This window comes from Mus caroli, unplaced genomic scaffold, assembly GCF_978045245.1.
Source record: "Mus caroli unplaced genomic scaffold, Mus_caroli_1 scaffold_4, whole genome shotgun sequence".
Lineage (NCBI taxonomy): Eukaryota > Metazoa > Chordata > Mammalia > Rodentia > Muridae > Mus > Mus caroli.
Window position 1 is genome coordinate 155,653,957 of NW_028227259.1, and position 72,089 is coordinate 155,726,045.

Consider the following 72,089-nt stretch of genomic DNA (forward strand, 5'->3'; position numbering starts at 1 on the left):
TTCTGGATATATGCCCAGGAGAGGTATTGCTGGATCCTCTGGTAGTATTATGTCCAATTTTCTGAGGAACTGCCAAACTGATTTCCAGAGTGGTTGTACCAGCTTGCAATCCCACCAACAATGAAGGAGTGTTCCTCTTTCTCCACATCCTTGCCAGCATCTGCTGTCACCTGAATTTTTGATCTTAGCCATTCTGACTGGTGTGAGGTGGAATCTCAGTGTTGTTTTGAGTTGCATTTCCCTGATGATTAACGATGTTGAACATTTTTTCAGGTGCTTCTCTGCCATTCGATATTCCTCAGGTGAGAATTCTTTGTTCAGTTCTGAGCCCCATTTTTTAATGGGGTTATTTGATTTTCTGGAGTCCACCTTCTTGAGTTCTTGCTTTCCTAGGTTTTTTGTTTTTCCAGATGAATATGCAGATTGCCCTTTCTAATTCGTTGAAGAATTGAGTTGGAATTTTGATGGGGATTGAATTGAATCTGTAGATTGCTTTTGGTAAGATAGCCATTTTTACAATGTTGATCCTGCCAATCCATGAGCATGGGAGGTCTTTCCATCTTCTGAGATCTTCTTTAATTTCTTTCTTCAGGGACTTGAAGTTCTTGTCATATAGATCTTTTATTTCCTTAGTTAGAGTCACGCCAAGGTATTTTATATTGTTTGTGACTATTGAGAAGGGTGTTGTTTCCCTAATTTCCTTCTCTGCATGTTTATCCTTTGTATACAGAAAGGCCATTGACTTGCTTGAGTTAATTTTATATCCAGCTACTTCACCAAAGCTGTTTATCAGGCTTAGGAGTTCTCTGGTGGAATTTTTAGGGTCACTTATGTATACTATCATATCATCTGCAAAAAGCGATATTTTGACTTCTTTTCCAATTTGTATCCCCTTGATCTCCTTTTGTTGTCTAATTGCTCTGGCTAGGACTTCAAGTACAAAGTTGAATAGGTAGGGAGAGAGTGGGCAGCCTTGTCTAGTCCCTGATTTTAGAGGGATTGCTTCCAGCTTCTCACCATTTACTTTGATGTTGGATACTGGTTTGCTGTATATTGCTTTTATCATGGTTAGGTATGGGCCTTGAATTCCTGATCTTTCCAAGTCTTTTATCATGAATGGGTGTTGGATTTTGTCAAATGCTTTTTCAGCATCGAACGAGATGATCATGTGGTTTTTGTCTTTGAGTTTGTTTATATAATGGATTACATTGATGGATTTTCATATATTGAACCATCCTTGCATCCCTGGGATGAAACCTACTTGGTCAGGATGGATGATTGTTTTGATGTGTTCTTGAATTCAGTTAGCGAGAACTTTATTGAGGATTTTTGCATCAATACTCATAAGGGAAATTGGTCTGAAGTTCTCTATTTTTGTTGGGTCTTTATGTGGTTTACGTATCAGAGTAATTGTGGCTTCATAGAATGAGTTGGGTAGAGTACCTTCTGATTCTATTTTGTGGAATAGTTTGTGAAGAACTGGGATTAGATCTTCTTTGAAGGTTTGATAGAACTCTGCACTAAACCCGTCTGGTCCTGGGCTTTTTTTGGTTGGGAGACTATTAATGACTGCTTCTATTTCTTTAGGGGATATGGGACTGTTTAGATCATTAACCTGATCTTGATTTAACTTTGGTACCTGGTATCTGTCTAGAAACTTGTCCATTTCATCCAGGTTCTCCAGTTTTGTTGAGTATAGCCTTTTGTAGAAGGATCTGATGTTGTTTTGGATATCTTCAGGGTTTGTTGTTATGTCTCCCTTTTCATTTCTGATTTTTTTTAATTAGAATACTTTCCCTATGCCCTCTAGTGAGTCTGGCTAAGGGTTTATATATCTTGTTGATTTTCTCAAAGAACCAGCTCTTAGTTTGGTTGATTCTTTGAATAGTTCTTCTTGTTTCCACTTGGTTGATTTCACCCCTGAGTTTGATTATTTCTTGCCGTCTACTCCTCTTGGGTGTATTTGCTTCCTTTCGTTCTAGAGCTTTCAGGTGTGTTGTCAAGCTGCTAATGTGTGCTCTCTCTAGTTTCTTTTTGGAGGCACTCAGAACTATGAGTTTTCCTCTTAGAAATGCTTTCAATGTGTCCCATAAGTTTGGGTATGTTGTGGCTTCATTTTCATTAAACTCCAGAAAGTCCTTAATTTCTTTCTTTATTCCTTCCGTGACCAAGGTATCATTGAGAAGAGTGTTGTTTAGTTTCCACGTGTGTGTTGGCTTTCTATTATTTATGTTATTATTGAAGATAAGCCTTAGTTTATAGTTGTCTGATAGGATGCATGGGACAATTTCAATATTTTTGTATCTGTTGATGCCTGTTTTGTGACCAATTATATGGTCAATTTTGGAAAAGGTACCATGAGTTGATGAGAAGAAGGTATATCCTTTTGTTTTAGGATAAAATGTTCTGTAGATATCTGTTAGATCCATTTGCTTCATAACTTCTGTTAGTTTCACTGTGTCACTGTTTATTTCACTGTGTTTCTGTTTCTATGATCTGTCCATTGGTGAAAGTGTTGTGTTGAAGTCTCCCACTATTATTGTGTGAGGTGCAATGTGTGCTTTGAGCTTTACTTAAGTATCTTTAATGAATGTGGCTGCCCTTGTATTTGGATCATAGATATTCAGAATTGATAGTTCCTCCTGGAGGATTTTACCTTTGATGAGAATGAAGTGCCCTTCCTTGTCTTTTTTGATGACTTTGGGTTGGAAGTCAATCTTATCAGATATTATAATGGCTACTCCAGCTTGTTTCTTCCTACCATTTGCTTGGAAAATTGTTTTCCAGCCTTTCATTCTGAGGTAGTGTCTATCTTTTTCTCTGAGATGAGTTTCCTGTAAGCAGCAAAATGTTGGGTCCTGTTTGTGTAGCCAGTCTGTTAGTCTATTTCTTTTTATTGGGGAGTTGAGTCCATTGATATTAAGAGATATTAGGGAGAAGTAATTGTTGCTTCCTTTTATTTTTGTTAGAGTTGGTGTTCTGTTCTTGTGGCTGTCTTCTTTTAGGTTTGTTGAGGGATTACCATCTTGCTTTTTCTAGGACGTGGTTTCCGTCCTTGTATTGGTTTTTTTCTGTTATTATCCTTTGAAGGGCTGGATTCGTGGAAAGATAATGTGTGAATTTGGTTTTGTTGTGGAATACTTTGGTTTCTCCATCTATGGTAATTGAGAGTTTGGCTGGGTATAGTAGCCTGGGCTGGAAATTGTGTTCTCTTAGTTTCTGTATAACATCTGTCCAGGCCCTTCTGGCTTTCATAGTCTCTGGTGAAAAATCCGGTGTAATTCTGATAGGCTTGCCTTTATATGTTACTTGACCTTTTTCCCTTACTGCTTTTAGTATTCTATCTTTATTTAGTGCATTTGTTGTTCTGATTATTATGTGTCAGGAGGAATTTCTTTTCTGGTCCAGTCTATTTGGAGTTCTGTAAGCTTCTTGTATGTTCATGGGCATCTCTTTCTTTAGGTTTGGGAAGTTTTCTTCTATAATTTTGTTGAAGATATTTGCTGGTCCTTTGAGTTGAAAATCTTCATTCTCATCTACTCCTATTATCCGTAGGTTTGGTCTTCTCATTTTGTCCTGGATTTCCTGGATGTTTTGAGTTAGGGTCTTTTTGGATTTTGTATTTTCTTTGATTGTCGTGCCGATGTTCTCTATGGAGTCTTCTGCACCTGAGATTCTCTCTTCCATCTCTTGTATTCTGTTGCTGATGCTCGCATCTATGGTTCCAGATTTCTTTCCTAGGGTTTCTATCTCCAGCGTTGCCTCAATTTGGGTTTTCTTCATTGTCTCTACTTCCCTTTTTAGGTCCTGGATGGTTTTATTCAATTCCATCACCTGTTTGGTCTGGTTTTCCTGCAATTCTTTAAGGGATTTTTGTGCTTCCTCTTTAATGTCTTCTACCTGTTTAGCAGTGTTCTCCTGTATTTCTTTAAGTGTGTTATTAAAGTCCTTCTTGATGTCCTCTACCATCATCATGAGATATGCTTTTAGATCCGGGTCTAGCTTCTCCGGTGTGTTGGGGTGCCCTGGACTGGGCGAAGTGGGAGTGCTGGGTTCTGATGATGGTGAGTGGTCTTGGTTTCTGTTAGTAAGATTATTACGTTTACCTTTCGTCATCTGGTAATCTCTGGGGTTAGTTGTTATCGTTGTCACTGTTTAAAGATTGGAGCAGACGCTGTGTTCCACTCACCAGAAGTCTTAAGATCCTGTGGCGGGTGTCGTGGGTAGCTGGCGGGTGTCAGCTGACCCTGCGCCCTAGCTACTCTGGTGCTGGTCAGACCAGAAGAGGCCTGTGGCCCTACTCAGGCCGGTTTTCTGCCTCCCCAACCAAAGCAGTCTCAGGTCCTGTGCGATTGGACTGGAGCAGAAGCTGTGTTCCACTCACCAGAAGTCTCAAGATCCTGTGGCGGGTGTCGTGGGTAGCTGGCGGGTGTCAGCCGACCCTGCACCCTAGCTACCCCGGTGCTGGTCAGGCCGGAAGAGCTGTGTGGTGTCTTTTATTAGGAACTTAATGGTCCAATGTGGGGTCAATATCCTAGATCAAGATTAGATAATTTCCACAACAGAAATTCACACTGGAAAAAAAAAAGTCAGCATCTTCAACCAGTGATACCGGTCAAATTGGTTTTCTGTATGTAGAATAATGCAAATAGATCTGTATTTGTCACCCTGTGCAAAACTAAATTCCAAATGCATTAAAACCTCAGCAAAATCCAGTCATAGTGAATCTGATGAAAGACAAAATGAGAAATAAGCTGGAACTCATTCCCCCCCCCAAAAGAATTTCTGAACAGAATAGCATATTTCTTCACTTATCATTCCCTATCCTAGGTCTTGGGTTATGTTGATGAGGTTTTCTTCTGGGATTTTTGTTTGACTTCTTGCAATTTTCATTTCTAGTTTTATCTCAGTTTGCATTTTTAGTGCTGTTTCAACTATGATGTTTTGAATTGTTTTTTATGTTATCCTGCTGTGTGTGATTCCATAGGCTTCAGTCAGATTTTATTTATGTTCTTTTTAAAGTCCTTAAACATATTTTTGTTTTGCAGTCCTTCATCTGTGCTTTGGCTCTATTCTGTTTCTCAGGGTCTACTTGAATAGAGATGCTCAGTTTTGTTGGATAAATACCATCTTGGGTGTTAATGATTTTGGTATTGTACCTGTATATATGTGTCTGGATTTGAGATGATTGTGATTTTAGGTGTAGATATCTGAACATGTCTTTGTTCAGTTTGTTGTATTTCATTTCTTGGTTTCTGTTGTGCTCTCTGGATCGTAGAAAAGTGTGCTGGCTTTGAGTTGTATTGTAGGGAGTCCATCTGAGTCTCTGTCAAGTGTGGCTAGGTGTGGATTTGGGTAGAATCTATTTCTGGGTATTGGGAATGACAATAAGTAATAGGAATGATCTACAAGGGGACATTGAAAGGGTGCTCAGATAGAAAGAATCTGGGTCCACTAAGGTTATAGCGAAGTCCCCATTGTTCAGAGAAAGGGTAGAAAAACAGACCCATGAAAGGGATTTACAGCAGTGTTGTGGATGAGAATGAAAATATTGCACTGGAGTACAAGAAATACAGGAAAAAATCACTTTTCTGTACCCAGCTTCAATGTGACTATCTTGGATCACAGGTAGAGTGTGTTTGACTTATTGATAATTGACTTAAAGGAATTGGAAGCATAAAAGAGGGGACTAAGAAGGTTCTCACAGAGGAGATAACCTGGGTGCACTACAATATGTTGCATAATTCTTATAGAATGGATGTAGAATCAGAGGACTGGTATTTGGAAATGATCTGTTGTATGGTTGCAGATGAGACAGACAAATTTGCAATGAAGGACAGAAAGGAGAATGCAGCTGGTGTACCTTATTCCTAGACTGGCATGGACAGAGGGTACCCAGGTATAGAGTATTTCCAAGTATTAGTGACTGACATAAATGAATTGGCGTGGGCTAGAGTGGAGGATGATAGTGTCTACAGGTAAGAATAAACCCGGGTTGACCATGAGGTTACCTGTGTATAATAGGAGGATAGGACCACTCCAATGCATATTGAGGGGAAGGTTATTATTATAGATATGAAGAAGAGTATAGCCAGAGGCATCTGGAATAGTTCAGAATAGGGAGAGAATGTAGTAGAGTAAACATCATCATTATACTGAATGTGGCCATGAAAGGAGAGTGAGAGAGAAGGAAAGAAAAAGAAAAGAAGGAGGTAGAGAAAGAGAGAGAGAGAGAGAGAGAGAGAGAGAGAGAGAGAGAGAGAGAGAGAGAGAGAGAGAGAGAGAGAGAGAGAAAGAGAGAGAGGAGAGGAGAGAGAGAGAAAGAAAAAAATTTTAAAAAAAGGACAAAGAATGGGGTGAGCAAGCAGGCCAATAGATAGCCAAGAAAATCAGGGCCTATGAATGGGGAGCTATGCAAAGGAGAAGCCCATTAATTGGAGAAATTTAGGGTTGGGGTGAGGAATAGGTAGAGACAGATGGTAGGAAGGAGGATGTCAGCATAAGTTCTGTAACAAGTACTTGAAATGTTGAGAGAGATTGAAGGCCATTATATATTTCATTATGCTAATATGTACCACATTTAACCATTTGTCCCAGGTTCTTTTGAACTTGAAACCCTGGAGTCCCCAGGAAAATAAGATAGAGATATAGTATGTTCTACCTGCAAGAGGAACTTTTTTTTATTTGAATGCTTTATTTTCTTTTCCTTTGTTGTGGAGCACGTGTACTTGATATATATTGAAGCATCTTTTGGGTATATGCCCAATAGCTGGGTCTTCAGGTAGAGGAACTTCCAGATTCATTTCCAGAGGGGTGTACCAGTTTCCAAACCTACCAGCAGTGCAGTGTTCCTCTTTCTTCACATCCTCACCAACATGGGCTGTCAACTGAGTCTTTGATCTTAGTCTGATTGGTGTTAGGTGGAGTCTCAGGGTTGTTTTGATTTGCATTTATCTGATTACTAAGGATGTTTAACAGTTAAGTGCTTCTTGGACATTTGAGATTCCTCTGTTGAGAATTATCTGCATAGCTCTGTACCCCATTTATAGATTGGGTTATTCGGTTTTTTGGACTCTAACTTCTTGAGCTCTTTGTATATTTTGGATATCAGCCCTCTATTGTATGTAAGGTATGTGAAGATCTTTACCCAATATGTAGGTTGCTGTTTTATCCAATTGGCAGTGTCATTTGCCTTACATAAGCTTTTCAGTTTCATGATGTCCAATTTGTCAATTGTTATCGTAGAGCTTGAGTCATTGGTGGTTTTATCAGGTCAATTTCCCCTGTGCCTATGTGTTTGAGGCTATTTCCCACTTTGTCTTCTGTTAGATTCAGTGTATCTGGTTTTATGTTGAGGTCCTTGATCCACCTGGATTTGAGCTTTGTACATGGTGATAAATATCGATCAATTTGCATTATTTTTACATGCAGACTGCCAGTTAGACCAGCACCATTTGTTGAAGATGCTTTAGTTTTTTCCACTCAATGGTTTTGGCTTCTTTGTCAAAGATCATAGGTACGTGGGTTATTTTTGGATCTTCAGTTCTAGTTCATTGATTTACCTATTTGTCTTTGTACCAGTACCATGTAGTGTTTTATCTCTATTTCTCTGTAGTACCGCTTGAGGTCAGAGATGGTGATTTCCCCCAGAAGTTTATTGTTGAGAATTTTTTTTTGCTATCATGTATTTTATATTTTATTTTATTTTTATCATATGATGTTGAGAATTGCTCTTTCCACGTCTTGTAAGAATGGTGTTGAAATTTTGATTGAGATTGTATTGATGCTGTAGTTTGCTTTTGTAAGATGTGCCTTTTTACTATGTTAATCCCACAGATCCATGAGCATGAGAGATCTTTCCATCTTCTGAGATCTTCTTTAATTTCTTTCTTCAGGGACTTGAAGTTCTTATCATATGTATCTTTCACTTGCTTGGTTAGAGTTGCACCAAGATATTTTATACTATTTTCAGGTATTATATAGGGTGTTGTTTTCCAAAACTCCACATTCAATGAATTGTGTAGGTGTTGTCCTCAGTGATAGGGTCTTAGAATCAGGTTGTGGAGAACAACTAATAGCCTTGGCAGTAGCCTGAGTAGTTTGGGTGTTCCCATGAGACCCCTTTAACCAACACATAGATAAGATTTCATGCATTTTCAGTACTGGAAGCTTCATTAGATAATAAGAGATGTCTAGTTGGGACTGTGTTGCTGGGTCCAACATGGCTGCATAATGGTAGGTGTAAGATAGTTCCTGACCTTAGATCATCACCAGAACATTGATCCTCACATATGCTGATGGTTGCTGTTGCCCTGAAACTGTTCTTCTGTCCTGTTTTATTTTCAATCTCTCTTTTGGGGGAATACACCTCACCCATTACTTAGAGTTAATGATTCCATAATAAATGAGCCAGATGAAGTTCTCAGGACTGAGGAATGGAAGGGGTCTTCAGGCTGTGGAAGATGAGGAAGTTGTATTCTGGTTGGCCTTTAAGGCCATGGGAAAGGATGCTTACATTGACCCTTCACTCCTATGGATTAGTTGAAGGTACTCTGCATGCTACTAGAAGAGAAAGGTAAAAACACCAAACCAGCTATACACCCTTCACTCTATAGTAGTTACCAGCCTACAAAATTTGCTTTTGCAGTTGGAGCAAAACAGCTGTAGAAGTGACCAGTTAATATATGATTGGATGTAATAACCACTCCATGAGAAGGAACCTATAACCAGCACTGCTTGGGTGGCCAAGAACTGAGACTTGATAGGCCAGAGACATAGGAGAGAATTAAATTCTAGCTTTACTAAAAGAACATAACAATAAAATGATTTCTAAGGACATTCTGCTATACTCACAGATCAATGCCTTCCTTAGCCAGAATCAGAGAAAGTTCCTTCTACAGCAGATGGGAACAAATACAGAGAGCAATATCTAGAAGATATGTAGAGTAAGAGATCTTGGAATATTCTACCTTACATGAGATTTCTCCAGCAAATCCTCCAATGTATTTTCAGGGAACTCTGTGGCAGAAAAAGTGGAATAGCCATATGGGATGGACTAAAGAAAATAAAGCCTTTCTAATCATAACAGGATCACATATGAATGCATGGATACTGAGGAAGGCTGCATAAGCCCTAAAGGAGTTTGTACCCGATGTAATCCTACAAGTAAGAGACGAGTACACATGTTCCATCACTAACCCAGAAGCTAAATTCAACTGATAACCACTTAAAAGCAAAACCTTTGTTTTTAAGGGAGTTCCACTAGAACAACAAACCATGATTTAAGGCTAGGCCACATGCCCTGCAATAGATGGCCAATACAAAACAAATTCAAACATCAAGGCATCTCTTTAGGCTGTGTGTCTCATGTTCTCTCAGGGCATATTTTTTGTACTGTTCCTTTGCATTATGCTTCTTTTACAGAATTTTAGTGTGTGTGAATCTGTATGTCTCTGTGTCCATATATACTCATGCTTTTTCTTCAATCTATAATTAATAATCAACATTTTGAACACAATATTTATAGTGGCCATTTCTTGAACATTAAAGTCTGATGACTTATTTGTTATCAAAAAAACAAAACAAAACAAAAAAACTGTGTACCCGGTGCCTAATTCAAGAGTACCCCAAGAGTGAGATACACACATATTCTAAAACAAGTGATCTACCCTACCTTTGAGGATCCTCTGGTCATGGCTTTGTCTGGTACAGCTCTTCTTTTCTCTTTCATCATAGCTAGGTTTCTCATCATTTTGTAAGGTGCTAAGGCACATCCATTGTCAAGGGCAATGCTAGACCTCTAAGCTCTATCTTGATTATCTTCATATGCTTCTGCTTCCTCTACTATTTATTCTTCAATTGCTACCACAGCCTCGTCATCTTTATCACCCAGCAAGTAACATTTGGACTTAAATTCACTGTGGCTCTTCTCATTATTTTTTTTTTGATGAGGGCTATATTATTATACTTGTAGCTTTCAAGTTTCTAAAATCAGCAAGAACAATGAGGTGGTTGCTGGTGTCAATATTCTTTGTCATCATCATCTGATGTTTGATTCAACTTGTTATCTGTAGCATGTAGCTTTGTCTACACATCTTTAAATTCCCTGTGAGTCACATGTGCGCACCCACCTAGGAGCTATATCCAACATCCAAGAATAGAAAGCACACACACACACACACACACACACACACACACACACACACACACACACACCTGTTTGTTATTCTTAAAGGCCTTTGCTAACTCAAAGACTGGGCACTCCTAAATCTTTCTCTGGAATTCCAGGCCAAATCAGGAAAGTGGCTACTTTGAAAACTTACATGGCTGGTTGGCTTTATCTCATCTGCTAATGCATCCCCCTTCTCATTCCTAGTCCTGATTCTAAGTGTCCTACCCTACTCTCATTTTCCTGCTACCATAACAGTCATTGCCTACTGCAACTTTATTGATAAGTCAAAAACCAATTGAGGGCAAGGACCTTCAGCATCAGTAAACAGATTCCTGATTATACCAAAGCATCAGAACAACTAAAAAAAGTTATCTGTGGAATTTGGTGGGAATATCTTCTGTTTTAACAATATTGTATACTGTGAACTGGACTATGTTCCTGATCATGTGAATGGGGATTCCTAAAAGAAGCTGTCTATGAAGTCCGATTGACTGATCAAAACTGCAGTGATGTGCAGATGTTTGAATGCCCAGAGCCTCTTGACAATTTATCCTGGGCTATCTTTAGCCCCATTAGCCATTCCTTGCTCCTGTCTTTGTTGGGCCTAATGTACCATGACTAACATAGGAATACCTTCAGGAATGTATTAAAGAGAACACCTGCTTCTACCAGCCTCAATGCTAAGATTTCATCTGATAGCATCTAAGGTTCATGGCTGAATTTTCTGATTTGCCACAACACACTTTCTAATGTCTAACTGAATAGTATCTTGATTTATATCTGTTCTGATACTACAAAAACTTCATGGAACTGCTTCCATATTAGAGCATGGGATTTGGAGTTACCCAAGTTTCAGAGACATGGTCTCTCATTTTTCTCCAAAATAAATCATATTCCCTTTGAAGTGAGAGAAGTTCCTGTCTTGATAATCATCATAGTCAGCAAGGGACCATCTACTGCTTTCTACTCTGTAAAGAGATACCTAGTGAGGAGGTGGAGGTGGTACCACCTCTGACAAAACAAGATCTCCTAGAAGGACAGTTATGACCTAGATGCAACCGCCCAGGCTTTGTGGCCTCAACAGCCCTCCCTTTCTTCTTTCTTCTGGCAGTTTTTGTTACTCATCATTCTAACTCCACTATTGCACAGCCTGCTCCTAACCCTTCCTATACCAATCACTGGAGACTCTGCTAGGAAGACCTATAATGGAAACCACAAAATCATAGCAACCCAGGGCTGCCTACTTGAAAGATGCTGGACCAAGACTGGGATTCTTCTACACCTTGATTCCATTTTCACTATCCCTAACCATTTCCTTACTACAATACAGGTGACTGCCTCCAGGAGTCTCCATTTATGGAGGTTTCAGATATTGGAGAAACTGAATTTAATACACCAGTCATGGTGGCACTATGCTTGCCAATCTTAATTCACAAGTTCAACTTTCCAGTGGGAATCTCTGGGAAGAACAATGGCAAATGGGAGTCGTGGGTAAGCTCTACCCTAATAGCTATGACAAAAACCCATAGCCAACCTACATATCTCCTGCCAGCTTGTCTTTGGCTCTGAGTTGTTTTTACCTACTTTGATATTCTTCAACAGGAAGATCAAACACAAAAAGAGGTCCAAGCCTTTGTCTCCTGGCTCAATACATCTACCATACAGATGATCTCCTTCCCCTAATGACCCACCCTAACTCCTCTCAGTGATTTTTCTGCACTTCCCTCTCCTGGCCACTATTGGCAGCTTCTCCCATGAACATCGTGCTTCTTGAACCTGTGGGCCTTTATCCAAAAGGCAAGTTATAAAGCATTCCTTTTTTAAGTCTATTCTTCCTCGTTTGTCCTGTAGGGTCCTCTTCATGTTCTGTAACATCACTGTCACGAAGGTCCTCTTCCCTGGTGCAAGCATATTTCCAGTATTAAGCCCCCTTTTCAAGGTTTCTACATCCCTGAAATGATTGTTCCCCAGATTTGTCTCTATAACCCTGAAGAATTCAATTTAGAGCTGAGAGATGGCTGCTCATTCAACTGGGTCTCATAGTCTTGCTGGGCACCATGAGAGCCACTGGAGTGGCCCTTTTCTAAACAGACCATCTAGCTGGCAATTTCCTGGTTAAGTTTGTTCCAAGATATTGATCACACTGTGGAAATGTGTACTGGAAAAACCTGTTTCTAGTTTTGGAATGGCACAACCTAGCATATATCCTTCCAAGATGTTTCTGATCATTGTAAACAAGATTTGAATAAAGTCAACCATAGGTCAAAAGGTCCAGCAAACCAGTTTACAGGTGAGTAAACATAGGAAAACACCATAGAGATTGAAAAGGAGTCAAGAGGATAGAAACAGAGATGAGCAGGAAGTAGAAAGGAGGAACATTCAATTGGAGGTGTGTTTTCCTGTATTTCTTTTAGGGATTTATTCATTTCCTCTTCAAAGGCCTCTATGGGGAGGGTGGGCTCATGCTGATCACTCTGTCTTTTAAGTTTTGTTCTGCTGCTCTTAAATATTGTATCAAAGCTAAAAAAAAAAAAATTGGCCTCTATTATCTTACCTTCATGAGATTGGACTTGAGATGATTTTCTTCTGCTTCAGTTGTGTTGGAATCTCCAGAGCTTGCTGTAGTAGTGCAGCCCTGTTCTGGTGATGCCCAAGCCAGCCTTTCTTTCTGTCTCTGTCTCTCTCTGTCTGTCTGTCTCTTCCTCTCTCACTCTCTTTTTGCTGCCTATGAATTCTGTTTGGATGACCCACAGATATTGTACTTACCAGCTATGACGAGGTGTTTTCCTGTGTTTTCAATTGTTAATTGAGCTGGTACCAGACTAGCAGGATATATAAATATTTATCCCTTCTTCACCTGCTCAAAAAAAGGCAAGCTCTCCTGGGAAAGGTCACATGCTTCACAAAGCCAACTACTTGAGTATCAAATATGACTTTTTTGGATCTAGCTGCTTGGAGTTGGAGCAGAAAGACCTGTAAAAGATCCGGATATAGACAAACACAGAGGAGGACAGAAAGTAGACAGGACAGAGTTGGAAAGTGGGAAGTGAGAACCATGGTGGAGAAGAAGTCAGATGAAGTTAGAGACTAGCTGAGAGACTCCAGCAGAACAACAGACTTAAACTGTATTGATGTCCCCATGTCTTTATTATTAAACCTCAAGCAGGATGCCTGAAAGACCCTCAATAGGATCCAGATATAGATCTGCTAGCAACTTACCTAGTACCATGTCTCTCTGCATCTACCATACTCTTTGCCATGATGACAATGAACTAACCTTCCAAACTCTAGTCCAGCCCTAATTAAATGTTTTCATTCATCAGAGTTGCCATGGTCATTGTACCACTAAACCACACTAGAACAATAAGAAGACAGAAAAAATACACTAAATTGCCTCATTTTTAAGAAATCAGCTGACTATATTATCTTTTAATTTACTGATATAATTTTCAGCCAAACTTATCAGCTGTAAATATAAACAAAAATAGTTTACAGATAATGCTTTTTATTTATTTTTTGAGATTATAATGTAATTACATTGTTTCCTCTTCTACACATTTTCCCTCCAAAACCTCCCACATATTCTTTGATGTTCACTTTCAAATTCATGGCCTTTATTCTCACTAACATTTGTTACATATCTGTGTGTATATACTCTCTCACACATATACAGAAGTACAACCTGCTCTGTCTGTATAATACTTCTTGAAATTATGTTTACAGAACTGATCGTTAGGTGTTAAGTAATCAATTGGCATGCTCTTGCATGGAGAATGCTGTTTCTCCCTCTCTCAGAATGTCTTAGTTTTCTGTAGATCTTTTAGTAGATCTGAGTATTTGTGGGCTTTCCCTCATCTAGGCTATACTCTCTATTGTCTTCCTTGTTCAGACCATGTTTAGTCAGTTATGCTACTGAGACTTTACAAACATGAATTCTGTAATTGTTGGGAGAAACAACGTCACTACAAACTGTTGTTTCTCTGGTTCTTAGGATTTTACCATCCCTCTTCTGCAATGATCCCTAAGTCTTACTTTCAAGAGTTGTATTGTAGATGTGCCCTTAGGACAGAATCTATCTCTACAACTCTTCATTTTGATTGGTTGTGATTTAATCTAATGGTCTCTGTTCCAAAAGAATTTTCCTTCATGTGGGTTGAGTACTACACTTACCCATGAGTGCTAGGACAAAGGTTTAGGGTGTCATTAGAGATTATGCTGATCTTGAAAAGTGGTGGTTTTAATTTCTCCTCCAAGTTCCATACCTAGCTTTGGGCAGTAAGCTAGGTTCACATTACTAGTCATGGTTTATCTATTGTTGAGTAGGTCTTAAGACTAATTACACAACTGTTGTTTTAGGATTACAAAATACAAAAATATAATCCCTTGCATGCTTAAAAATGATGAACAGAAAGGACATTTTACTATATTCTCTCTTTGCTGTACTTTTCTTTATTTTAATGCGTTTCAGTTTTTTGGTTTTTTATTGATAATAGATTCTTATCTCATATCGTAAATACATCCATGCTACAGTTTCCTGTCCCTCCACTTCTCCCAGCTAAGTCCATATCAGATCTACCTCTGATCTAATTCCCTTCTAGTGCCTCTCCAGACAAGAGCATGCCTATAAGAAGCTATCAGTCAAACAGGACAGAAGAAGATTCAATGAGAAAAGGGAAAAGACTTCATATAGAGATACACCTGTACTCACACTTGGACTAGGACTATCAGAAGAGAGAGAAGAATATTTAAAGTTTATATTTCTGGGTCTGAATTACTTCACTCAATATGTTTTTTTTTTCTAATTTTATCCATTTATCTCGAAATTACAGGTTTATAATAAATTAGTAGTGTTTCTATTTTTAATGTAAAATAATTACATCAATTTCTGACTTCTTTTTTCTCCCTCCAAAGAGTCCAAAACAACTCTCCAGGCTCTTTTTCAAGTTCAACCCTTTTTCCCTTAAAAATATTATTACATACATGTAGGTATGTATATATACTCCTAAATACAACTTGTTCTGTCTTTGTAATGTTACTTGTATGTATGTTTTTATGGGTAATCATTTGGTGTTGTGTGTCTGAATGGTGTGCTCTTCCTTAGGGAAGACTATTTTGCCTACTCTCAGTCTTTATTAGTTCTCTGTAGATTTTTCTGTGGCTTGAGTCTTATGTGTTGTTGACCAATTTGACAAGTCTATTAGCATTCATGCTTATGAAGGCATATTCATAAGACATGTGAGTAGCTTCTGGCATTATTAGGAGATACAGTCTCAGAGAAAACACGAATTCTCTGCCTTTTACAAACTTTTTGCCCCATCTTCTTCATGAGCCTTAATTATGTGAATTGTCTTGTAGGTATAGCAGATGTTCCTGATCTTCAGAGGTCTGAATTCATTAGTTGTAGTTTTCTGTCATGATCATTGTTGTAAAGAAAAGCTCCTTTGGTGAGTGGTGGACTGTACTTTTATGTGTTTAATAACAAATATTTTAGTATATATTAATATTTCTCTTGCTTATTAAAGTAATGGTTGTTAACTTTCCTTTTAACTATATTTGTATATTTAAGGATGAATTTAAGTATATAATGTATTTATATTTTAGGTAGATAGTTTAAAGTATGATTGTTCATGATTCTTTCAAATAAATTTACTGTCATTACAGCCACTTCAAATTTTGGAACCTATATCCCCTATTTATATTTAGAATAACCCCCTTTCCTCTTTCCCCAGTCAGATCATGGATAGTCTTCTTTTCTACTCCCAAATTGCTCCCTCCACCCTGTTTCTTGGTTTGTACATTACTCCAGGGTGAACATTTACATCTGAAAATTTGGAGCTAGATACCTTAGAGGGACCATCTCACAATTGTTTTCTGGATCTGTGTTTCCTAAATCAATAACTTTGCTTCTATTTCCATCTATTTAAGTATAACATTTTGCTTCACTACCAGTTTAAGAACATTTAGGCAGTCCCATTTCCTATCCATTTTGAAGAGAACAGTAGTGAGCATGGCTGAGCAAAGTGTCCCTGGAGTGAGATACTGAGTCCTTTGAGCCTATGTCAAGGAATGGTAGAGCAGGCTCAGATGGTAGATTTATTTTTACTTCTCTGGGAATTTTCCACACTGATTTCCAGAGTAGCTGTACAATAATTCAAGCCTCCATTGCCAGAGAGTCAATTCTATGTCTGTCCCATAGAAGATCTCAACTATCACAAAAAGGCCTGTTATTCTCCAAAAGATAAAGAAAGACCAATAGAAAAATCTTTAGTTCATATATTATAGGTTTAAGTTACTGACATGTATTGAATTTTGAATATTTATATTTTTACAAATTAATAAGAACCACACATAATTTACTAAAATGTGATTTTAGCAATAGTTTGTATTCAGAATATATTGTCTGTATGTGAGACACAGTGAGATGCTCATGTAATATTTTGTTAAATAGACACGCAACAAAAACTAATAGAAAGTAGGCCAAAATTTTCATTTTACTACACTAATTGATTTTATTAGAGAGATTTAGTTAATTCATTCCAAATGGTCATTTTTTTATACAATGTCTTTTGTTTTTAAAACATCTCAAATTGTTCTTATCAGGTTCTCTTAGAATAATGTAGCACTTAGGGAAAAAGATACATGTTAGCAACCCTGCACTGGAGGCCAAAATGGAAAAGACCTCCACAGCCACCATGGCCTTGGCCTTGGTGCTCTGGTAGACAGGGACAAAGGTGACCCAGACACTGCAGAACACCACCATACTGAATGTCAGGAACTTGGCTTCATTGAATGTGTCAGGAAGGTTTCTTGCCAGGAAAGCCACAGTGAAGCTCCCTAGGGCCAGTGTCCCTAAGTATGCCAGCATGCAATAGAATGCAGTAACTGAGCCCTTGTTGCATAAAATGATGATATGAGCATGTTCAGAGTATGAATCTGTGTCAATATAGGGTGGCGAGGTTGCCAGCCAGATGCCAGAGATAATAAGTTGGATCAGGACACAGATGGGGATAACAGCATTGTAGATGCCTAAAACAAACAACCTTCTCATTGTTCTTCCTGGTTTCAGGGCCCTAAAAGCCAGAATTACAGTTATGGTTTTGGCCAAAACAGTAGAAAGAGCCAATGTGAAAACAAGTGCAAATGTTATTTGTTGCAGTATGCAGGAGACTGTGTTTGGGTGGCCAATGAAAAGAAAGGAGCATAGAAAACAGGGGAGGAGGGAGATCAGCAGAATGTAACTGAGAGTAAGGTTATTGGCCTTAATGATGGGTGAGTCTTGATGCTTGAGAAAGATCCCCAAAACTGCAGCTGTGCTGACAGAGAAGCCCAGAGCCATGCAGGCCAAAGACATGCCCAGAGGATCCTCAAAGGACAGGAAGGTCGCTGATTTAGGCAGACAGTGGTTTCTCTCAGGGTTTGGGTATTCTTGAATCAGGCAAGCAATACACTTCGGCTGATCTGTTGAGGGAAGCAAATGAAGATTTTATATACTATAATTATTTACTCATCCCATGTTCAATCCATGAAGAATGTCTTCTTATGTTGTGTTTAGCCTGGTACATTCGGGTTCTTTATAGTGTCAAGATATATATGAAGTCTTTTGAGATCTCATTTCTACTCTCAGTCTTTTTTGCCTAGTGGTAAGCCTTCTGTTCAGTTTTATGACTTTTTGGGGCAACGAAAGTTAAACCTTTTGTGCTCATATTTCAATAACCTTTACCTGTCAAGAAACCCTTCATATAATTTTAAATTATTTATTGATATTAATTTTTGAGGTTTTAAATATGTACAATAATCATTAATATGATCAAACCTCACTTCCTATACTCGACTACCATGTGTTCACATTTTTCTCCTTTCCTACCCAATTGTATTCTCCCCACTTCATTCTCCTCCCATGTGCTCTTCTCCTTTTTTATTTTCTCCCTTCCTTACACATTATACAGTTCCTTTCTGGCCTTATCTCCCAACATAGGAAATACACAGACTAGTATTAGGGAATCCATGAAAGAAAAATTCAACTTAAACAAGCGATACGCACACACACACACACACACACACACACAATCATACACACACATTTCCTCACAAAATGAAACAAAATGTCTGCAAAAATTTCATTGAGTTCATTTCTGTAGGTTATCTAATGATATGTGTATTTTTTGTTGACAATCTAATGATGTGTGTAATCCCAGGCCTTTCCACTCACACCCCAGTTCCTCCAAAATAACTTGGAAGCTTATTTATTTATAGATAAATGCCTAGGCCATAAACTTGGCTTGTTGTTCAACTAACTTGTAACTTAAACAATTTGAACTATTCTATGTCTACCACATGGCTAGTTACCTCTCCTGAGTTTCATGTATCCGACTTCCTCAGAATCAGGGGTGAATCTCTGATCTTTGACTATCACCCAGAGTTTCAATCTCTCTACTGAAAATCCCACCTACAAATGAACATGTGGTCTGTCCTCAAATATGCTTATTACCCATTAAGAGAACATTTGGAGAAACTGACTTTTCCTTTGACAGTATTTCTCCATTGTAGAAAGCCTCTTAGTTAGGGTTCTTCTTGGCTGATTATTGGGACCTGTAGCAGAACTTGTTCAGGTCTTGTGCATGCAGCCATGTTCTCTGGGAATTCATATATGCATTATTTCTGATGTGAATATTTAGTGACTCATTTCAGAATTCTTTCATGTGTGTTATATTTTTAAGCTGTGCCTACAATAATAGGTTTCCACATGACCCCCTCAAATGACCCTTTGTATTAGTTGTCCCTGCCTATATTCCCTCTGCTACACTGTTCTTCAATCCTTGTCCCCATTTAACCCTGCTATGTCTTGCCATAATAATATATTTACTCTTCTATGGGAGACCATCTTCTCTCTAATCCTACTAAACAATGTACTTAATCTCAGTGGTTTTTTGTATTATAGCACACATATTGAAGTTTTTATAGGTAGTACCAATATATAAGGATGTTGTAAAAGCCTTTATCAGAATCTAATAAGGTGATCAATTGGATTTTTTGTTCTTTCAGTTTGCTAATATGGTGGATTACATTGATGGGTTTTTATATGTTGAACTATCACTGAATATATGGTATAAAGGCTACTTAATCGTGGTGGATGATATTTTTAATGTGTTCTTCGATTAGGTTTGCAAGTATTTATTGAGTATTTTTGCATCAATGTTCATAAGGGAGATAGTCTGAGAATTTTTTCTTTGTTGAGTCTTTATGTGGTTTAGAGATCAGGGTGACTGTGACCTCATAAAATGAATTTTTATTCATTTTATGTTCCTTTTTTACTTGTTCCTTCTGTTTCTGTTTTGTGTAATAATTTGAAAAATATTGGTGTTAGCTCTTCTTTGAGGGTCTGATGGAATTCTTTGCTAAAACAATCCGTCTCTAGAATATTTTTGTTTGAGAGATGTTTAGTGACTCCTTCTATTCTTCAGTGTTTAAGAGGTTATTTAGCTTGTTTATCCAACCTTGACTTAACTTTGATAAGTTTTTTTCTTACATAAAAACTGTCCATTTCACTTATATTTTCCAATTTTGTGGAGTACATGTTTTTGAAGTAAGATCTATTGGCTCTTTACATTTCCTTGGTGTCTCTTGTTATATCCCTTTTTCCATTTCTGATTGTGTCAATTTGGATATTGTGTCTGTTGATTTTCACAAAGAACCAGCACTTTGTTCCATTGATTCTTTGTATTCTTCTCTTTGTTTTCATGTTAAGAATTTCATTACTGGCTTTTGTTATTTCCAACTGTCTACTCCAATTGGCTGTGTTTGCTTCTTTTTGTCTAGATCTTTCAGATGTGCTGTTAAATGCCTAGTACAGGATCTCTCCAATTTCTTTATGAAGGCACTTACTGCTATGAACTTTCCTCTGAGCAGCTCTTTTGTCTGTCTCATAAGTTTTGGGATGTTGTGCCTTCGTTTTCATTGAATTCTAGAAAGTCTTTTATTTCTTTGTCTCTTCCTTGACCTAGATGTCATTAAGCAGTGACTCAGTTCCAAAGTTTGTAGGCTTTCTGTTTTGTTTTGTTTCTGTTGTTGTTGAAGTCCCGATTTGATCCATTGTGGTCTGATAAGATTCAGGGTTTATTTCATTTTCTTGTATATGCTGGGTATTGTTTTGTGAACAAGTAAAAATGGTCAGTTTTGGAGGAGGTTCCATGATGAGCTCAGAAGGAGGAATATTATTTTGTGTTTTCATGAAATGTTCTCTGGATATCTGTTAGGTTCAATTGAGCCATAACATTTGTTAGTTCAATTATTTTTTGTTTAGTTTTTGTCAATTATGACCTGTTCATTGGTGAGAAGTGAGGTACTGAAGTCACCCACTCTTAATGTGTGGGTTTCAATGTGTAATTGAAGGTTTAATAATATTTTTTTACAAACATGTATGCTCTTGCACTTGGAAAACTGATATTTAGAATAGAGACATCATCTTCATGTATTTTCCCTTTGATGAGTGTGAGGTGTCCTTTTCCACCTTTTTTGGTTAATTTTGCTTGAAAGCATATTTTATTAAACATCATAATGGCTACTACAATCTGTTCCTTGGGACTGATTGCTTGGTAATTATTTTTCCAGCCCTTTAATCTGAAGTGATGCCTACCTTTGTTGCTGAGGTGGATTTATTGTATTCTATGGAATGTTCAATCCTGTCTTTAGATCCATGTGGTTAACATACATCTTTTAAAATGAATTGAGTTCAATGATGTTGAGAGATGTTAACGACCCATGATTGTCAATTCCCATTATTTTGATCTTGTTGCTATTACTGTTGGTGGTGGTGGTTGAGTGTGTATATTTCTATTCTTCTGATCTTTCTTGTGTGGAATTATTTATTTTCTATGTTCCTTAGGTGTAGTTATCATTCTTGGGTTGGAGTTTTACTTCTAGTATCTTTCATAGGCCTAGATTTGTGGTTAGATATTATTTAATTTGGTTTTGTTATGGAATATCTTGTTTTTTTTCATTGATGGTGATTGAATGTTTTGCTGGGTATAGTAGTTCGGGCTGGCATCTGTAGTCTCTTAGAGACTGCAACTAATCTTCTCAGGCCCATCTGGCTATCAGAGTCTCTATTGAGAATTCCAGTGTAAGTCAATGTAAGCCTTTACATGTTACTCGACCCTTTTCCCTCATAGCTTTTAATATTCTTTATTCTTATATTTAGTTTTTTGATTATTATGCTGTGGGAGGATTCAATTTTTCTGGACCAGTCTATTTCATGTTCTATGAGCTTCTCTTGTGTTTATAGTCATCTCTGTCTTTAGGTTAGGAAAAATGTCTTCTATGATTTTGTTGAAAGTATTTTCTGGACCTTTGGGCTAGGAATCTTCTCCTTATTCTATTCCTAATTTTCATCAGTTTGACCTTTTCATGGTGTCCCAGATTTCCTTGATGTTTTGTGCCAATAGTTATTCAGACTTAATTTTTTTGACTAATGCATCAATTTCTTTTATAGTATCTTCTGTGTCTGAGATTTGTTCTCCCGTCTCTTATATTCTGTTGATGATGCTTACATCTGTAATTAATGTTCTCTTCCCTAGGTTTTCCATTTCCAGTATACAAATAGAAAATTCATACCATCTTTTTAAGCTTGGGAGGCAGGGAGAATTGGTTTCTTAACAGATCTGTATTTTCCCCCCAAGCCATGAAGATTCAGGACTAGGACAAAATACATATGAAAGGAAATTAGATTTTAGCAGAGCTGGACAGTTTTTCTCCATGCCATGTGGGTTAAGGGACCAAGTCAAAATACATTCAAAAGTGATGCACACAATTCAGGCATCCATGGCATAAGCTAGGCCACAGCTACACTTCCCAACATAGGCAACACTGTAGGTGTCAGCTTGAGATCCACTTTGTCTTCTCAAACACTTCTAAGTTGCCTCAGCATAGATGCTAAGAGTCCTTATTACACAAGGAAGCCCTACTGCTCAGAGGGCAAAAGGCAAGGCTACATGCCTCCCACAGCCAAAAAAGGATAAATAAAAATATAAAAAGATATTAATTTAATGTATATAAAGAGAAATGGGATCTAACTGTGTATATATCCACAAAGATATTAATCTCCAGAGAAGGGAAAAATAAAAAGTTCTTTAAATTAATTTTAAAATAGAAAATAAATAAAGCTATAATAAGCCAATACTATCACAAACCACATTTTTTGAATGTGGGCTCCATTAGAACCCTGAGACTATTTAGCCTAACATATGACACATTGTTGGCCTAAAAATAGGCTCATATAGTAAATAAAAGAAAATTTAAAAAGTTAAAGACAAAAAGATGTCAATTTAATTTATATAAAGAGAAATGGGATGTAAGTATATTTATCTACAAAGATATTATTCTCCATAGAAGGAAAAATAAATGAAAATTTTCTTTAATTGTTTTTAAAGATAGATGAATAAAGAGATGGAAATTTCTTTAAATGTTTTAAAGTATGCATAGATGAATAAATGAATCCAGGCCTTTGACCATAATTTGTAGGAGACAAAGGTATAAACACAGATTTCTTATAAGTCTAAAGCCAACCTAATCTACAAACATCTGGGTAGCTTGGACTACAGAGATGCTGTATCTCAATAAATAATAACGGTTTTAAATGTTTTAAAGTGTTTTAGTTATCAAAATAAAGATGATCATAGGTTTCATGGTTATATATTGCAAATAAGTGAGAAAGGTCAAAGTAGAACACACCTAAAGAAAAAAGAGGCTGCTAAATTTAATCAATGCACACTTTTGATGACTTCAGGTTGCTGGGCCAAAGACATGGTATTTTGGGAAAGAGGTTCTGTATCTGAGTTAACGGGAAAGAAATAAAAAGGCTTTGCACTACTTCCAAAGTAATATAGATTAGAAATGACCAAGGAAGACCCCCTGAAGATCATGGCTACAGACAGGAAATAAAAATTCAAGAAGACCAAACAGGACAAGTAACATGATTTGTTGATCCCTTGACATGAGAATAGCTTTTAAACTGGCTGACATATAAAAATGTCTCTAGCCAAAACTTCAGCTATACATAGCCTATAAATCTTGTTAGCTACAGAATCCTCAAAATCGATCATGCTATCCTCTCATCTGTCATTAATGAAGATTTGTTACAATTTGGTTATTGGTCAAACTTGCTCACAAAAAGACATTTTTCTTTCACCTGCTCAAACAAGAAACAAAAATTCATCCCTAACCTAACTGTGCACCTCATACATTCCATACAAATATCTTTATAGAACAAAATGTCGGCTGTAATGTTTATATATTACAGAATGAGACATCAAGTCGGTAGGCCTGACAAGGATCACCCTTGGAGATACAGAAATTACTTGCTCTTCCAGCTCCCTGCATGATCTTGCTCAAGTAATGCTGTTTCCAGAGACTTGCTTGGAGAATAGCTTCAAAAGTGTTGCTCTACCACTCTTGGGACTATACCCAAAAGATGCCCCACCATGCCACAGGAGCACATGTTCCACTATGTTCATAGCAGTCTCATTTGTGATAGCTAGAAGCTAGAAACAATCCAGATGTCCCATGAGAGAAGAATGGATAACAGAAAATGTGGCTCATATACACAATGGAATACTACTGGGCTATGAAGAATGAGGACATCATGAGTTTTGCAGGCAAATGGATGGAACTAGAAAATATCATCCTGAGATAACTCAGACCCAAAAAGACATGAATGGTAAGTACTCACTAATAAGTGAATGTTAGCCACCCCCCACCCCAAATAAAGAATACCAAAGGTACAATCCACAGAATTCAAAAAGGTCAACAAGCTGAAGTTCCTAAGTGAGTATGTCTCAGTCCCACTTGTGAGGGAGAAGAAAGGAATCACTAGTGGACTGGGGTGGGGGAGAGTGGGGGAAAGAGGAAAACCTGATCTGGTATTGGGTGAGAGAAAAGGACTGAAGCCCTGAGTGCCAACAGAAAGAATGGAAACAGGCAACTTCGTAGATAGGATGTTGGGGGACCCTCCAGAATGCATCAGAGACTTGGGAGGTGAGAAACTCCAGGACCAAAGGGAGGGACCTTAGATGAAATGCCCAAGGGAACTTATAGATCCCACCTCCAGCAGGAAGACAGGGCATCAAATAAGGGAGAGGGGAGCTATTATTGCACAGTCACAACTCTTACCCATAATTGTTCCTGTCTTAAAGAATTACAGGAATGGAAATGGAGAGGATACTTAGGAAAAGAAGGTCCAGCAACAGGCCCAAAGTTGGATCTAGCTTAAGGGGAGGTCCGAAGGCCTGACATTATTACTAAGGATATGGAGCACTCACAAAAGGGACCTAGTATGGCTACACTCTGGAAGACCCAACAAGCAACTGAAAAAGTCAGATGCAGATATTTGCACCCAAACAATGAACAGAAGCAGCTGACCCCTGTTGTTGAATGAGGGAAGGCTGAAAGACGCTGAGGAGAAGGGCGATCCTGTAGGAGGACCAGCAGTCTCAGTTATTCTGGACCCCAAGATCTCTCAAACATTTGACCACAAAACATGCAGCATACACTACCTGATATGAGGCCCCCTACACACATACAGTAGAGGACTGCTGGGTCTGTGTTCATTCAGAGATAATGCACCTAACCCTTAAAAGACTGGAGGCCCAAGGGAGTTTAAAGGTCAGGTGGAATGGGGAGTGGGGACATCCAAGAGGAGACAGGTGGGTGGGGAGGAGGTATGGCATGTGGAACAGTCGGAAGGTGGATCAGGGGGTGGATGGAATAAATATGAAGTGTACAAAAATTAATAATAAAAATTAATATAATTCCAAATGAAAAAAACTTAAAAATATTTAAAAACAAAAGAAAACAAAACAACAAAACCCAAGAGAAAACTAACAATACTTGGATAGCAAGACGTGATCTGCCCCAGGGAACAACACACCAACTGGGCATTCAATACCAAAGGTTCAGCCCTGAGAACATATGGCAGTTTTGTCTTACAGACCAACCAGTTATATATAATAAATTATGTATGCTTCTATGCATGTAAAAATGCATGAAAAATAAGATCATTTGTGTGTGTGTGTGCACCAGCACGCACCCGCGCATGTGTGAGTGTGTGTGTGTGTGTGTGTGTGTGTGTGTGTGTATTCATAAGTGCAACCTTCTCAGACCATAATTTAACTGCATATGTGTTCTCAGGGCTGACCACATCTCCAGACAATGATCATCAGGCAGGTATATCATGTACATGTTTTTCAAAAAAGTTTTCAAAGACTTCTTTTCCTATTAGTTTTGATATTCAAAATAAAAACTGTGGGTGTTGTAACTTAGTTCAATGGGTGGAACCTTTAGGAGACAGTCCTACATATACTTGTTATAGGCTTAATGTCAGGTAAGGATCATTGTGCTTTTTTATTTGTCACAGTTATCCTTGACAATTGCACATCTCACATATAATGGGATTCCTATAGCATGGATCACTGCAAGAGCTGAGATGAACTTTCCATTTGATGAAAAACAGGTTTTGAAACTAGAGATATAGATGGCATAATACCATGAAAACTGCCACTCAAACCTTCATACATTGTGAGGTATCAACACTGATTACTAATGGATGTGGGAAAGAGTGACAGAGACATGGAGAACAGTGCTGCAATATGATGCCAAGGACTCTTCTTAAGTTTCTCCTTGTTTGTTCACAAGAGCACTGAGAAAAGGAATTTTTCTACCTGTTAGGTTGGAAATGTGCTTCTCTGGACAAGGCACACAAGAAAAACAGCAGACAGGCCTTTCTTCTTGTAGAATTTTCCAGAACCCTGGACCACAGCTCTGGGTACATACAGACTGAGGAGTCTGAGGGCAACACAGAAAAAGTGATCATGATATCGCACATTACTTTAAAATATTTTAAAGCAAAACAACTTAAATGCATACAACCTATAGAAATTGTTCATATTTATAAAGAACTGTGAGGTCTTTATATGGGAATGTAGAATGTAGAGTTGAAGTTGTCATACTTCCCATTGCTTAATGTTCAACATTATTTAAGGAGATACATTGTAACTCACTTCTACTAGCCTTTGTAAATGTAAGGAATATCTATACTTTCGATGTTGAGGCAGTTAGCCGGCACTCCTTTCTTGTTGGAATGATGGAATAGTTCGATTGTCAGACACAAACCGAGTCACACTTGCCTCTTCCATTTCTACTTTTTTATTCTCCATCTTGTCATAACATACATTCGCTCTGATTTAGCTGCAAAGGGAAGTTTACTTTCCCATGAAAGAGGGTTTGACCATTGGTGGATGGTCACAGCTTTCCATTAAATCAAGTGTTGATATTCCATGGACACAAAATTATGATCCATTACTGTGAATTTCATCTTTGATTCCCCATGCTCAGAATAGTGCCATGCATTTTCTTTCTAACAGTAGTGACACCATCACTTAGGATTTTCTCCAATTACCTTCTTAGTTAATCACACTGTTGTCCTAACACAGCTTTAATTTGTTAATACTTTAGAAATTGTGAATGATATGAAATATTTCCATCCTTTTCTTAGACCTCCTTCTTGCCATAATTTGGACTCAGTTTCTGTTTCATAAACATCTCTATGTTAACAGATATATGGGACAGGAGAACTGGCCCAGAAGATAAGAAAGCATACTGCTCTTGCTGAGAAATACTAGTTCAGCTTCCAGAACATATATTAGACAGCTCACAAATATTCATTACACAAATGAATTGAATCAAAACTCAGAATTTATTTCTTCTTTATATTACCTCACAACCTTAAAAGGACTATGGATATCTGCACATGGATTGTGTAAAATGGAAGTATTCATTGAGCATCATCATGAACTTGTAATAAAAAAATGTGTGCATGTGTGCATGTGTATACATAGAAACACAAATGTATATAGCCCTGAACATTGATTTATTCATTCACGGTAGCATGAATGAACACACACACAAATTCAAATTAAATTCAAACTAATTCTATCTATAAGAAAAAGCTAAGAATGTGTGTGTGTGTGTGTGTGTGTGTGTGTGTGTGTGTGTCAGAAAGTCAGTTTCTGGAAGAGTGGTTTATTTCTGAATAACAAGAATCAAACAGAGCTAAGGAGATGTCCCAGTGTAGAACATGCTTGCCACATAAGCATTATGTCTGTGTTTGATCATGTGTAAGGGATAAAAAAAATGCTGTGTGCAGAACTATATGACTGTAATCCCAACTTGTTGGTAACGAAGGCAAGGAGCCAGGAATGGGCATGCTGTCCAGTGAATACAGAAAAATAAGAAAGCAAATGGTTTAAAGAGAGATCTTGTTTAAAACTGAAGAAGAGAGCAACTGAATAAGATAACCAGTGTTCACTGTGGCTTCAATAGGCACATGGATTCACATGCATGAAAACTCACTCACAAGCTCACAATGAAGATAAGCTCTTAGAATGTAGAAATAATTTCAAAATTTCAAAGAGATACAATGCAATCAATCAACTTGCAGTAGAATTTTGAAATATTTATTTACATATTAAAGGTTGAAATTTTGCCAAACCTGATTAAAATTGTTTGGCCATTTAATCAGAGATTCATTGATAAATAAGCTTTGATCTTGTGGACTCTTGGAGGCAAACTCTCCGACTTTAACTAGAAATGAATGCTGCTTAGTATATTTCATGAAGTTTTGTATTTCATACATTTCCATATGATTCTTATGTTCATCAAAACTTATTTGGTCCCCAGCAGTGTTGGTAAATTGGATTTTCCTCAGAAATGGATGCAGCTGCAGAGAGACATCAATTGCATATGAGTGGTGCATACAAATAACTGGTAGATGACTGTGCTGGCTGGTTTTGTGTGTCAACTTGACACAAGCTTGAGTTATCACAGAGAAAGGAGCTCCAGGTGAGGAAATGCCTCCATGACATCTGGCTGTAAGGCATTTTCTAAATTAGTGGTCAAAGATCGAAGGCCTATTGTGGGTGTTGCCATCCCTGGGCTGGTAGTCTTGGGTTCTATAAGAGAGCAAGCTCAAGCAACCCAGTAACATCCTTCCATGGCCTCTGCCTCAGCTTCTGCTTCCTGACCTGCTTGAGTACCAGTCCTGACTTCCTTTGGTGATGAACATCAATGTGGAAGTGTAAGCTGAATAAAACCTTTCCTCCCCAACTTGCTTCTTAGTCATAATGTTTTGTGCAGTTATAGAGACCCTGACTAACACAAATTGGTACCAGCATAGTGGGGAATTCTTATGACAACGTGACCATGTTTTGAAGAAAACTGTGTAAGGACTTTAGAACTTTGATCTAGAAGAGACATTGGGTTTTAAGAGCTCAGTGAAGAACAGGCAGCTGGAACCTAGAAGATAAGCTATGTGTTGCAAAGAGCAGAGCTGGAGAAGTGACTCAAGTCCTTGGAAGAACTCAGAAGATGGTAAGTGGATCCCAGATATTGGGAGGTTAGAGTTTGATTTTGCTTGTTGTGACTGTGCCCCAATATTTTTCCCTCTTGAAAGAAGTATTTTAGTGGAGCTCCCAGTTAAGAGACTGAATTGTAAAAGGGTTTGAACTTTTAATATGCAAAGACTGTGGGACTTTTAAAGTTATTTAGAATTTGGGGTGAATAAGAAAGTAAGGGTTAAGGCTTAATCATAATGTGTGTGTCAAGTTGACAAAAGGTCAATTGTACTGGCTGGTTTTGAGTGTCAATTTGACACAAGTTGGAGTTATCACAGAGAAAGGAGCTTCAGATAAGGAAATGCCTCCATGAGATCCAGCTGTAAGGCATTTTCTCAATTAGTGGTCAAGGGCAGGAGGCCCATTGTGGCTGGTGCCATCCCTGGGCTGGTAGTCTTGGGTTCTATAAGAGATCAAGCTGAAGCAAGCCAGTAAGAAACATCCCTCCATGGCCTGTGCATCAGCTCCTGCTTCCGGACCTGCCTGAGTTTCAGTCCTGACTTCCTTTAGTGATGAACAGCAATATGGAAGTATAAGCTGAATAAAGCCCTTCATCCCCAACTTGCTTCTTAGTCATGATGTTTTGTGTAGGAATAGAAACCCTGACTAACATGATAGGCCCTAAGAGCAATCCTCTTTCTCCCTAATCTGACCTTCTTCCTGAAGAATCTTTCTTTGAGTAATTTACTCTCTATTTGTTCCAGTGAGATGAACTTCTCTCACCATGAAATTAGTGTAGGAGTTCCTAAACCCAAATGCAAATGTTGTCTAAGGAATGAAACAACATATGGAGCATGTTGTTAGTGGGAAAAAGGCCCTGTTTCTTTTCCCTGCAAAAGAAAAATGTTTCCAATTAGAAAATATGGATGTTTTGGAAATTGGAATAAATTTTAAGCACCACTACGCTGGTGGTTTATAGTTGTTAATATATTTACCTTTTTTATGCCATCCAATGAATATATGTTTGTATGGTTAGTTAAATAAATATGTATACATGTAGATATAGAGACCATCTTTATGTGATAATATACTAAACATTCCGAGTTCATTTTTCATTTCTTTATCTTTGACTGAATAGAAAGTTCATTAGACTTGTTCAACAATTTTCTTGATAATAACCTATTTGAAGGTCATAATCAAGGCTCATGAATCCTAAGTTTATATCTGGTCTGGTTCAAACCCAAACATATCTATTACTAATATTAGGGATATGGCCTACACACATGAGCTCTGTTTGTAACATTTCTAATTGAAGGACAGTTTTGGGTTTCACCTTCATTGTACCTTATTAAGAGTAAATAATCTGTAAAAGCAATTATTTTCTCAGGTACCTTTGATCCTAGTATAGACAGTTGTTATTTTTCACAAAAGGTTCTATTGTTATAGGTTATCGAATATAGATTATATTAAATGTGAATAGCTACTGTTGAATATGGTCAACATGTCTGTATCTTCTGACAGCAGACATAGTGCATGAAAATGTATAAATTTTCATGACGGAACTCTATAATTGGCATTAATTCTAATTGGATTTCTTACAAAATTTCATCCCAAACTAGGATAGCATTTGTTTAAATATGTTCAAATTTAATATCATGAAATAAAATCTATCAATCTCAATATCATGCACCATAAATACAGGCACATACACAGACATTGTGAAAGAAGCCTCTTTCACTTTTCCTTATTATTTTAGTTATCAGATGAAAAAGTATTATGTGCTTGACTTTAGTAACTTACTATCAGTATAATTTCCCAAATGCTTTCCTTGCTTATGATGGAGGCTTACCTGCCAAGGAAGAAACCTGTCATGATTTTTGTCTTCATGAGATCCTATTTCTGTTTTTCTCAAAAACATATTATGAATGGCGTGGGCCACTGCATACACTGTATTCCATATGGAATAGCTGGCCTCAGAAGGGATCCTTAGATCATTTTCTCCTTCTTTAATTTTCAGAGTAATATTTAGTGGGCAGGGTTTATTACTTCCACATAGCAAATCAGGAGGTGCGCAATCAAACTTGTCAATCCAGAATTTATAGAAGTAAAATTCTCCTGGGTAGTGGGAGGGTGTAAGTGATTCAAGAAAGTTCTTGAAACCAGGGATATTTCTCTTCTTGGAAAATAGTAAGCTTCCTGTGAAAAAGTTTATCAAATCCTTCCTCTTAAAGAATACAGACTCTAAGTATACTAAATGGAGCTTCGCCATGATCCACACCTTCCTTCTGCTTGACAGAAGTTTATTTTCCAAACAAAAATACAGCAAGTCATCTATATCACCATAGAATATGTTCACATTTGCTTGTGGATGGTGGTTCAAATTCGCCAATGCAACACCAGATGTAAACTGTACCTTCAAATTTGTTTTGAGGCTTTTTGTAAAAGTCACACAGATGTCTTCTGATAACATCTCTACTTTCAGGTGAGAGAGGAACTCCATTCCCTTCAGATCATCAGACACAATGACCCCCACCCACTTCCAGCCAAAGTGCAGCAATACAGAGATCACCCCTTGGGTTAGAGCTGTGTCCTTAGGAGACATCTGATAAAGGGATGGGAATGTATCTTTGTCACTGAGCATGGAATCAAAAGGTCCATAGGTGACCTGAAGAAGCAAAGCAAAACCTGGTGATTCTGAGTTTCTAGCTATTTGGAGTCATCATGCTCAAAGAGCAAGTGAGTACATTCTTCACATATGAGGATCAAAGGACTGAATATTGTTGAGGAAAATATCTTCTGTGAGATTAGATTCTCTTTCTCATTATGTGAATGAATACAGTCTTTGTCAAGGACATGGTCAATTAGTTACTTCAAGACCTGAATCGGCCAAGAAATAAGCAATTTTATGTTTAATGTGTTTGAGAGGCATGGTAGGATCATCTTGTTCCAATAGCAATGTAACAGAGTGCTGGGTGTAGACAAAGACTGAAGAAAGCATTACCAAGTGCACTCACTTTGATCATATAACAGCATTTCCCAGAATTTTAGCTTTAACAAAGAAATATATACATAAAAAACAAAGAGATTTTTATATATTCAGTTCTTGCAGTTAGCAAAGATTAGGACATGAAGATCTGGGGGTAACATAGTCAGAGATTATTGTCTCTTTATTTCCTCCCTAGTGAAGGATTTGACAGTTATCACCCAGCAAAAAATATAAAATAAAAATCACTGAGAAAAATGGATAAATCATGAATTTATTTTTTTCTAACATTAGGTTGCAATATAATTAGAATACATTTCTGAGTTGTTTAAATGAGTGATAAAAAATCAATATATAAAGGTCACAGATTTTAATCTCAACTATTAGGTGAAGTTGGGGGGTCACCTAATATTTTCTCCTTGTAGTATTGTCTGATGATTGTTTCTTTGCTTCAGGAGGGCCTGGCAAGAGCCTACTGTGAATGCATATTTAAGGAGATTTTCTCTATGAGTAATCTCAGATACTCTTTTTTTTTTTCCGATGAGATCATAAATTTCTTGGACCACTTGCATTGGTGCTGGCCTTGAGTATTGTTCCAAATTTAGTTACATAGTCTAGACTCTCTATTCCTCTATAAAAATTATTGAATACTTGATGGACTATGAAATATTTATACCCTAGCTTGGGTAATTAGTTATTACTCAGCCTAAACATTGACACTGTCTCTTGTCAGTGTTTGGATGAAGAATCATGTACACTACTCAGTGATTTGCTCAGAATTTCACAGATTTTACTGCTCATGCTTTTCATCACACTCTTTCCATTGGTGAACATTGTGGAATCCATGTAATTCATTCACTTATATTTTAAATCTGCCTATCATAAAATAGACAACTTCTCTGCTGTTTTAAAACTGTGTATGTGTTTCTGTACACCAAAACATTTCTAACTTACTTGTGGAATTTTGTAGCGCTCCAAAAGAGTTCCAATACCAGCAGAATATTCACTCCTAGTTCCTGAAATTATTCCAAGAGCTTTGTATTGAGTTTTGCATTTGTAGTTAGGGATAAATTCATTCCTTCCAGACAGCCACATTAGAGGTCCCTCCAAAGTTCTTGGGTGAAAATTAAAGGCATTATAGATGTGGAAACCCAAGGTAACATTGGGAAGAAGGTGGGTGTCCTTATTGATTTCATCAATGGCAAAGTATAAGGTCATCAAATATTGATAGTTTTTCCATTGTGGTCTAAATGGGAGGGGCAGAATGATGAAAACACTCAGTCCATTTTTCTCGGGACATCTTTACAAAATTCAGGAAATTCGAGTTTAATAAACCCTGATTTCACCCATGACTTGTAAATATTGTATAAATGAGCCCCTACCAACTCAGGAACATTATGGGATGACCCTTAAAGTCTCAGAAATTGAGCTGTATTCCAGTAATTCATTTTTTGTAGACATTATGTGGATTGAAGTGTCAACTCTCTGTGACATATGATTGTTGAATATGTAGGTGCTTATGATGTTTCTATTCATGCAGGTAGTAGACAATGCAAGAGTCACTAAGGTGTTATCTAGGAATGTGAACAAGAATTTCCTATCCATTATTTTGTAATGATTCAGTTTCATATTCACTTATAATTTATAATTTTCATACTTAAAATTGTACCAAGTTTGCTTGTATTTATTCATAGTATCAAAGCTTTTCCTTGGGGGATAGAAAGATGGCCAGGCAGCTAGGTACACTGAATACTCATGAAGGAAACTTGGGATCAGTTCCCTGTGGCCACAGTATAGCAGAAACATCTGTAGCTCCAGGTCATGCAATAATCTTCTGGCAACTGTAGGTACCAGGCACACATGCAGCATACAACCATATACAATAAGGTTAACACTCAAACACATGAAAAATATAAATAAACCTGTACAATAGTGTTTCTGGGGCTTAAGAAATGACTGAGATATTGTAAGTAATTGCTGCTTTTCCATATTTTGCATTAAAATAGTATGTAACACCTGTTCTATGGTGTCTTCCTCTGGACTTTGCAGGCATGAGGTACACATGTGGTACACAAGCAAACATGCAAGTAGCAAAAATATTCACAGATATAAAATAAAAGTAAAGAAATCTTTAAAATCTTTAAGAAAAATTGTAAAGAAAATAGTGTATGGGCTTGATTTGTGTCAACTTGACACAAGTTGGTGTTATCACAGATAAAGGACTTTCAGTTAAGGAAATGCCTCCATGAGATCCAGCTGTAAGGCACTTTCTCAATTAGTTATCAAGGGGGAATGGCTCCTTGTGGGTGATACCATCTCTGGGCTGGTAGTATTGGGGCCTATAAAAAAATCAAGCTAAGCAATCCAGGGGAAGCAAGCCAGTAAGGAGCATCCCTCCATAGCTTGTGCATCAGCTTCTGCTTCCTGATCTGTTTGAGTCCCAGTCTTGACTTCCTTTAGTGATGAACAGCAACATTGGAGTTTAAGGTGAATGAAGCCCTTCCTCCCCAACTTGCTTCTTGGTCATGATGTTTTTGCAAGAATAGAAACTCTGACTAAGATAAATTGGTACCAGAAGTGGGGTATTTCTGTGACAATGTGACCATGATTTGGTGAGGACTGTGGAAGGACTTGGAAATTTGGTCTAGAAAATCCATTTGGTGTTAAGAGTTCTGTAGGATATTGTGTAGGAGCTTGGAAGATAATGTTGAGAACAGTGCAGAAAATGGAGGCCTTGCTTGTGGAATTTTAGGGTAGATGAAAGACTCTTATCAGGGCTGTTGCTCTTTTGATCGTGAAGATTCTGTGGTTTTGGTTAGCTGGGATTGAAGAATCAGCTGTGATTAACAAGATACCAGAACTACTAAAGCAAAAACTTTGCATTGCTGGGACTATTGATGCTGGTTAGCTGGAGCTAAGAAATTAGTGATGATTAAGAAGAGATCAGCAGGGCTGGAGAGATGGCTCAGCCGTTAAAGGCTAGGCTCACAACCAAAAATATAAGAAGAGACCAGCATCATTGAGGTGAAATACTGTGGGAAGTGTTTTCTGGGAGCACAGAGGCTGTGTTCCAGAGATAGCCAAGGTTATACCTTGTGCTGTGGATGGACTTGGTAATGTGTAAGAGTCACCCAGGTGGTATGTATTTTGAAGGCATGAGGGGTCATGAAGAGCAGCTGAGGCTTGGCACTGTGGGAGGCCATGGAAGGCCATTGGTGAAGGTGCAGCCTCAGTTGTAGTTGATGGCCCAGGACTTGCAGGGGTCATCCAAAGGAGCTGAAGTTTGTCACCATGAAGAGGGCCTATGAGAATTTATTGGTGAAGCCTAGTTGCAGAGAGCAGTGTTTTGGAGATGCCAGTTCCATGAATGACCACCAAGAACAGCAGCAGCAGTGAAATACAGGCATCTGGAGCCTAGAGGATGAGTTGTAGGTTACAAAGGGCACAGCGGCAGAAGTGAACCAAACTCTTGGAGGCAACCAGAAGATTGTGAGTGAATCCCAGACATTGGAAAGTTAGATTGATTTTGCTTTTGATTGTGACTGCCCGTATGTTTTCCTCTTAAAGGGAGTATTTTAATGGAGCCCACAGTTAAGAGACTTTTAATTGTAAAAAGACTTTGGATTTTAAAAGAGACTGGATATTTTGCATTTTAAAAATTTGCAAAGACTGTGGGATTTTTAAAGTTATTTAGACCTGGGATGAATAAAATGTAAGGGTTGAGGCTTAATAGTGATGTTTGTGTGTCAAGTTGACAAGGAGTCAATTGTACTAGCTGATTTTTTATGTCAGTTGAATCAGGCTGGAGTTATCATGGAGAAAGGAGCCTCCCTTAAGGAAATGCCTCCATGTGATCCAGCTGTAAAACATTTTCTCAATTAGTTATCAAGGTGGGGAGAGCCCTTGGTGGGTGGTACCATCTCTGGGCTGATAGTATTGGGGTCTATAAAAAATCAAGCTGAGCAAGTCAGGGGAGCAAGCCAGTAAGGAACATTCCTCCATGGCCTGTGCATCAGCTCCTGCTTCCTGGCCTGCTTGAGTTCCAGTCCTGACTTCCTTTGGTTATGAACAGCAATGTGGAAGTGTAAGCTGAATAAAACTTTCCTCCCCAACTTGCTTCTTGGTCATGATGTTTGTGCAGGAATAGATACCCTGACTAAGACAAATAGTAAATAGAGGGAAAGTGTTCCTCTGAGTTTGTAGATTAGATGAATGAGTAGTGATTTTTGCATAAGTCAGTGAAAAAAGGAAGTAGAAATAGAACATGAGAAAAAGGTAACACTCATAAGCCCATGAAGGCAGTAAAAAGTGTTGACATTTGGAGGAAATGTAACTTTGGAAAGAGTTATATGGGCTGAACTCTCTAACTTCTTGCACTTGGTAGTTGGGGGACAGGGATCCTTGGAAGCTACTTTCAAAACCTGTGGAAGATGAGAGCCTAACTGGCTCAACTTGAGGCACTGTAATTGTGAGCCTCAAGTCCACTGACTTCTGTTGAAGCACTGATTCTCCCTAGAAACCCATCACCAGCAGGAAGAAATGCTATTTGGTTACACTTGTTAACTTGAGGACTATGGCTAGATGCTATGTTACATGAGAATTTATTGTTCAAAAATGGGTAATTAACATCCATTGAGAGAGGAAGAATTAGTCTTCCCCAGGCATTATTCAATATGGAATATTCAACTGTATGAATGTATCCATCTGCCAATGAAAACTTCTGGAAATAGCTGTGTCTACAAAGACTGGTTACTAGAACTTCAGGAACATGTAGAGATTGAAATGTTGGAAAACTAGAGACTCATTACCTTATCCCAGTCTACCTGTAGCACCCAGAATAGCCATTCTTCAGAAGACAGCTTTACAGATGATCTGAGCTCTTATAACTAATGAATAAAAACCATTTGGAATTGAATAACTTATCCAACCACTGGATTCTTCCAATCTAAAAGCTAAGAACAACACCAGGTGGCATTTTGGGGCTATAGGATAACATTCCACATTTTGCACTTATCTTCTGTCAGATGTTTCCACCAATGTTTTAAATTTATAGCTTTCTTTATTTTGTTACCATGAAAACTTCATGAAACTGGTTCTATATTGGAATGTGGAATGTCAGATAATGTAAAATATGTTCACAGGTCATGGACACTGAAATTTGGTTCTAGAATAAATTCTCTTGTTGGTATTTGAGTGAGGGCTGAGGTTTTTCCAGTGACACAAAAACAATGCTAACACAAGTAGACCAATGGAATAGAATTGAAGACCCAGAAATGAACCCACACACCTACGGTCACTTGATCTTCGACAAGGGAGCTAAAACCATCCAGTGGAAGAAAGACAGCATTTTCAACAAATGGTGCTGGCACAACTGGTTGTTATCATGTAGAAGAATGCGAATCGATCCATTCCTATCTCCTTGTACTAAGGTCAAATCTAAGTGGATCAAGGAACTTCACATAAAACCAGAGACACTGAAACTTATAGAGGAGAAAGTGGGGAAAAGCCTTGAAGATATGGGCACAGGGGAAAAATTCTTGAATAGAACAGCAATGGCTTGTGCTATAAGATCGAGAATTGACAAGTGGGACCTCATGAAACTGCAAAGCTTCTGCAAGGCAAAAGACACCATTAATAAGACAAAAAAAAAAAAACTACCAACAGATTGGGAAAGGATCTTTACCTATCCTAAATCAGATAAGGGACTAATATCCAATATATATAAAGAACTCAAGAAGGTGGACTCCAGAAAATCAAATAACCCCATTAAAAAATGGGGCTCAGAACTGAACAAAGAATTCTCACCTGAGGAATACCGAATGGCAGAGAAGCACCTGAAAAAATGTTCAACATCCTTAATCATCAGGCAAATGCAAATCAAAACCACACTGAGATTCCACCTCACACCAGTCAGAATGGCTAAGATCAAAAATTCAGGTGACAGCAGATGCTGGCAAGGATGTAGAGAAAGAGGAACACTCCTCCATTGTTGGTGGGATTGCAAGCTTGTACAACCACTCTGGAAATCAGTCTGGCGGTTCCTCAGAAAATTGGACATAGTACTACGGGAGGATCCAGCAATACCTCTCCTGGGCAGATATCCAGAAGATGTTCCAACTGATAAGAAGGACACATGCTCCACTATGTTCATAGCAGCCTTATTTATAATAGCCAGAAGCTGGAAAGAACCCAGATACCCCTCAACAGAGGAATGGATACAGAAATTATGGTACATTTACACAATGGAGTACTACTCAGCTATTAAAAACAATGAATTTATGAAATTCCTAGCCAAATGGATGGACCTGGAGGGCATCATCTTGAGTGAGGTAACACAATCACAAAGGAACTCACACGATATGTATTCACTGATAAGTGGATATTAGCCCAAAACTTAGGATACCCAAGATACAAGATACAATTTGCTAAACGCATGAAACTCAAGAAGAATGAAGACCAAAGTGTGGACACTGTGCCCCTTCTTAGAATTGGGAACAAAACACCCATGGAAGGAGTTACAGAGACAAAGTTTGGAGCTGTGACGAAAGGATGGACCATCTAGAGACTGCCATATCCAGGGATCCATCCCATAATCAGCTTCCAAACGCTGACACCACTGCATACACTAGCAAGATTTTGCTGAAAGGACCCAGATATAGCTGTCTCTTGTGAGACTATGCCGGGGCCTAGCAAACACAGAAGTGGATGCTCACAGTCAGCTATTGGATGGATCACAGGGCTCCCAATGGAGAAGCTAGAGAAAGTACCCAAGGGATATGCAACCCTATGGGGGAACAACATGATGAACTAACCTGTACCCCGGAGCTCTTGTCTCTAGTTGCATATGTACCGAAAGATGGCCTAGTTGGCCATCACTGGAAAGAGAGGCCCATTGGACTTGCAAACTTTATATGCCCCAATACAGGGGAATGCCAGGGCCAAAAGAATGGGAATGGGTGGGTAGGGAAGTGGGGGGGGGGGTATGGGGGACTTTTGGGATAGCATTGGAAATGTAATTGAGGAAAATACGTAATAAAAAATATTAAAAGTTTAAAAAAAACAATGCTAACTAAAATCAATGTATTTGGCTGACTGTATTTATATACTTATTTATTTTATATGTGTACTTTATTCTTCATAACAATAATAAAACAAAATAATTTAAGATGGAATAAAGCTAAGACACATAGAGTCAGAGGGAAGAACAGAGAGAGGGAATAATAGTTTTATATTTTAATTATGAAGGTATTGGAAAGGGAAATCTCCAAAATATATTGTTTACAAATATTTTATGTACAAAAGTTATGTTAAAATTTCAATATACAAAAATGTATCCAATAAATATAATCAAAAGTTCTAATCTAATAAAGGTTTAGGAATGACATAAGCCAAAGAAAAGATGAGAATTTGTACTGAAAGCTGACCTCCCTCCATTATATTCAGCTGGCAATCACTTGGGACACAGATAACCTTCTGCTATACCTCATTGTTTTTTAATTTATTTTTTAAACCTGATTTGAATTTTCTCCACTACATTTAACAGAATATGTATTTTTATTATTTTAAAGTGTCCTATATGCATAGAATGTGTTTTGATTAATTGGATACCACTCCCATCACCTGCTCTTCCTCCCCTATCCTTCCTAAAACTTTATCTACCAAAGTTCAAGTGCATTCTCTTTAAACTCATACAGTCCACTCTGTGTTGTCATCATGAACATGAGAATAAGCCCATCTTCTGGAACATGGGAACCCTATCAGTGCTCACATCCTGAAGAAAACTCATTTCCCCATCCCCAGGAATTGTCAACTGCCAACTACTCTTCATGAAGCCTTAGGATTCATGATCCCCTCTACATTTAATGCAGGAACTTTGTTTAGCTTCATGTCCTGCAGACCTTGTCCAATTACTGTGTGCCATGACTAGATCAAATAAGGAACAAATTATTTCACTCTAATCATGAGCTCCCTTTGGCTTCTACAAATCAACTACACTCCTCTTCTAGGTGTTCTCCAAGTTTTGGGAAGGAGTGTATGATGAACATGTACCATGTAGAGTTGAGCACTCTATACTATCTCATTATTGGCTTGATGACCAGTTGCAGGTCTAAGTATTAATCACCATCTGGAACAGGAAGCTTCTCTGAAAAGGTATGAGGGAAGTATCATTGAAATCCCCATATAAAGGTAAGAATTGGAGATACCAGAAAAACATTTGCTTGTTTGTCACAATAATAGTAGGGGTTGCTCATTTAGGACCAATGACATAATAGCCATAGTTTCATAGGTCAGTTAATGGAATAAAACAAGAGACTGACTCATGGAGCTGCATTTAGTCCTGATAAGAAATATTGCAGGCTGCCCCAAGAATATACATGCCACTATACAGTTATACCACCAGTGGGCACATCTTTGCGTGCCAGACATTATTGTAGGTTTCTGGAGTCACCAGTGGTTACATTTTCCTTTATTAAAGGGCATAACATTGTTCAGCCCTATGGAAACTATGGAACAAGGATTCCATGTAAGCCCCAGCTTTATTTCTCCATGTCCTATGACTTAGGGTATAATGTCCTTATCACACAGGTCCTACCATCAAATTATGGAGGGTAGCCAAGATTAACAGAAATAGCTTATAAAGTTTAGGTGTACATGGATAGCATCAGCAAAACTTAAAATAGGTAACCCATACCTGGGAGTGGGCTTTTTGTTTTATTGGCAGAGGCAATAACCACAACCATAGGATAACCTCATTTAAGGTATATATATATATATATATATGATATATAAATTTTATGTTTAAATTTTACATATTTTATACTAGTTTATATTCCATATATAATAGATTATATATATTCCATATAGTTTTCTGCAAGGTCTCAGTGTTAGTTATTCTTTTTTCAAAACTATTATTCATTTATTTATTTTTATTTATATGAGTACACTGTAGCTGTCTTCAGACACACACCAGAAGAGTGTATCAAATCCTGTTACACATGGTTGTGAGCCACCATGTGGTTGCTGGCAATTGAACTCAGAACCTGTGGAAGAGCAGTCAGTGCTTTTAACTGCTGGGCCATCTCTCCAGTCCCAGTGGTAGTTATTCTTACACACACTCCCTCTGCTACTCTGATCTCCCAGCACTCACCACTTAACCATTCCTGCTCCAGGATTTCCATTCCCCTCTTCATATTGCATGTGTTCTATTCCCCTACTAGTGAAATGTCCTCTATATTACACCTTAATATTTTCCTGATTTATATAGTTACTCCAGTTCAGTAGAGACATCTAAAGATTCAAACTTAACATCTGAATATGACAGAAAGCCCTTGTCTTTGTCTTACTGTATCTGGGGTTTTCTCATTCAGAATGGAAATTTCCAGCTCCATCCATTGCATGTGAATTTCATAATTATATTTGATTTTGGAGATGAATACAATTCAATTGGGTACCTGTCCTACAGATTAAATACCTACTTATTACTTGATAAACGGCAACTTCTGTTCCCAGGCTATTGTGAATAGAGCAACAGTGAACATAGATGGTCAAGAATTCCTCTAGTGAGATATGCAATCTTTGGGCATATTCCCTGGATTGATAATGATATTGTAGTTCTCTTTGTACATTTTTAAAGAGCCTCCACACTGTTTTCCATAAAGTCATCACCAGTTTGTAGTCCCCCTTCCTTAATCCATGTGAATGCCACCAAATATTATAAATTCCTTTTTTGTATAAAATGAAATCTTACAATGTTTTAATATTTATTTCACTTATTTCATTGATAGTTAAGGAGACTGAATACCTTTATGAACTTCCCCATCTATTTTTATTTCATCTTTTCTGAACTCTCAGTTTATTTCTGTGTATTTTAAGTCAGGTTGTTTGTTTCATGTAGAGTTAAGTCAACCCATATGGATAGGGCATTCTGAACTCTATTTCCTTCTATCTCACTTTTGTATCAGGTGAGAATTTTTGAGATACAGTGTTGAGAGGCCACTCAGTGTTGATGTGTGGATGGGTTGTCTAGAGTATTTGTAGCTCAGCTAGAACTTGGAAAACTCCCAACAGAAAAGAATACACCCTCTTATGAGGTGGCTGGTTCTTATTGCCCAACCTCAGAGTTTTGATAAAAGCCTTGAAGTGATCAGGGAAACAAGGAACATACCTAGACCCTAATAACAGCACCTTACAGCAAGCGAATTGCCAACATCAAATTAAATTGGCAGAAACTTAAAGCAGTTCCACTAAAATCAAGGACAAGATAAGGCTAGTCACTCTCCATATTTATTCAACATAGTACTGATAGTTTTAGCTAGAGCAATAAGACAATTAGAAGAGACCAACAGAATACTAATTGGAAAGGAAGAAATCAAAGTATCAATATTTGTAGATAATATGATAGTACACATACATGACCCCAAAATTCTACCAGGGAACTCCTACAGCTGATAAACTGCTTCTAGGCAGAGGCCAGATACAATTTTAAAATAATAATTAAAAAAAAAAACAGTAGCTATCCTATATGCAAATGCTAAACAGGCTGAGAAAAAAAATAGTGAAAGAAGATGTTTCACAAGATCCCCAAATAATACAAAATATCTTGGTGTAACTCTAGCCAAGCAAGTGAAAGACCTGTTTGAGGAAAGAACATGAGGAAGATATAAGAAAATGGAATGAACTCCCATGCTCATGGATTATCATAGTGAAAATATCTTAACAAAAGCAATCTATATATTCTGTGAAATCTCCATCAAAATTCCAACACAATTTTTTACAGAACTTGAAAAAAAAAACACTTAACTTCATATCCCCCCACCACCAATTCCCAGGGATATAAAAGAATCCTAGGCAATAAAAGAACTTCCAAATGCATCCCTGATTTCAAGCTGTACTACAGAGCAGTAGTTAATAAAATAACATGGTTCTGGCCTAAAAACAGACATGTTGAACAACGAAATTGAATGAAAGACCCACGTGTAATCCAACAAACCTGTGGGCATCTCATTTTTTATAAAAGATTGAGAAAACACCATGGAAAAAAGAAAACATCTTCAAAAATGGTGCTGATCTAACTGGAAGTCATTATACAGAAGAATGCAAATAAATCCATAGCTATCACCCTGCAAAAAGCTCAAGTCAAAGAGGATCAAAGACCTCAACCTAAAATCAGAAACACTGAACCTGATAGAAGAGAACGTGTTTATTAGTCTTGAGCTCATTGGCACAGGAAACAAGTTCCTGACAGAACAATATAGTGCAGTCACTAAGATCAACAATTAATAAACAACACATTGTGAACCTGAAAAGCCTTGTAAAGCAAAGGTCACCATCTGTAGTATAAAATAGCTACCTACAAAATGGGAAAACATTTTCACCAGCTCAACACCTGACAGATGGCTAATATCCAAAATACATAAAAATCTCAGGCCAGTTGAGCCCTCTTGGGTCACAGCCAGCAGGGGTGAGTTATGTGTGGTCCCCTGACCTCTGTCATCTAGCTCATGGCTCTCTCTGCTGTCCTGGGGCACCTTGTGGGACTTCAAAAGAGTTCTGCTTCCCCAGTGAGGCCTGTGGAGGTCCCATGTACAACCAGCTTAGACCCCTGTACTACCAATCTCCTACCAGCTGGGTTCAAGTGGAGTAGAGCCAACAGGGGTGAGAAGTATATAATACTCTGCACTCTATCACCTGAGTCACAGATCTCACTGTCCTCCCGATGAGACTTGTATGATCCAAGGAAGATTCTGCTGCCCTGAGGAGGTCTATGGGGAGCCAAAGAATATCCAGATTAGATTGCTTACTTATTCCCCAACCAGTGTGGTCCACTTGGGGCAGTCAGTAGAGATGAATTGCATGCTGTCACCTGACCTCCATTGTCAGGGACATGTCTCACCCTGTCATCCCAAGAAACTATTTGTAGTCCCAGGAACATCCCCCAAAAAACCTTCTGTGTGCTGGGTCCACCATAGCCAGCAGAGGTGAATATCATTCTTTTCCCAGAGATCCATTGTTAGACTCTGATTGCTTTGCAGAAAAGATCCACTGGCATCAGGAACATTGAATCAACAACAGGGACAAGCAGATGGGTAAAGGACAGTGTAAGAACACAATCATCAAGAACCAGAACAACATGGCACCACCAGAGCCCAGCTATCTTGCTAAAGAAACCCTTGGATTTCTAATATACCTGAAGCACAAGATGATGACCTTAAATCCAATCTTATAAAGACAATAGAAACTTTTAAAGAGGAAATGAATAAACCCTGTAAAAAAATAAAGGAAAGTATAATCAAACTGGTGAAGGAAATGAATAAAACTGTCAAAGAACAGAAAATGGAAATAGATATAATAAAGAAAAAACAGATGAGGCAATTCTGGAGTTGCAAAATGTAGGGAAGAGAACAGGAACTGTGAATGCAAGCATTACCAACAGAATTCAAGAGATGGAAGACAGAATTTCAGGCACAGAAGATACATTTGAAGAAATGGATACATCGGTTGAAGAAAATGCTGAATCTAAAAAGTTCATGACACAAAGTATCCAAGGAATCTGGGATACTAAGAAAAGAGCAAATCTAAGAATATTAAGAAGAAAAGGAGACAATTTCCAGCTACAAGGCACAAAAAATATTTTCAACAAAATATAGAAGAAAAATTCTCCACCTAAAGAAAGAGATGTGTATATATACATAAAAAAAGCTTACAGAACACCAAATATATTAGACCAGAAAAAAATCCCCCATCACATAGTAATCAAAACACTAAATCTACAGAAAAAAGAAAGAATTAAAAAAAAACTGCAAGAAAAAAGGGCCAAGTAACATATAGAGGAAAACCTAAAAGAATTACACCTGCCTTCTCAACAGTGATTCTAAAAGACAGAAGGGTCTAGGCAGATGTCTTGCAGTCTCAAAGAGACTACATTCCATCCTAGACTACTAAGCCTACCATTATATTTCACTATCAGGCTTAACAACTAAAAAGATAATCTCAAAATGTAGGTTTATATTAAAATGAAACTGAAGCAATCATGCTACTAGTATAAACATTTACATTTCATTTCCTTTATTTAAGACAATGTGCTTTTCAATCACTACATTCATTAATTAACAATCTTTGCCTCCCAGTAAATGAGTGGATGGGGAAAAACCATTAAGTTTGGTGTAAGTTTCGAGGAATTGTGGAAGTGATTGAGGTGTGCAAATTCAAGTTGTAAAGGACTGAAGAGGTGGTTTATTGTATCTAAAATGAGAGTTAATGATTTTAAAAGCTCAAATTGTTCAAAGATTAATCAGATGAGTTCTGATATACTATTTAGTCCACCCTGATAAAGAACTTGAAAATATTATCATAGTCAAAAACACAAAATTTTTAATTTTTAGTTTCCCTTTATTGTGCTTTAAAATTAGATTTCAATGAAATCTTCATTGTGTTGAAAACAATCTCTGCCATATATACATGCCCATATATAAATAGACAGAAGCCTGAGTGCTCATGTGTTTAATCTAGAGACCCCATTTTGGTACTCAAACTTTTGCTATAGCTCTAAAGCATGAGTATACTCCAACATTTTGCAGACACTCCTTTTTCTACAATGAGGATTTCAGAACAGGGTTACAGACAGTGGTCAAGCTAATATATTTAAAATTTTTATCTTCTTTTGTTAATTTAAAAGTATAACATAAGCATTAAGGAATGGAGATTTGCTCCATACACTACAGGTCAAACAGACTCAGATGAGTATTCCTGTGAATTAACAGTCTAACCTTTCCCACCTACAGCCTATCCCTGAGGAAGGACTTTGTCATTCTCCAGTCTCAGGAATCCTTTCACTTCTGCTGTAATAAGCTACCGAACTATAGGTTTTTCCATCCTGAGAAAACATTCTTAGGAATACTGTACTTGCAAAATAAATCAGGCATCTCTGGATTTTACTCTTCACATACTCTATAACACCACAATTCTCTGGACCATAGAACTGAAGATTATTTTCTGCTAACAAAGCAATATATAGATTGAGTCTTCAAAAACATGTTTGTAAGTAAACAACTATCCTAGTCAAGAATTGATTTTCAAATGAACAAATGTAAAACTATAATCACTAATGAAAAACAGGAAATATGGGAAAGGAAAGCCAAAATACCCCTCCACAATGTCATAAGTAATGAATAAATAAACTAAAAGATATTAAATAGATAAAGTACAAGTTAAATACTTCAAAATGTAGAAAGATGAATGACATAAGAAAGATAGAAATGAGCAAGTAAGTTCAAATGAGACAAGACTCAACAATATACAGGAGAACTTGGATGAAGGACGAAAAAACATGGTAGACATGAAACAGACGGTACCAAGTCATATTCTGAGCAAGGGCAAGGACAGACAGATATATTGGAAATTAAAAACACAAAACTTCCAATAAATCTTGGGATACAGTATCCCCAGAAGATTTGATTAACTAGGAAATAGAAGACCAGTTCTTAAGGATGTGATCTTCCTAACACTGCCTTAGAATATCAATAGAAAATAAACAAGTAATAACGATGACCACAGTGCCCAAACTCTGAGATGCTTTAAAGAGACCAAAGAAATATGTGGGGCAAAAGAGGCTAAGATATGTAATAAAGCCATGGGGACATTCAACTTCATTTTAGCAGCAACTCTTTTACTGTGTAGAAAAAAGCAAACATGCAAACATAAGATGTTTAGATGCCCAAATTGACATGAGCCGATGGAACCTCATCTTGACAGATTGAGTCAATGTCTTAAACATTATATATATATTTATTTATATATATGTGCCTGACCATGGAGTCACAGCATGGTGCTGACATAAAAGTTGCTGGTTTCCTTCTTTGATCTCTATATGATGTAAATATAAAGAAGAGGAAAACAAATTTCTATAGATGCACAATGAAAGAGGCAAGTTTAACATTCAGTTTGACATTTCTGTGTGTATATTTCATTATTCACAAAGGAATTGCATGTGCATTGCTGAGTATGTACTGCCATGTAGCCAGAACACCCTTAGAACATTCACATGGGTACTTACAGGATGTTTTCCAGTAGTATATCTGGATGGATCCAAATAAATTGCTGGATTTCTTTGGGATGTTCTAGTAAGATGAAAATGGGGATGAATGCACCTAGGATTATGTCTGCCTTCATGTAGGTGCTGGGATTCCAGAACTCATAACAGCTCTTGCGAGTCATCTCCACTGGCATAAATAAAGATTGCAGGAGCAGGAAGAGACAATTAAAAGGAAAGTACATATTAGAGTCTTTCCACACAGAAACAATGCCCTGTATCTAGGCTGAGCCAAGGAGATTACTGTCTTAGGTCATGGAACAGGCTCAGACCACAACAATGTCAGAGAAGACTTTGTATGCTGCAGATGCTTCCTACTGTTATCTCAGGCTTCAGTCTGTGCACAGCCTGTGGTTCTCATGACAGACAAGGGCACAGACAGAATCAAAGTTCAGACAACTGAGAGTAAGTCACAGTGCTGAGATTGTCCTATAAATGTTACCAGTGTCCCTAAATATGCTGGCTTTTGTGATTTTATTTTTCTCTCATGCTTGGGCTCTGGGGATTCCATAACCCTGGGGTTCTGCACCTGCATCATCTATGCTGGTGAAAAACATGTTTGGTCCTTCCTTCTTCCCCCACCTTTATGATTTCATAATGGTCCACAGTGACTGTGGAGAGCACCATTGCCTGAGAGAGCATTGTAGGGCGTTACAAGTCAGCTGATTTGTTTTGAAAGACAGTTTGAGCAGGTGATTTTTTAAAAGGCACACATGGACTCTTCGAGGCTTGCACTTTCAATAGTTCATACAATACTTTCCTAAGAGGTTAAGGTTGTAATGTCAGTTTCTAGTGTCTGCCATTCAGAAGAACACTAATCTTGTATCTATCTTGACTCCCTGGTCTGATATTTTCTCCTTGTAGCAGTAATTATAAAGATGTAAAAATAAGGATAGACCAGACCAATAAACATGATCAGTTAGTTTCCCAGTTAGCCATTTATAGAGTTAAGGTTCATGAGCTTTAAAGTCTGCTATTAGTTCACCCTGGTCCATCCAGTCCCCTATTACATTTTGTAAAAAAATACAAATAAATAAATAATACTTCATTTTTATCTTTCTTCCTTTTTCCTGTAATGCCACTTATCAGAAGTGTTCTTGATATAATTTTTATATCAAGATGGTGTTACTATATATTGCACATAATTATACTATAGTTTAGCATACATCAAGTATGTATGTTACATATGTGACAAAAAATTTATGAAAAAGTAGGCAATGAATATTCAAAATAGCAAAGAGGAACCCTCTTTGGGAGGAAAGGTGAGACAGCATGGGGAAGATAAAGTGATGTAATTATAATTCCAAATAAATAAATACGTGAATAAATAGATGTCTCCTGGGTATTACCTTACAAAATTTTGGCTACTGGAATCTTTAAAATATACACAGAGTACTTTTTCAAGTAATAGTATCTGTTATTATTAATAGCTCTATTGCACACACCCTGAAGTATCTCCTTATATTATCTCTATGATATTTAGCATCCCACATTGGCCATTCCGATTTTATTTCAGAGGACTGATTTATTATTATTTAGTTATTAATGATGTTATATAGCGTTTGGTTCCTGTGCCTAGCTCATGTCACTGATGACAATGACTACACTCATATACATACATGCATGGTATATGTAATAATAGTTATTGACACACTGCTTGGAATTGAAGGAGCCGAAAGACATCTGTGGTGGGAGGAAAGAGGAATGAGAAATAATATGACTATAGTACAATCTCAAGAACAAAATCCGGTCCACTCCAGCACCGGGGTTCCTTGCCCGCTGAGTCTCCGGACACCCACAAGGACCCACACAGGATCCCCCACGGGATCCTAAGACCTCTGGTGAGTGGAACACAGCATCTGCTCCAATCCAATCGCACAGGACCTGAGTCTGCATTAACTAGGGAAGCAGATAACCTGGCCTGATCAGGGGCACAAGTCCCTTCTGGTCCACTCCAGCACCGGGGTTCCTGGTTAGTTCATAATGTTGTTGCACCTACAGGGTTGCAGATCTCTTTAGCTCCTTGGATACTTTCTCTAGCTCCTCTATTGGGGGCCCTGTGATCCATCCAATAGCTGGTTGTGAGCATCCACTTATGTGTTTGCTAGGCCCCAGCATAGTCTCACAAGAGACAGCTATATCTGGGTCCTTTCAGCAAATGCTTGCTAGTGTATGCAGTGCTATCATCGCTTGGAGGCTAATTATGGGTTGGATCCCTGGATATGGCCATCTCTAGATGGTCCATGCTTTTGTCTCAGCTCCAAACTTTGTCTCTGTAACTCATTCCATGGGTGATTGTTTCCAATTCTAAGAAGGGGTAAAGTGTCCACACTTTGGTCTTCATTCTTCTTCAGTTTCATGTGTTTTGCAAATTGTATCTTATATCTCGGTATACTAAGTTTCTGGGCTAATATCCACTTATCAGTGAATACATATCATTTGAGTTCTTTTGTGATTGTGTTACCTCGCTCAGGATGATGCCCTCCAGGTCCAACCATTTGCCTAGGAATTTCATAAATTTATTCCTTTTAATACCTGAATAGTACTCCATTGTGTAAATGTACCACATTTTTTTGTATCCATTCCTCTGTTGAGGGGCATCTGGGTTCTTTCCAGCTTCTGACTATTATAAATAAGGCTGCTATGAACATAGTGGAGTATGTGTCCTTCTTACCGGTTGGGACATCTTCTGGATATATGCCCAGGAGAGTATTGCTGGATCCTCTGGTAGTACTATGTCCAATTTTCTGAGGAACCACCAAATTGATTTCCAGAGTGGTTGTACAAGCTTGCAATCCCACCAACAATGGAGGAGTGTTCCTCTTTCTCCACATCCTCACCAGCATCTGCTGTCAGATGAGTTTTTGACTGGTATGAGGTGGAATCTTACGGTTGTTTTGATTTGCATTTCCCTAATGATTAAAGATGTTGAACATTTTTACTGGTGCTTCTCAGCCATTCGGTATTTCTCAGGTGAGAATTCTTTGTTTAGCTCTGCAACCCATTTTTTAATGGGGTTATTTGATTTTCTGGAGTCCACCTTCTTGAGTTCTTTATATATATTGGGTATTAGTCCCCTATCTGATTTAGGATAGGTAAAGATCCTTTCCCAATCTGTTGGTGGTCTTTTTGTCTTATTGAAGGTGGTTTTTGCCTTGCAGAAACTTTGCAGTTTCATGAGGTCCCATTTGTCAATTTTCAATATTACAGCACAAGCCATTGCTGTTCTATTCAAGAAATTTTCCCCGGTACCCATACCTTCGAGGCTTTTCCCCACTTTCTCCTCTATAAGTTTCAGTGTCTCTGGCTTTATGTGGAGTTCCTTGATCCACTTAGATTTGACCTTAGTACAAGGAGATAGGAATGGATCGATTCGCATTCTTCTACATGTTAACAACCAGTTGTGCCAGGACCATTTGTTGAAAATGCTGTCTTTCTTCCACTGGATGGTTTTAGCTCCCTTGTCGAAGATCAAGTGACCATAGATGTGTGGGTTCATTTCTGGGTCTTCAATTCTATTCCATTGGTCTACTTGTCTGTCACTATACCAGTACCATGCAGTTTTTTATCAGAATTGCTCTGTAGTAAAGCTTTAGGTCAGGCATGGTGATTCCACCAGAGGTTCTTTTATCCTTGAGAAGAGTTTTTGCTATCCTAGGTTTGTTGTTATTCCAGATGAATCTGCAGATTGCTCTCTCTAATTCATTGAAGAATTGAGTTGGAATTTTCATGGGAATTGCATTGAATCTGTAGATTGCTTTTGGCAAGATTGCCATTTTTACAATGTTGATCCTGCCAATCCATGAGCATGGGAGATCTTTCCATCTTCTGAGATCTTCTTTAATTTCTTTCTTCAGAGACTTGAAGTTTTTACCATACAGATCTTTCACTTCCTTAGTTAGAGTCATGCCAAGATATTTTATATTGTTTGTGACTATTGAGAAGGGTGTTGTTTCCCTAATCTCTTTCTCAGCCTGTTTATCCTTTGTGTAGAGAAAGGCCATTGACTTGTTTGAGTTAATTTTATATCCAGCTACTTCACCAAAGCTGTTTATCAGGTTTAGGAGTTCTCTGGTGGAATTTTTAGGGTCACTTATATATACTATCATATCATCTGCAAAAAGTGATATTTTGACTTCATCTTTTCCAATTTGTATTCCCTTGATCTCCTTTTGTTGTCGAATTGCTCTGGCTAGGACTTCAAGTACTATGTTGAATAGGTAGGGAGAAAGTGGGCAACCTTGTCTAGTCCCTGATTTTAGTGAGATTGCTTCCAGCTTCTCACCATTTACTTTGATGTTGGCTACTGGCCTGCTGTAGATTGCTTTTATCATGTTTAGGTATGGGCCTTGAATTCCTGATCTTTCCAAGACCTTTATCAGGAATGGTTGTTGGATTTTTTCGAATGCTTTCTCTGCATCTAACGAGACGATCATGTGGTTTTCGTCTTTGAGTTTGTTTATATAATAGATTACGTTGATGGATTTCCATATATTAAACCATCCCTCCATCCCTGGAATAAAACCTACTTGGTCAGGATGGATGATTGCTTTAATGTGTTCTTGGATTCGGTTAGCAAGAATTTTATTGAGTATTTTTTGCATCGATATTCTTCAGGGAAATTGGTCTGAAGTTCTCTATCTTTGTTGGGTCTTTCTGTGGTTTAGGTATCAGAGTAATTATGGCTTCATAGAATGAGTCAGGTAGAGTGCCTTCTACTTCTATTTTGTGGAATAGTTTGTGAAGAACTGGGATTAGATCTTCTTTGAAGGTCTGGTAAAACTCTGCACTAAACCCATCTGGTCCTGGGCTTTTTTTGGTTGGGAGACTATTAATGACTGCTTCTAATTCTTTAGGGGATATGGGACTGTTTAGATCATTAACTTGATCCTGATTTAACTTTGGTACCTGGTAGCTGTCTAGAAATTTGTCCATTTCATCCAGGTTTTCCAGTTTTGTTGAGTATAGCCTTTTGTAGAAGGATCTGATGGCGTTTTGGATTTCTTCAGGATCTGTTGTTATGTCTCCCTTTTCATTTCTGATTTTGTTAATTAGGATTCTGTCCCTGTGCGCTCTACTGAGTCTAGATAAGTGTTTATCTATCTTGTTGATTTTCTCAAAGAACCAACTCCTTGTTTGGTTAATTCTTTGAATAATTCTTCTTGTTTCCACTTGGTTGATTTCACCCCTGAGTTTGATTATTTCCTGCCGTCTACTACTCTTGGGTGAGTTTTCTTCCTTTTTTTCTAGAGCTTTTAGATGTGTTGTCAAGCTGCTAGTGTGTGCTCTCTCTAGTTTCTTTTTGGAGGCACTCAGAGCTATGAGTTTCCCTCTTAGAAATGCTTTCATTGTGTCCCATAGGTTTGGGTATGTTGTGGCTTCATTTTCATTAAACTCTAGAAAGTCTTTAATTTCTTTCTTTATTCCTTCCTTGACCAAGGTATCATTGAGAAGAGTGTTGTTCAGTTTTCATGTGAATGTTGGCTTTCCATTATTTATGTTGTTATTGAAGATCAGCCTTAGTTTATGGTGGTCTGATAGGATGCATGGGACAATTTCAATATTTTTGTATCTGTCTGTTCAGGAAATCTTACCCTGTGTCAATGTATTCAAGGTTCTTTCCCACTTTCCCTTCTACTAGATTCAACTTATCTGATTTTATTTTGAGGTCGTTGATCCACATGGACTTGAGCTTTTACAAGGAGATAAAAATTGATCAATTTGATTTTTCTACAAGCTGACCACCAGTTGAACCAGCAACATTTGTTGAATATGTTATCTTTTTTCCACTGGATGATTTTGGCTTCTTTGTCAAAGATCAAGTGATAGATGTGTGAGATCATTTCTGGGTCTTCAATTCTATTCCATTGGTCTACCTGCCTGTCTCTGTACCAATACCATGTGATTTTTATCACTATTGCTCTGTAATACAACTTGAGGTCAGAGATGGTTATTCCACCAGAAGTTCTTTTATTGTTGAGAATATTTTTTGCTATCCTGTGTTTTTGTTATTCCAGATAAATTTAAGAATTGCTTTCTATCTCTGAAGAATTTAGTTGGAATTCAATGGGGATTCCTATAGTCTCCCAACCCCCAGTCTGGAACCTGCTTGCTCAAGGGTGGAGTTTCCTGCTCATTCGTTCTGCCACGCCCACTGCTGGACCTTGCTGCTTTGCTGCTTAGAGCCACACACGTGTTCACCCTGCTACTGGACCCCGAGTTATTTGGTGGGAATCGGGTCCCCTCCACCTTCCTTTATAACTGAGTGTCTGAACTAGTAAAATGGAGCTTTGATCAGAACCTGTCTTGGCTCCGTTTCTTCTTTCTCCCCATCTAGTTCCTGTCTTAGCTCGAGTGGCCATCTCAGTCGAACCATTCACGTTGCGAGTTGCTGGCCGGCTGCAACATTTTGGTGCCAGAACTGGGACCTGAAGAATGGCAGAGGGATGCTAAGAGAAACGCTGCTGGTGTGGAGCTCCACAAGAAAGGCAAAGGATCTTCATATCGGGCCCCGGAGCAATGGACAGGTACACATGCTAGCGCTAGCTTAAAATTTCAGCTTTGTAAGATGTTGCTGAGGGTGTGGTGGGATACAAACTAAGCTTGAATCAGTGCTAACCCAACGCTGGTTCTGCTTGGGTCAGCAGCGTGTTAATCGTAACTAGAAACGGAATCAGGCGGGTTGGCCGCAGCTTTTTAGGAAGCTGCTTTAGGTGGAAGAAGGAAGGGTTTAAAGTTATGGATCAGGCGGTTGCCCTTAGTTTTCAGGAGTTGTTTCAGGCCAGAGGAGTAAGGCTTGAAGTATAATTAGTAAGAATTTTTTTAGATAAGATAGATAGCTGTTGCCCATGATTCAAGGAAGAAGAAACAGTAGATTGGGGAATCTGGGAGAAAGTTGGTGAGGGCGCTCATAAATGATGCTATAAAAGATGCAACTTCTCCAGGGCTAAATTGTCCCCAGGCGGAGCTTGTGGTATCTCAGGAGGAGTGCCTATCAGAGAAGGCCTCCTCAGAAAAAGATCTTCTTAACTCAAAAATTGATAAATGTGGAAACTCGGATGATGAACTGAATTTTAACAAAAATCACTCAGATAGAGGAACTGCCCATTACTTTGATGAGAATTGGTTCTCTTGTGAATCTCCCGCTTCACCTATAGTCCCCACTTCCGGAGGTGCTACTCATAGGGACACACCGCTAAGCGAATTAGAGTTTGAAATTAAGCTTCAGAGGCTGACTAATAAGCTTTGGAAACTAAAAAAAAAGATCTCAGAAGTGGAGAAGAGTAACTTTTGTAGTTCACCAGGTGCCGCTAGAAAGAGTTGTGAGTCAGGCTCGTGGGAAAGGACAGAATATGTCTAATACGCTAGCCTTTCCTGTGGTCGAGGTAGTTGATCAGCAAGATACTAGGGCCAGACATTACCAGACCTTGGATTTCAAGTTGATAAAAGAGTTAAAGGCGGCTGTTGTACAATATGGTCCTTCAGCCCCATTCACTCAAGCATTACTGGACACAGTTGTGGAGTCACACTTAACCCCCTTAGATTGGAAGACTCTTTCTAAGGCTACCCTGTCAGGAGGAGATTTTTTGCTTTGGAATTCTGAATGGAAACTGCTGCTTCTAATGCTCAGGCTGGTAACTCAGACTGAGATAGCAATATGCTTTTAGGAGAGGGTCCATATGAGGAACAGACAAATCAGATTGATTTTCCCGTTGCAGTGTTCACGCAAATTGCGACAGCCGCATGCCGTGCTTGGGGAAGGTTGCCAGTCAAAGGAGATATTGGTGGAAGTTTAGCTAGCATTTGGCAGGGTTCTGATGAACCATATCAGGACTTTGTGGACAGGCTATTGATTTCAGCTAGTAGAATCCTTGGAAGTCCGGACACGGGAATTCCTTTCGTTATGCAATTGGCTTATGAGACTGCTAACGCAATTTGCCAAGCTGCGATTCAACCGCATAAGGGACAGACAGATTTGGCGGGATATGTCCATCTTTGCGCAGACATCGAGCCTTCCTGCGAGTTCTCGCAGGGAACCCACGCGCAAGCAATGTTCTCGAGGAAACGAGGGAATAATGCATGCTTTAAATGTGGAAGGTTGGATCATTTTAGAAGTAATTGTCCTAAGAACAAGGGTGCCGAGGGTAGACAAACAGGACGTGCCCCAGGAATATGTCCCCGGTGTGGGAAGGGCGCCACTGGGCAAAAGATTGTAAGCATAAACCAGGGGTTTTGAGCCGCCCGGTGCTGGGAAACGAGGAAAGGGGTCAGCCCCAGGCCCCAAGTTACTCAAAGAAGACAGCTTATGGGGCTATAAATCTGCTGCCCAGCCAACAAGATCAGTTCTTGAGCTTGTCAGGGCAAACCCAGGAAATGCAAGACTGGACCTCTGTTCCACTGTCCACGCAGTATTAACCCCAGAAGTGGGAGTCCAAACTCTGCCTACCAGAGTCTTTGGACCACTGTCTGTAGAAACCTGTGGCTTTCTCTTAGGACGAAGCATTTCTATTGTAGAAGGCCTGCAGATTTATCCAGGTGTTATAAATAATGATTATGAGGGAGAACTTAAAATCATAGCCGCTTGCCCTCATGGTGTTATAACTATACCCGCTAATCAGAAAATTGCTCAACTTACTTTGATCCCTTTACACCAGTCACTGTATAAATTCTTTGAAAATGAGGAAGGACAAAATAACTTTGACTCCTCTGGCGTAAATTGGGTGAAATCTATCACTAATCAGAGACCTAACCTTAAATTGACTCTTGATGGAAAAATCTTTGAAGGATTAATAGATACCTGGGCCGATGTAACAATTATAAGAGGGCAGGACTGGCCCTCAAACTGACCCTTGACTGTTTCCTTGACTCACCTTCAAGAAATTGGGTATGCCAGTAACCCAAAACGTAGTTCCAAATTGCTAACCTGGAGAGATGAGAAAGGGAAGTCAGGAAAGATTCAGCCGTATGTTATGTCAAATTTGCCTGTGACCCTGTGGGGAAGAGATCTGTTGTCACAAATGGGTGTTATTCTGTGCAGTTCTAAGGAGATGGTGACTGAGCAGACATTCAGGCAGAGACCCCTGCCTGGTCGTGGACTAATAAAGAAGGGACAGGGAATTAAGACCTTTGAGGATATTAAACCCCACTCTAACATAAGAGGTTTAAAGTATTTTCAGTAGCGACCACTATCTTGCCTGCATCCCACGCTGAAAAAATTCAATGGCGTAATGATATTCCGGTGTGGGTAGATCAGTGGTCTTTACCTAAAGAGAAAATAGAGGCCGCTTCTTTGCTAGTGCAGGAGCAGTTAGAAGCAGAACATTTGGTGGAGTCTCATTCTCCCTGGAATACACCCATTTTCATTATCAGGAAGAAATCTGGAAAATGGAGACTATTACAAGATTTAAGAAAGGTTAATGAAACCATGGTACTTATGGGAACCTTACAACCAGGGCTCCCCTCCCCAGTAGCCATTCCTAAGGGATATTATAAGATTGTTATAGATTTGAAAGATTGTTTCTTTACCATCCCTTTGCATCCAAAGGATTGTGAAAGATTTGCTTTTAGTGTTCCTTCTGTAAATTTCAAGGAACCCATGAAAAGATATCAATGGACAGTTCTCCCACAGGGGATGGCTAATAGTCCCACCTTATGTCAAAGGTTTGTGGCGAAAGCAATTCAGCCTGTTAGACAACAATGGCCAAATATTTACATCATTCATTTCACAGATGATGTCTTGATGGCGGGAAAGGACCCCCAAGATTTGCTTTTGTGTTATAAAGGCTTACAAAAAGCCCTAGCTGATAAGGGATTGCAAATTGCTTCTGAAAAGATACAAACTCAGGATCCTTATAATTATTTGGGTTTTAGACTCACTGATCAAGCTGGTTTTCCCCAGAAGATTGTTATTCGTAGAGATAACTTAAGGACCTTAAATGATTTTCAAAAATTGTTAGGTGATATTAATTGGCTTCGCCCCTATTTAAAGCTCACTACAGGGGAGTTGAAACCTTTATTTGATATTCCTAAAGGGAGTTCTGATCCCACTTCCTCTAGATCCCTAACCTCAGAAGGATTGCTGGCCTTACAGCTAGTGGAAAAGGCTATTGAAGAGCAGTTTGTCACCTATATAGATTACTCCTTGCCGCTGCACCTGTTAATTTTTAATACGACTCATGTGCCTACAGGACTGCTATGGCAAAAATTTCCTATAATGTGGATACATTCGAGGATTTCTCCCAAACGTAATATCTTGCCATATCACAAAGCAGTGGCTCAAATTATTATCACTGGAAGAAGGCAGGCATTGACTTATTTCGGAAAAGAGCCGGATATCATTGTTCAGCCTTACAGCGTAAGTCAAGACACTTGGCTGAAACAGCATAGTACAGATTGGTTGCTTGCACAAATAGGGTTTAACGGAACTATAGACAGCCACTACCCCCAAGATAGATTGATAAAAATTTTAAATGTACATGATATGATATTTCCTAAGATGACTTCTTTACAGCCTTTAAATAATGCTCTACTGATTTTTACTGATGGCTCCTCTAAAGGGCGAGCTGGATATCTTATTAATAATCAACAGGTTATCGTAGAGACTCCTGGTCTCTCGGCTCAGCTAGCCGAATTAACAGCAGTACTAAAGGTCTTTCAGTCTGTACATGAGGCTTTTAATATCTTTACTGACAGTTTATATGTTGCTCAGTCAGTACCCTTATTGGAAACCTGTGGTACGCTTAACTTCAATACGCCATCAGGATCTTTATTTTCAGAATTGCAAAACATCATTCTTGCCCGGAAAAATCCGTTTTATATTGGCAATATACGGTCTCACTCTGGTCTTCCTGGGCCTCTGGCCGAGGGTAATGATCGCATTGACAGAGCTCTAATAGGAGAAGCTTTAGTTTCAGATCTTGTTGCTTTGACCCAACGTGATCATGAAAGGTTTCATCTCTCTAGCCATACCCTAAGGCTCCGACATAAGATCACTAAGGAGCAAGCGAGAATGATTGTAAAACAATGTCCTAAATGTATTACATTATCTCCAGTGCCACATCTAGGAGTCAATCCTAGAGGCCTTATGCCTAATCATATTTGACAAATGGATATAACCCATTATGCAGAATTTGGAAAACTAAAATATATACGTTTGCATTGATACCTGTTCAGGATTTCTCTTTGCTTCTCTGCATACAGGAGAAGCTTCAAAAAACATAATTGATCATTGCCTACAAGCCTTTAATGCCATGGGATTGCCTAAACTTATTAAGACAGATAACGGGCCATCTTATTCTAGTAAAAACTTTATTTCATTCTGTAAAGAATTCGGTATCAAACATAAAACTGGAATTCCTTACAACCCCATGGGACAAGGAATAGTTGAACGTGCTCATTGCACCTTAAAGAACTGGCTTTTTAAAACAAAAGAGGGGCAGCTATATCCCCCAAGGTTACCAAAGGCTCACCTTGCCTTTACCTTAAATTTTTTGCAAACTGATATTAAAGGTCAGTCTGCAGCATATCGCCATTGGCATCCAGTTACTTCTAATTCATATGCATTGGTAAAATGGAAGGACCCCCTGACTAACGAATGGAAGGGTCCAGATCCGGTTCTAATTTGGGGAAGGGGTTCAGTTTGTGTTTTTTCACAAGATGAAGATGGAGTGCGGTGGCTGCCAGAGAGATTAATTCGTCAGATAAACACAGACTCTGACTCTTCTCGTAAGTATCATTCTGAAGACTAAAATTTCTCTTGTGCTTAGAATTCAGCTGGGAATGGAAGCTCCCAGGAAAGCTGTTTTCCTGCTACTCTCTGAACAGGCTCCCCCCCCCCCCCTACAGGAGGCCGGAGACTAGCCTTAGCTTTACAATTTGCAACTGAATAAAGTACCTGGACTTCCCCAAAAAGAAAATTTGCATTTCTACTTTCTCATTGTCTAGATCTCTTTCTTTTCTCAAGCAGGTTAATCAACATTCTCCAGCCGGACTAGCAGGCATACATTCCCCTCCCCCTAGAGCACACAGGTGGCAACTACTATCTTCCTTCTAAGGACATTCCAGCACGTGGCTTTCAGTCTAATTTAGAAATTAGGTTTACCAAGGGGGCTAGAAAAGTAGAAATTTCTAATATTTACAGAGATTGGATTTTATTTTGATAGACAGGCTTAGTCCCTTAGCTGGCCTCTGGCTTTTCACCCTTGCTGTTACTGCAAGGTGTCCTTAGTTCCTCAGGCTATGGGAATAACAGGGATGAGGAGGAAAGACTTCCAGCTCCTATTTTAGCCATGAATCGTGGTGTTACTAATGACATAATTCTTGTCTAGGCCTTGCTAAATCTGAGGTTGACAATTCTCCTTTAGGAGCTGCATAGTACTCAGAATTGTGCATACTGGTTCGTGATCATACGAATACAGTATGGGTATTGCTTGGTGCAGAGAATTACTGCAGGGGAAGGTCCAGCTTGACCATTTCTGAGTTCCCTGTGCGACATACCTGGTTTAAAATGGAGGTTGGTATCTGATTCCAGCAAAAAAAAAAAAAAAAAACTAAGGCTCTGCCTCCCCCTCCCCAAAAGATACCAAGAGCCACAGGTGTGGGTCATGATTGCACCCATGGGAGGAATCGGGTCAATGTCCACCCAAGCCAAGGTTAAAAGCCCACTCATCTACGGATGAAAAAATCATTTGATCACCTCAGTTTAGCGTTGCCTTATTAAACTTAATTAATAGGGGGGGGGAGAGAGGTTGGAGACCTTACTGTTGAAAGGGCAAGCCCTTCACTGCCTCCCACCCAAATAAAAAAGCCAATTGGCCTTGTACTACGGAGCGGGTCATACCCCTTCTCCCTGTTTCCCACCTGTCATCCAAAAATGCAGAGGAATATCAACTCAGTGTTATTCTTAATAAAGTGTATTTCAAATTTGTTCAGTCAAACTTAGCCAGGGTTCCAACGCCCTACTTAAAATGCAACCAGGAAGTTACCTATTCAGCACTAATTAGCATTATAAAGTCAGAGCCTACAGCTCAGGGCCTTTCTGTTGTTCACTAGGATAAAAAGGACAGTCTTAGCCAGATACAGTTTACCATAAGAAAAGTTAGGGAATCCCACGGAATCAGGTTTTTTCTTTAGCCCTAAGAATTCAGGCAGAACTATTGAGAATAAATAAATTCTTTGCCTCAGGCCAGCCCTTTCCTTTTTTTTTTTTTATTTTTTGTTAACAAATGGGAGGAGATGTAGTCTCCCCACCCCCAGCCTGGAACCTGCTTGCTCAAGGGTGGAGTTTCCTGCTCATTCGTTCTGCCATGCCCCCTGCTGGACCTTGCCGCTTTGCTGCTTGGAGCCACACACGTGTTCACCCTGCTACTGGACCCCGAGTTATTTGGTGGGAATCGGGTCCCCTCCACCTTCCTTTATAACTAAGTGTCTGAACTAGTAAAATGGAGCTTTGATCAGAACCTGTCTTGGCTCCGTTTCTTCTTTCTCCCCTTCTAGTTCCTCTCTTAGCTCGAGTGGCCATCTCAGTCGAACTGTTCACATTGTGAGCTGCTGGCCGGCTACAACAGATTCCAATGAATCTGTAGATTGCTTTTGGTAAAATGGTCATTTTTACTATATTAATCCGTCCAGTCCATACACATGGGAGATTTTTCCATCTTCCTCGATTTCTTTCTTCAGAGACCCGTCGAAGTTCTTGTCATACAGATGTTTCACTTATTTAGAGTTACACAAAGATATTTTATATTACTTGTGACTATTGTGAAGTGTATCTATTCCCGAATTTTTTCTCAGCCTGTTTATCCTTTGAGTAGAGGACAGCTACTGATTTGATTGAGTTAATTTTATAATCATCTACTTTGCTGAAGTTGTTTATCAGCTATAGGAGTTCTCTCATGGATTTTTTTGGGGGGTCACTTATGTATACTATCATATCATCTGAAAATAGTCATATCTTCACTTCCTTCTTTCAAATTTGGATCCCTTTGCTCTCCCTTTGTTGCCCAATTTGTCTGACCAGAAATTCAAGTACTACATTGAATAGATAGGGGAAGAGTGGGTAGCCTTTTCTTGTCCCTGACTTTAGTAGGATTGCTTCAAGTTTCTCTCCATTTAATTTTATGTTGGCTATTTGGCTGCTGTATATTGCTTTTATTATGTTTAGGTATGGACCTTGATTTCCTGATATCTCCAATACTTTTAACATGAAGGGGTGTTGTATTTTGCCAATAGCTTTTACTTTATCTAATGAGATGGTCATGTGGTTTCTTTATTTGAGTTTGTTTATATAGTGGATTACATTAATGGATTTCCGCATATTGGACAATCCCTGCAACCCTGGGATGAAGCCTACTTGATCATGAAGGATGATTGTTTTGATATTTTCTTAAATTCAGTTTGCAAGAAATTTATTGAGTATTTTTGCATCAATATTCATGAGAGAAATTGGTCTGAAGTCCAATTTCTTTGTTGGGTCTTTGGTTTAGGTATTAATGTAACTGTGGCTTCATAGAATGTATTGGGTCCCGTTGTTTCTGTTTCTATTTTATGTAATAGTTTGAAGATCTGATAGAATTCTGCACTAAAACCATCTGGTCCTGAGCAGTTTTTGGTTGGGAGACTTTTAATGACTGCCTCTATGATTCTAGGGGTTATGGGACTGTTTGGATGGTTTATCTGATCCTGATTTAAATTTGGTATGTAGTACCTGTCTGTAAAATCATCTATTTCATCTAGATTTTACAGTTTTGTTAAGTATAGGCTACAGTAGGATCTGATAATTTTTAAAATTTCTTTGGTTTCTATTGTTATGTCTCCATTTTCATTTCTGATTTTGTTAATTTGGATACTGTCTCTGTGCCCTCTGATTAGTCTGGTTAAGGGTTTATCTATCTTGTTGATTTTTTTCTCAAAGAACTAGCTCCTAATTTTGCTGATCTTTGCATAATTCTCTTTGTTTCTACTTGGTTGATTTCAGCCCCGAGTTTGATTATTTCCCACTGTCTACTCCTCTTGGTTATATTTGCTTCTTTTTGTTCTAGAACTTTCAGATGTCACATTAAGCTGCTAGAGTATTCTCTCTCTAATCTCTTTATGGAGGTACTCAGAGCAATGAGTTTTCCTCTTAGGACTGCTTTCATTGTGTCCCATAAGTTTGGGTATGATATGCCTTCATTTTTGGGAAATTCTAAAAAGTCTTTAATTTCTTTCTTTATTTCTTTCCTGACCAAGTTATCATTGAGTAGAGCATTGTTCAGCTTCCATGTGTATGTGGACTTTCTGTTGTTTTTGTTGTTGTTGAAGACCAGCCTTAATCCATGATGATCTAATAGGGAACATGGGATTATTTCAATCTTCTTGTATCTGCTGAGGCATTTTTTTTTTTTATGTCTGACTATATGGTCAATTTTGGAGAAGGAAACTTGAGATAGTGAGTAGAAGGTATTTTTTTTTTAGGGTGAAATGTTCAATAGATATCTGTTCATAACTTCTCTTAGTTTCACTGTCTATTTAGATTTGTTTCCATGATCTGTCCGTTGGTGAGAGTGGGGTGTTAAAGTCTCCCACTATTATTTTTTGAGGTTCAATGTGTGCTCTGAGCTTCAGAAATGTTTCTTTTACAAATTTTGGTTCCCAGCCGGGCATTGGTTGTCATTGCCTTTAATCCCAGCACTTGCGAGACAGAAGCAAGCAGATTGCTGAGTCTGAAGCCAGCCTGCTCTACAGAGTGAGTTCCAGGACAGCCAGGGCTATACAGAGAAACTCTATCTGAAACACACACACACACACAAAACAAATATTTTTCCCTTGCCTTTGGGGCATAGATGTTCATGATGGAGAGTTCCTCTTCATGGGTTTATCCTTTAATGAATATGTAGGGTCCTACTCTACCTTTTTTGATAACTTTTGGTTGAAAGTCTATTTTACTAAATATGACAATTGCTACTCCAGCTTGCTTCTTGGGAACAATTGCTTAAAAAACTGTTTTCCAATCTTTTTCCTTGAGGTAGTGTCTATCTTTATCACTGAGTTGTGTTTCCTGTATGCAGCAAAATGCTGGGTCCTGTTTAGTATCCACCTGTTACTCTATGTATTTTTATTGGGGAATTAATCCATTGATGTTGAGAGATATTAAGGACCAATGATTGTTGCTTCCTGTTATTTTTGTTGTTAGAGGTGGAACTATATTTGTGTGGTCCTCTTTATGTTTCTTGTGAGATGATTAGTTTCTTGCCTTTTCTTTGGTATAGTTTCTCTCCTTGTGTTGGAGTTTTCCTTCTATTATCCTTGGGTGGGAAGATATTGTTTAAATTTGGTTTTATCATGGAATATCTTGGTTCCTTCCTCGATGGTAATTAAGAGTTTTGCTGAGTATAGTAGTCTGGGCTGGCATTTTTGTTCTCTTAGGCTCTGTATGACATTTGACTTATGACCCAAGATCTTCTGGCGTTTAGAGTCTCTGTTGGGAAGTCTGGTGTAATTCTGATAGTTCTCCCTTTATATGTTCCTTGACCTTTTCTCTTACAATTTTAATATTTTTTTTATTCTGTGCATTTGGTGTTTTGATTATTATGTGACCAGAGGGATTTCCTTTCTAGTACAATCTATTTGGAGTTCTGTAGGCTTCTTGTATATTTATGGGCATCACTTTCTTATGTTAAGGAAGTTTTCTTCTGTAACTTTGTTGAATATCTTTACTTGCCCTTTGAGTTGGGAGTCTTCACTCTTTTCTATGCCTATTATTCTTAGGTTTGGTCCTCTTATTGTATCCTAGATTTCTTGAATGTTTTGAATTAGGAGCTTTTTGCTTTTTAAAAAAATAGGTATTTTCTTCATTTACATTTCCAGTGCTATCCCAAAAGTCCCCCCATACCCTCCCCCCCCAACTCCCCTACCCACCCAAACCTACTTCTTGGCCCTGGCGTTCCCCTATACTGAGGCATATAAAGTTTACATGACCAATGGGCCTCTCTTTCCACTGATATCCAACTAGGCCATCTTCTGATACATATGCAGCTAGAGACAAGAGTTCTGGGGGGTACTGGTTAGTTCATATTGTTGTTCTACCCATAGAGTTGCAGATCCCTTTAGCTCCTTGGATACTTTCTCTAGGTTCTCCATTGGGAGCCCTATGATTCATCTAATAGCTAACTGTGAGCATCCACTTCTGTGTTTGCTAGGCCCTGGCATAGTCTCACAAGAGACAGCTGTATCAGGGTCCTTTCGGCAAAATCTTGCTAGTGTGTGCAATGGTGTCAGCGTTTGGAGGCTGATTATGGGATGGATCCCTGGATGTGGCAGTCTCTAGATGGTCCATCCTTTACTCTCAGCTCCAAACTTTGTCTCTGTAACTCCTTCAATGGGTGTTTTGTTCCCAATTCTAAGAAGGGGTAAAGTGACCACACTTTCTTCTTCGTTCTTATTGAGTTTCATGTATTTTGCAAATTGTATCTTGTATCTTGGGTATGCTAAGTTTCTGGGCTAATATCCACTTATCAGTGAGTACATATCATGTGAGTTGTTTTGTGATTGGGTTACCTCACTCAGGATGATGCCCTCCAGGTCCATCTATTTGCCTAGGAATTTCATAAATTCATTGTTTTTAATAGCTGAGTAGTACTCCATTGTGTAAATGTATAACATTTTCTGTATCCATTTGTCTGTTGAGGGGCATCTGGGTTCTTTCCAGGTTCTGGCTATTATAAATAAGGCTGCTATGAACATAGTGGAGCATGTGTCCTTCTTATAAGTTGGAACATCTTCTGGATATCTGCCCAGGAGAGGTATTGCTGGATCCTCCGGTAGTACAATGTCCAATTTTCTGAGGAACCGCCAGACTGATTTCCTGAGTGGTTGTACAAGCTTGCAATCCCACCAACAATGGAGGAGTGTGCCTCTTTCTCCACATCCTTGCCAGCATCTGCTGTCACATGAGTTTTTGACTGGTGTGAGGTGGAATCTTAGAGTTGTTTTGATTTGCATTTCCGTGATGATTAAGGATGTTGAACATTTTTCTGGTGCTTCTCAGCCATTCGGTATTTCTCAGGTGAGAATTCTTTGTTAAGCTCTGCACCCCATTATTTAATGGGGTTATTTGATTTTCTGGAGTCCACCTTCTTGAGTTCTTTATATATATATTGGATATTAGTCCCCTATCTGATTTAGGATAGGTAAAGATCCTTTCCCAATCTGTTGGTGGCCTTTTTGTCTTATTGACGGTGTCTTTTGCCTTACAGAAGCTTTGCAATTTTATGAGGTCCTGTTTGTCAATTTTCGATATTAGAGCACAAGCCATTGCTGTTCTATTCATGAATTTTTCCCCTGTACCCATATCTTCAAGGCTTTTCCCATTTTCTCCTCTATAAGTTTCAGTGTCTCTGGTTTTATGTGGAGTTCCTTGATCCACTTAGATTTGACCTTAGTACAAGGAGATAGGAATGGATTGATTCACATTCTTCTACATGGAAACCGCCAGTTGTACCAGCACCATTTGTTGAAAATGCTGTCTTTCTTCCACTGGATGGTTTTAGCTCCCTTGTCAAAGATCAAGTAACCATAGGTGTGTGGGTTCATTTCTGGGTCTTCAATTCTATTCTGTTGGTCTACTTGTCTGTCACTATACCAGTACCATGCAGTTTTTTATCACAATTGCTCTGTAGTACACCTTTAGGTTAGGCATGGTGATTCCACCAGAGGTTCTTTTATCCTTGAGAAGGGTTTTTGCTATCCTAGGTTTTTTGTTATTCCAGATGAATTTGCAAATTGCCCTTTCTAATTCGTTGAAGAATTGAGTTGGAATTTTGATAGGGATTGCATTGAATCTGTAGATTGCTTTTGGCAAGATAGCCATTTTTACTATATTGATCCTGCAAATCCATAAGCATGGGAGATCTTTCCACCTTCGGAGATCTTTAATTTCTTTCTTCAGAGACTTGAAGTTCTTATCATACAGATCTTTCACTTCCTTAGTTAGAGTCATGCCAAGGTATTTTATATTATTTGTGACTATTGAGAAGGGTGTTGTTACCCTAATTTCTTTCTCAGCCTGTTTATCCTTTGTGTAGAGAAAGGCCATTGACTTGTTTGAGTTAATTTTATATCCAGCTACTTCACCAAAGCTGTTTATCAGGTTTAGGAGTTCTCAGGTGGAATTTTTGGGTCACTTATATATACTATCATATCATCTGCAAAAAGTGATATTTTGATTACTTTTCCAATTTGTATCCCCTTAATCTCCTTTTGTTGTCGAATTGCTCTGGCTAGGACTTCAAGTACAATGTTGAATAGATAGGGAGAAAGTGGGCAGCCTTGTCTAGTCCCTGATTTTAGTGGGAATGCTTCTAGCTTCTCGCCATTTACTTTGATGTTGGCTACTGGCCTGCTGTAGATTGCTTTTATCATGTTTAGGTATGGGCCTTGAATTCCTGATCTTTTCAAGACTTTTATCAGGAATGGGTGTTATTTTTTCAAATGGTTTCTCCGCATCTAACGAGATGATCATGTGGTTTTTGTCTTTGAGTTTGTTTATATACTGGATTACGTTGATGGATTTCTGTATATTAAACCATCCCTGCATCCCTGGAATGAAACCTACTTGGTCACGATGGATGATTGTTTTGATGTGTTCTTGGATTCGGTTAGCAAGAATTTTATTGAGGATTTTTGCATCGATATTCTTCAGGGAAATTGGTCTGAAGTTCTCTATCTTTGTTGGGTCTTTCTGTGGTTTAGGTATCAGAGTAATTGTGGCTTCGTAGAATGAGTTGGGTAGAGTACCTTCTGCTTCTATTTTGTGGAATAGTTTGTGAAGAACTGGGATTAGATCTTCTTTGAAGGTCTGGTAAAACTCTGCACTAAACCCATCTGGTCCTGGGCTTTTTTTGGCTGGGAGACTATTAATGATGTCTTCTATTTCTCTAGGGGATATAGGACTGTTTAGATCATTAACATGATCCTGATTTAACTTTGGTACCTGGTATCTGTCTAGAAATTTGTCCATTTCACCCAGGTTCTCCAGTTTTGTTGAGTATAGCCTTTTGTAGAAGGATCTGATGGTGTTTTGAATTTCTTCAGGATCTGTTGTTATGTCTCCCTCTTCATTTCTGATTGTGTTAATTAGGATGCTGTCCCTGTTCCCTCTAGTGAGTCTGGCTAAGGGTTTATCTATCTTGTTGATTTTCTCAAAGAACCAGCTCTTAGTTTGGTTGATTCTTTGAATAGTTCTTCTTGTTTTCATTTGGTTGATTTTACCCCTGAGTTTGATTATTTCCTGCTGTCTATCCTCTTGGGTGAATTTGCTTCCTTTTGTTCTAGAGCTTTTAAGTGTGTTGTCAAGCTGCTAGTGTGTGCTCTCTCTAGTTTCTTTTTGGAGGCACTCAGAGCTATGAGTTTCCCTCTTAGAAATGCTTTCATTGTGTCCCATAAGTTTGGGTATGTTGTGGCTTCATTTTCATTAAACTCTAAAAAGTCTTTAATTTATTTCTTTATTCCTTCCTTGACCAAGGTATCATTGAGAAGAGTGTTGTTCAGTTTCCACGTGAATGTTGGCTTTCTATTATTTATATTGTTATTGAAGATCAGCCTTACTTTATGGTGGTCTGATAGGATGCATGGGACAATTTCAATATTTTTGTATCTGTTGATGCCTGTTTTGTGACCAATTGTATGGTCAATTTTGGAAAAGGTACCATGAGGTGATGAGAAGTAGGTATATCCTTTTGTTTTAGGATAAAATGTTCTGTAGATATCTGTTAAATCCATTTGTTTCATAACCTCTGTTAGTTTCACTGTGTCCCTGTTTAGTTTCTGTTTCCACGATATGTCCATTGATGAAAGTGGTGTGTTGAAGTCTCCCACTATTATTGTGTGAGGTGTAATGTGTGCTTTGAGATTTACTAAAGTGTCTTTAATGAATGTGCCTGCCCTTGCATTTGCAGCATAGATATCCAGAATTGAGAGTTCCTCTTGGAGGATTTTACCTTTGATGAGTATGAAGTATCCCTCCTTGTCTTTTTTGATAACTTTGGGTTGGAAGTCAATCTTATTCGAAATTAGAATGGCTACTCCAGCTTGTTTCTTCAGACCATTTGCTTGGAAAATTGTTTTCCAGTCTTTCATTCTGAGGTAGTGTCTGTCTTTTTCCCTGAGATGAGTTTCCTGTAAGCAGCAGAATGTTGGGTCCTGTTTGTGTAGCCAGTCTGTTAGTCTATGTCTTTTTATTGGGGGAGTTGAGTCCATTGATATTAGGAGATTTTAAGGAAAAGTAATTGTTGCTTTCTATTATTTTTGTTGTTAGAGTTGGCATTCTGTTCTTGTGGTTGTCTTCTTTTAAGTTTGTTGAAGGATTACTTTCTTGCTTTTTCTAGGGCATGGTTTCCTTCCTTGTATTTTTTTTTCTGTTATTATCCTTTGAAGGGCTGGATTCATGGAAAGATAATGTGTGAATTTGGTTTTGTCGTGGAATACTTTGGTTTCTCCGTCTATGGTAATTAAAAGTTTGGCTGGGTATAGTAGCCTGGGCTGGCATTTGTGTTCTCTTAGTGTCTGTATAACATCTGTCCAGTATCTTCTGGCTTTCATAGTCTCTGATTAAAAGTCTGGTGTAATTCTTATAGGCCTGCCTTTATATGTTACTTGACCCTTTTCCCTTACTGCTTTTAATATTCTATCTTTATTTAGTGCATTTGCTTTTCTGATTATTATATGTCGGGAGGAATTTCTTTTCTGGTCCAGTCTATTTGGAGTTCTACGGGCTTCTTGTATGTTCATGGGCATCTCTTTCTTTAGGTTTGGGAAGTTTTCTTCTATAATTTTCTTGAAGATATTTGCAATCCATTTAAGTTGAAAATCTTCATTCTCATCTACTCCTATTATCCGTAGGTTTGGTCTTCTCATTGTTTCCTGGATTTCCTGGATGTTTTGAGTTAGGATCTTTTTGCATTTTGCATTGTCTTTGATTGTTGTGCTAATGTTCTCTATGGAATCTTCTGCACCTGAGATTCTCTCTTCCATCTCTTGTATTCTGTTGCTGATGCTTGCATCTATGGTTCCAGATTTCTTTCCTAAGGTTTCTATCTCCAGATTTGCTTCACTTTGGGTTTTCTTTATTGTGTCCAGTTCCCTTTTTAGGTCTAGTATGGTTTTGTTCATTTCCATCACCTTTTTGGGTGTGTTTTCCTCTTTTTCTTTAAGGACTTGTAACTCTTTAGCAGTGTTCTCCTGTATTTCTTTAAGTGAGTTATTAAAGTCCTTCTTGATGTCCTCTACCATCATCATGAGATATGCTTTTAAATCTGGGTCTAGCTTTTTGGGTGTGTTGGGATGCCCAGGACTGGGCGAGGTGGGAGTGCTGCGTTCTGATGATGGTGAGTAGTCTTGGTTTCTATTAGTAAGATCTTTCACCATCTGGTAATCTCTGGAGTTAGTTGTTATAGTTGTCTCTGGTTAGAGATTGTTCCTCTCGTGATTCTGTTAGCCTCTATCAGCAGACCTGGGAGACTAGTTCTCTCCTTTGAGTTTCAGTGATCAGAGCACACTCTGTAGGCAAGCTCTCTTCTTACAGGGAAGGTGCACAGATATCTGGCGTTTGGACCTCCCTCCTGGCAGAAGATGAAGCCCTGAAACAGGACCTGTCCCAGAAGCTGTGCTGCTTCGGCCTGTCACAGAAGCTGTTAGCTTCTGTAGTCCACACTCTCACCTTCACAGACTAGTCTCAGAGGGATCCGGGAACCGAGATGGCTCCCCCAGGTACTCCAGCAAAGCCCTCCCGGGCAGGACAGACACCTCTCCTCTGGCAAGGAAGGTGCCCGGATGTCTGGAGCCTGAAATGGGGTCTGTCTCAGAAGCTGTCCTCTAGGGACTTTGGGGGTTTCCATCGACTGTGTGCCCAGGTGACCAAGTGCTGGCACTGACCGGAAGGGACTTGTGACCCTGGTCAGTCCGGGTTTCCTGCTTCTCTAATGCTGTCTCAGGTCCTGCAGGATTGGATTGGAACAGAAGTTGTGTTCCACTCACCGGTCGTCCTAAGATCTCGTGGAGAGTCCTCGAGGGGACCTTGGGGTTGTCCACCAACTCCACGCCCAAGGTGCCCTGGTGCTGGCGCCGACCAGAAGGGCAGCTTTTTGCTTTTTGTGCTTTCTTTGACTGTTGTGTCATTGTCTTTTATGGTATCTTCTATGCCTGAGATTCTCTCTTCTATCTCTTCTATTCTCTTGGTGATGTTTGCTTCTGTGACTCCTGATCTGGTACCTATGTTTTCCATCTCCAGAGTTGTCTACCATGGTGTTTTCTTTAATGTTTCTATTTCCATTTTTAGATCCTGGACAATTTTGTTCAATTCCTTCACCTATTTGATTGTGTCTTCCTGTATTTCTTTAAGAGATTTATTTGTTTCCTCTTTAAGGACTTCTACTTGTTTACTTGTGTTCTCCTGTATTTCTTTTGGGGTAATTATTTGTGTTCTTATTAAAGTCCTCTATCATATCGATGAAATGGAATTTAGATCCAAATCTTGCTTTTCATGTGTGTTGAGGTATCCATGGATTGGTAAGGTGGGAGGACTGTGCTCCTATGTTGTCAATTAGCATTGGTTTCTGCTGCTTATGGTCTTCTGCTTGCCTCTTCACATCTGATTTTCTCTAGTGCTCATTGCCCTTGCTGTCTCTGACTGTATCCTGTCCCTCCTGTGTGCCTGGTTGTGTCAGAACTTCTGGGAGCCCAGCTCTCTCTGTGGTCATGTTATTCTGTCATCTTGAGATCTTTTGATCCTGTGTGTGTCAGAGCTCCAGTGATCCTGGGTGTGTCAGATCTCCTTGGAGTAGAGCCCCCTCTGGGTATTGTAGGAGTGGGTGCGGAGCCAGCACCCAAGGTCTGCTCAGGGCATAGCTGCAAACTGGAAGGAACCTATGCCTCTGGCTGAGTGGGAGTTCTAGCATCCTTGGATCCCGGGGATCTGGTTACTCTGGGCATTGGGGCAGATATTTTAGCCTCACCTGTTATCCTGGGTACATCAGAGCTCCAGTGATCCTGGGTGTGTCAGATCTCCTAGAAGTCAAGCTTCCTCTGGGTGTTTTAGGAGTGGGTGGGGAGCCAACACCACAGTCCACCCTGGGCACAGATGCAAGCCAGAAGGCTGTACTATATCTTAAAATTCATTCTTTGTGGTAGGATGAAGTGTCCTTCGGATATATGCCTTTCTTTGTTAGGGTTTTGTGGTGTGAAGAGACATAATGATCATGGCAACTCTTATAAAGGAAAACATTTAATTTGGGTGGTTGATAATTTCAGAGGTTTAGTTCATAATCATCACGATGAAAAGTATGGCAGAATTCTGGCAGTTGTGGGTCTAGAGAAGAAGCTGAGAGTTCTACATCTTGATCCATAAGCAACAAAAGGGGAATTTATCATTCTAAGCATAGGCAAAACGTAGAAGACCTCAAGCCTGCCCCTACAGTGACACACTTAGAGGTTTTGTCTTTTGCTGTGTATTGCAATGCTCAGTGCAGTCCACCAAGAACTGGGTGCCCCAGAGAGAAGAAAGTCTGCACATAGACCCAAGTGAGCTATGTGACTTTACCCCCAAGTTATTTCTGATTGGTGAATAAAGATGCCAAAAGCCAATAGGACAGAAGAGACATAGGTGGGTCTTAGAGTTTCTGGGCCTGGGGGGGTGGTGGTAGGGGTGGGCAGAGGAGAAGCATAAGGAAAAAGAAGCTGAGGAGGAAGAGAAAGTCAGCATCGGTTAGGAGTCAAGAAAACATGGTCTGAGGGCTGGCCAGTTGGAGTTAGGAGGAGCCCAGATGAAACATATTAAGCAATAACTCAGGGTTATTGATAGGAAATATATTTTAATAGCATAAGTAGATATGGGGTAGAAAACCTAGATCAGGATTAGATGATTTCAACAGAAATACACACTATAACATTGCTAATGTAGGATCTCTCCAATGTGTGCTGTTATGTTACACTGCTAATATAGGATCTCTCCAATTTCTTTGTGAAGGGACTTAGTGCTATGAATTTTCCTCTTAGCACTGCTATAATTTTTTCCAACAAGTCAGGGAATGCTGTGCCTTCATGTCCATTGAATTCTAGAAAGCCTTTCATTTTTTCCCTGACCAAGTTATCACTGCATAGAGTTGTTCAGTTTCCATGAGTATTTGGGCTTTCTGTTGTTTTTATTGTTATTCACATCTAGCCTTAGTCCATGATGATGTGATAAAATGCGTGGGATTATTTCAATCTTCTTGTATCTGTTGAGGCTCCTTTTGTGTCTGACTATATGTCCAATTTTAGAGAAGGTACAATGAGATGCTGAGAAGAAGATACATTCTTTTGTTTTAGGGTTAAATGTTCTGTAGATATCTATTAAATCCATTTGGTCAATAATCTCTATTAGTTTCACGGTGTCTCTGTTAGTTTCTGTTCATTGGTAGAAGTGGGGTGTTGGTGTCGGCCACTATTATTGTATGA

The 72,089-nt window shown here is 38.7% G+C and overlaps 1 protein-coding gene across 1 annotated transcript; it reads right to left on the reverse strand.

Annotated features, from left to right (window-relative positions):
* Positions 1-16,636: 16,636 nt before the first annotated feature.
* Positions 16,637-47,068, reverse strand: LOC110288483 (vomeronasal type-2 receptor 116-like). The gene is made up of 6 exons (XM_085837491.1): positions 46,587-47,068; positions 32,489-32,780; positions 30,401-31,216; positions 27,711-27,938; positions 25,882-26,005; positions 16,637-17,629 (listed from the first exon to the last, which is right to left on the reverse strand). The coding sequence occupies exons 1-6, from the start codon at positions 46,805-46,807 to the stop codon at positions 16,716-16,718; spliced, it is 2,595 nt and encodes an 864-aa protein (XP_085693617.1). The 5' UTR covers positions 46,808-47,068; the 3' UTR covers positions 16,637-16,715.
* Between the last annotated feature and the right edge of the window lie 25,021 nt (positions 47,069-72,089).

What these genes read in the sequence shown, in the direction of transcription:
- LOC110288483 (XM_085837491.1), bottom strand. Translation starts at nt 46,807, where the DNA reads ATGTACTTTCCTTTTAATTGTCTCTTCCTGCTCCTGCAATCTTTATTT. An exon ending in AGCGCTACAAAATTCCACAA is followed by an intron (nt 31,217 to 32,488) that starts GTAAGTTAGAAA and finishes TTGCTTCTTCAG; the next exon opens with GTCACCTATGGACCTTTTGA. An exon ending in GGCCAAACAATTTTAATCAG is followed by an intron (nt 26,006 to 27,710) that starts GTTTGGCAAAAT and finishes TGTTGCCCTCAG; the next exon opens with ACTCCTCAGTCTGTATGTAC.